At 33.7% G+C, this 72,089-nt stretch overlaps 4 protein-coding genes, 3 non-coding genes and 1 pseudogene across 7 annotated transcripts; 4 read left to right on the top strand and 4 right to left on the bottom strand.

The window, feature by feature from the left end:
• Nucleotides 1-845: 845 nt before the first annotated feature.
• LOC145557906 (uncharacterized) lies at nt 846-4,037 on the top strand. Its single transcript, XM_081619084.1, has one exon. It carries the CDS (start codon nt 846-848, stop codon nt 4,035-4,037), a length of 3,192 nt encoding a protein of 1,063 aa, XP_081475210.1.
• Nucleotides 4,038-4,289: 252 nt separating this feature from the next.
• On the bottom strand, nt 4,290-5,183 carry LOC145558709 (stress-response A/B barrel domain-containing protein UP3 pseudogene; annotated as a pseudogene).
• Nucleotides 5,184-14,066: 8,883 nt separating this feature from the next.
• Nucleotides 14,067-14,549, top strand: LOC145557905 (uncharacterized). Its single transcript, XM_081619082.1, has one exon. The coding sequence runs from the start codon at nt 14,067-14,069 to the stop codon at nt 14,547-14,549; it is 483 nt and encodes a 160-aa protein (XP_081475208.1).
• Nucleotides 14,550-18,451: 3,902 nt separating this feature from the next.
• TRNAR-UCG (transfer RNA arginine (anticodon UCG)) lies at nt 18,452-18,525 on the top strand. The gene has a single exon. It is a non-coding gene; the product is annotated as a tRNA-Arg (tRNA).
• A 10,337-nt stretch (nt 18,526-28,862) lies between these two features.
• LOC145558708 (pleiotropic drug resistance protein 1-like) lies at nt 28,863-36,267 on the top strand. The gene is made up of 21 exons (XM_081620023.1): nt 28,863-29,493; nt 29,635-29,844; nt 29,964-30,048; nt 30,483-30,642; nt 30,744-30,820; nt 31,062-31,206; nt 31,299-31,600; nt 31,695-31,976; nt 32,085-32,401; nt 32,501-32,661; nt 32,749-32,852; nt 32,942-33,098; nt 33,205-33,303; nt 33,392-33,504; nt 33,599-33,931; nt 34,019-34,309; nt 34,401-34,484; nt 34,578-34,939; nt 35,038-35,209; nt 35,306-35,560; nt 35,780-36,267. Exons 1-21 carry the CDS (start codon nt 29,168-29,170, stop codon nt 36,047-36,049), a joined length of 4,305 nt encoding a protein of 1,434 aa, XP_081476149.1. The 5' UTR covers nt 28,863-29,167; the 3' UTR covers nt 36,050-36,267.
• A 550-nt stretch (nt 36,268-36,817) lies between these two features.
• On the bottom strand, nt 36,818-36,889 carry TRNAD-GUC (transfer RNA aspartic acid (anticodon GUC)). Its single transcript has one exon. It is a non-coding gene; the product is annotated as a tRNA-Asp (tRNA).
• A 935-nt stretch (nt 36,890-37,824) lies between these two features.
• TRNAD-GUC (transfer RNA aspartic acid (anticodon GUC)) lies at nt 37,825-37,896 on the bottom strand. The gene has a single exon. It is a non-coding gene; the product is annotated as a tRNA-Asp (tRNA).
• A 10,851-nt stretch (nt 37,897-48,747) lies between these two features.
• On the bottom strand, nt 48,748-50,763 carry LOC145560103 (gibberellin 3-beta-dioxygenase 1-like). Its single transcript, XM_081621365.1, has 2 exons — nt 50,076-50,763; nt 48,748-49,705 (listed from the first exon to the last, which is right to left on the bottom strand). Exons 1-2 carry the CDS (start codon nt 50,744-50,746, stop codon nt 49,039-49,041), a joined length of 1,338 nt encoding a protein of 445 aa, XP_081477491.1. The 5' UTR covers nt 50,747-50,763; the 3' UTR covers nt 48,748-49,038.
• Between the last annotated feature and the right edge of the window lie 21,326 nt (nt 50,764-72,089).

Here is a 72,089-nt window from a genome sequence, read left to right as displayed (position 1 = left end):
AATATTTTGGTAGTGGAAAAAAATAAGAGAGAGAAAAGTTAAAATACAAAATTACCCATGTGACATATTGATAAACTAAAAAGTAAGTGTTATAATACAAGGATATGTTGGGTATTTGTAATGTGAACACAAATAATTTTTTTCCTAAAAAGGAAATGGTGCAATATTTGTGAAACTTTCTAAAAAGGCAAGTGGTGTAATAATAAAAGAACAGAGGAAGTAGAAGGAATGTACTCCGTATTTGACTTGGCGTTAAGTGTGAGGAGCAAAGTCAAGCATCAACGTTTACTGAATGATGTGTCATTGTGTCCGAACTCCAAAATCAGACCCAAAAAATAATTGTAGTTGTTACGCCATCATCTTCTTTCAGCTTTCTTCAACTTCACTCACTCCATGCGCTTCTCCAACATTCTTTTCTCCAACCTATTAACTAAATCTGCATATACTTTACACTTTATACTTTATTCACCTTCAATTACAAAATCACAGTTGAATCCAACAGTTCGACCCCTTGATTTTCGGATTTAGATACCTTGTTTAAGGTCAGTGTTACTCTAATTTATGCTCAAATTTACTGTATTTAGTATGATTTGTGATATTTGATCATTGTTTAGTTGGTTGAATTAGATACTTTGGTAGCTAGAAATCAAGATCTTACTTTCTGGGTGTTTGACCAAACCCTTGAAATTAGTACTTTTGCTGCAAGTGATGATTAAGGGAAACTTAGAAATTATGTGAATTTGTGGATTTGAGCAACTGGGTTTTGCAAGATTAGTGGTTAATTGCATTTTCTGAACTGGGTTTATTTCTATTTTGGTTAATTTGTATGAATTGAGTTGTTGATCATGGGGGTTTTGCCAATTTGGACTCTACATGTATTGTTGTTAGTGTTTCTGTTAATTGGGTTTACGAGTTGCGAATTCGATTTGGATTTCGTGGATGGCGAATCTGAGGTGGAAGATAATGCTGTTAGAAGAGCCCCCCAATATGATCGTTTAGATGAAGTGAAAAAAGCATGTTCTAAAGTCATAGCTTCTGCTACTGAGCTAAAAATTGATGACAGTGTAATTGATAGGATTAAGAATGAGATTTTCTTTAATAATGGAGATTGGGAGCAAGAAGGAACTAGTGCACCTTTGTTGCCATTTGATGATAGACCACCGAGAATGTCATCTAGTTATGATTATGAACTATACAACGCTTCTCGTTTGATGCCGCCGTATAAGCTTGTATCTTTCAAATTGAGTGATGTTAGCAGTGCTCATCGGTCTAAAAGGACCGTAGCTGTCAATGGCTATCTTTATTTTGTGATTACCTCTAGTCTCCCTTTGGCGACTATGAGTGAACGAGTGCTTAAAGGCCCAGAATTTTCCATGTGGAGCCAACATTCTCAGCTTCTTATTAGTCTCCAAGGGATATATGCTGAATCGAGAAAAAATGGTGGGGAGAAAATGCTGTGTTTGTTGGGTAGCACCATGCTGCCTTCCCGTCAGCCTGATTCTAGTGATTCAGGCTCAAGTGATAATCAGCCAACTCTACTGCAGGATGAGCAAATCCTAATCGTTCTTAACATTCCAAAGAAAGCTAGTCTAAAGAACAGGGCTATTCAAGGTGAGGTGCGGAGTTTGAACTCGAAAACAAGTCCAAAGTTCTTTGATAAAGTTAAAATCACATCTCAGATGCAGGCTAATACTCGTGAGTATGAATTTAGCTCTGATGAGATTATAGCAAAGGCATGTAATCCATATCCATACTCGGATACTTCCATAAGTAGCGGCATAGAGCCCTACAAGGGTGCTGATTTTTGTTCAACACTTAAAAAAAATTCCATTGATGGGGCTTTTGTAGTTGTGCCTCATTGGCAATGCAATGGCACTGATGAATTTTGTAGCAAGTTTGGTCCTTTTGCTTCAGATAAACAAATAAACAGTACAGATGGAAGCTTCAAGGATGTGAGAATTCTTGTGCACAACATTATCTGTGTAACTAAAAAAACACAGGATAATGGTGTAATGGCAAGGGTTTCTGCAGTATTTAGAGCCTTTGATGTTCCCAACATTCTGTTCATCGAAAATCAAAGAAGTGGATTGGGAAACATGACACTTGTTGCTGAGGGGATATGGAATTCTTCCACTGGACAACTTTGCATGATTGGTTGCCTTGGAGTTGTGGGTGTAGAAGGTGATTACTGCAATTCTCGAATTTGTTTGTACATACCTCGGTCATTCTCCATTAAACAAAGAAGCATTCTTCTCGGTAGCATATCAAGTATCGAGAAGAGTAATCCTCCTTACTTCCCTTTGTCACTTGAAATGCTTTATCAGAGCTTGGATTACATTTCTGACAGTTACAAATATGCACAGCCGTTCTATCACTATTCAAAAATTGATGCAGCAGGTGCTATACTGGAGAAGTACGAGCCTTTCAATTTTGGAACTGTCATCAAGAAATCATTGCTGACATTTCCTACACTTCAGGACTCGGAGGATTATTCTGAAAGTCTCAGACTTCTTGCAGAAGACCTTACACTTCATGTATCAGCTGTACCTGATCCTATACCTGTTTCTCAGCCATCAAGAACTGACATTGAGATGGAGGTGCTTTCTCTTGGTCCCATGTTTGGGCGTAACTGGTTCTCTAATGACTCCACGGCTAGTCTTGAAACTCCTTACCACACAAAAGCTGCTTATACTGAAAGACAGTTGCTTTTGAATGTTTCCACTCAGTTTAAGCTCAGGGGAGGACCTTATAAGAACTTTTCTATGCTGTTTCTGGAGGGTATTTATGATCAACACGTTGGAAGGATGTATTTGATTGGTTGCAGAGATGTCAGGGCCTCATGGAAGATGTTATATGAGAGCATGGACCTTGAAGGCGGCCTCGATTGTTTGATTGAAGTCGTTATTGCATATCCGCCCACTACAGCTCAATGGCTAGTTACTCCAACAGCTAGTGTTTCCATATCCAGTAAAAGGACAGAAGACGACCCTTTCTACTTTCAGCCAGTCAAGCTTCTCTCTCTTCCTATTATGTACAGAAAGCAGAGAGTAGATATTCTTTCTAGGAGTGACTTTGAGGGGATTCTCAAGATTTTGACCCTCTCTATTGCCATTGGTTGCATACTGAGCCAACTTATTTATACAAGAGATTCTGCAGATTCTCTTCCTTACATGTCTCTTGTCATGCTAGGAAGTCAAGTCATTGGATACGCTCTTCCTCTTGTTATTGGTGTACAAGCTCTTTCACGGAATAACAATTTGGAGGCTTCTGAAGATCTTGAGAGGAGTGAGTGGATTAAGGTAATTGACTATGTTGTGAAGCTTCTTGTGCTGGTGTGTCTTCTACTTACTGTTAGGCTCTGCCAAAAAGTGTGGAGTTCTCGCGTCAAGTTACTCTCACAGAGTTCTACTGACACACACCGGACTCCCACTGAAAAACGAGTGCTTGTTATTACTTTGGTCATACACATTGTTGGGTATATAATTGCTTTGATTTCCCATTCCTTGAAGACTGGCCAAACGCCTACTTGGAAAGAGCAATATGTGGACACAACAGGAATCCCTCACACATTGAAGCCATGGGAAACTCTTTTTCAGGAGTACATAGGTTTGCTTCAAGATCTTTTCCTTCTTCCGCAGTTGATTGGAAATATTTTATGGCAGATAGACTGTAAGCCTCTTCGAAAACTATATTACATGGGGATCACTATTGTCAGACTTCTTCCTCACGTGTATGATTTTATTAGAGGGCCAGTATCTAATCCGTTTTTCTCAGAGGAATACGAGCTTGTGAACCGAAATTTTGATTTTTACTCCGAGTTTGGGGACATCGCTATACCTGTTTTGGCAATAGGCCTTGCAGTGATAATATATATACAGCAACGGTGGCATTACGAGAAGCTTAGAAACACTCTGGCTCTAGGGAAGCATATACTTCCTTCTGGATCAAGAAAGTATGAAAGGCTGCCTACTCAGTCAGTTGAAGCTGAGCTCGTTTCCGGTACCAATAAAAGAAACACTCACGAGAGTGAAGAGTAATGTATGTATGATATCAGACAACTCTTAGCTCCCTCACTTGTTAACTGAGACTGGTTTTCAATACAAATAATATACATGGATTGGTCTCATTTAGTCTTGTCGTTTTCGAGTTTAGCATAAATTAGATCATTAGAACGCTCTGTTTGTTGAAATCTTGCTTGTTCAAGCTGTTAATTAGGCCTCATTTCTATATTGTCACAAAATAATTGGCCATTTTCTATGATATAACAACATATCATCATTTCAAGCATATCTTAAAAGCAGGCAGTGAATTACATGATTGTTACATGATCAAAATGTTACATGATCGAGAAATCATGAATCAAACACTAGCCTGATCGATTCGAAGGCGACAACCGAACAACATAATCAACAATGACAAGAGAATCAATAGAATCCCTAACCTTATCTTTCTCATTAGCAATCTCAGAATTCAACTCCAAAGAATCCAATTCATGAATCCCACCAAAAACCCCAATTGAGCAAATCTGAAACCCTTTAGCTCTTTCCGGCGAAAAATTCTCACCAACAGTTAACTGTTCAATTCCGCTAAAACTCCCCTTCAATCCGCTAATCACTTGAATAACTTCCCCCTTTTTATTCTCTTCAACTTGTTCTTTAAGCTTGATAAGCTGAACTCTAATGGCGGAACCAGGTTTAACTCCAATCGGACCGTCGAGATTCTCCGCGACCCAATCGACGGCAATGAGGTCGTCGCAAATGGGTAAAACGGTGGTTCGAACAGCGGATAGATGGTCGGGGTGGGAGGAGTAGTCGGCGAGGTGTTGTTTGGTGCGGTAACGAGAGTGGAGGATGTGGGTGAAGGAGAAGGAGGAAGAGCGGTTTTTGTGGAGTTTTCCGGCGGAGAGGTGGAGGACCATTGGGAGAGTGGTGAGGGAGTTGAGAGAGGTGAGCATGGTGGAGAGTTGGGTGGTGGTTGCGGTGGGTTTGATGTTGAAGAGGACGATGTGTTCGATGGTGGTGTTGGTGGTGGTGGACATTGTGGTGCGAGTGTAGGAGAGAGAATGGCGGCGGAGGAGAGGGCGGCGCGTGGTGAAGTGGGTGGTGGGTGAGGTGAAGTGTTGGGGATGGGTTGCGAACTGCATTTCGGGTTTTGATTAGTCAGTGAGTGAGGGAGTGCGAGTGTTTTTTGATCCAAGTGAGGAAAAAAAATTCCAATAAAAAACAAGAAAAACAACCGAAACAAAACATAAAACAGAACAAACAACTATCTACTAAGCTAAGCTAAATCAAGGTGGAGCTAAGCGAGGTAGTGAAACCCCTCTAGCATCCTCCGCCAAAATTCTGCTAAGCTCTAAGGGAACCGATTCAAAGATAAATAATCCTGTGTCTTGAGAGACTCCGCGGTTGGCCAACCAATCCGCCGCACGATTGCCTTCTCTATAAATGTGAATAACTTTGGTCTTCCAATTGGCATTCCTGAGCATCTCTTGGCATAGTGTAATCTCATGGTAGCAATCCCCCCTTCCTATATTGTCCTTTTGCAGAATTTGGACACAGGACAAGTTGTCCAATTGAATCTCAAGTTGTTGAATTTGAAGGTTTCGAGCTAATTTCAAACCATTGGTAAGTGCTAGAACTTCAGCTCTAAATGCGCTACATATCCCAAAGTTTGCACTTATGGCAGAAACAAATCCCCCTAGGTGGTCTCGAATAATAGCCCCTCCACCTGCTTCTCCTGGACTTCCCTTTGCAGCCCCATCACAGTTCAACACGTACTAGCCTTCATTAGGTGCATCCCACCTCACATTAATTTGCTGCCTGTGCATTATTCTGTTGTCTCCATCGATACTGCCCAAAATGCTTCTTCTAGCTTCATCATATCGGATGTGGAGAAAGGCTCCTATACCAATAGGGATTTCATCTTGTCGATTAAACACAAAACAATTTCTCCATCTCCAAATCCACCAAGTCGCTGTGCCAAAATATGTAGCCCAACTTTCAGAGTCAATATGATCCATGTTCGTACTATGTCTCACAATCCAGTCCTTTAATGAACCTTGAAAAAATCTTTCAAAAACAGACTAAGATAGTATCTTGCGCCAGACAGACCTTGCAGCCACGCAATCCCTAAGAATGTGCAGGGTGCTTTCTTCACTGGCTCCACAAATATAGCATTTGGGGCTATCTGTTAGCTTGCGTTTGTATCTGTTCAGATTTCCTAGCAAACGGTCATGGCAAGCTAGCCATAAGAATGCTCGAATACGTTGTTGCACAGGAGCTTTCCAGACCACATTCCAACACTCTTCATCTAAATTGTCATCTTCATGTCTCATGATGCTCAAAACTGACTTGATTGTGAATTTGCCCCGTGAATTCTCCTTCCAGTATACTAAGTCACCTATATTTGGATCAACACGGACCTCATAGCTCTGAATTATTTTCAACGTCTTTTCATCAAGAAAAGGGCTGAAAACATTCCACCTCCATCCTTGATTCTCTTCCCACATTTCAGCCACTGTAGCCCCTGCAAGCTCTAAAGGTAATGCTTGAGTAACCAAGTCACTAAGGGGTTGATCCGTTGCCCAGGCATGATCCCAAAACAGAGTAGCTGTTCCATTTCCTATAGCAGACTTCATTCCTTTGCTCAGAAATTTTGCATTCTATGTAATTCCACTCCAAACATTGGACATTCCTGCTTTAGGTTCAAACATGTCCACATCACATCGCCCTTTACAGTATTTTGCTAGAAGAACACTAGACCAAAGGGAATGAGGTTCAGTAAGTACTCGCCAACCTAGTTTAGCGAGAAAAGCCGCATTCGCTTGCTTGGCTGAAAAGTTACCCGTACCACCTAATCTCTTTGGTTTTTGTAACACCTCCCACGAAAGCAAGTGAACCTTTTTTGTGTCTTCAGTTCCGCCCCACACAAACCTTCTCGTCTTTTTGTCAATTGATTCACAAATTGACTTAGGGATTTTTGCAGTTTGCATCGAGTAGAAAGACATGGTTGAGATTGTGGATTTGGCTAGAGTGATGCGTCCAGCTAATGATAAATACTTGGTCTTCCACCCGGATAGCCTACGATCAATTTTCTCGCATAAGTGGCTATAGGTGTCTTTGGTCACTCGATTAGTTAGGGTAGGCATGCCTAAATACATACCCAAGTCATCAGTGGCCTCCATACCCAAAACCGCACTAATATCATCTTGTAGACTATTCTCCACGTTATTAGAGAAATACACCCTTGATTTAGCCAAGCTCACCTTCTGTCCCGAAGCCTCACAAAATCGATCTTGACATTTGCGGATTGTTTCAGCTTGCTGTACATTTGCTTCGGCAAATAACACAATGTCATCCGCAAAGAACAAATTAGAAAGCAAAGGTCCACCCCTACTAGCCCGAATTGGCTTCCAACTCCCACTGACAATCGCCTCTTCAATGACTTGGTATAATCGTTCCATGCACATAACAAATAAGTACGGTGAGAGGGGATCACCTTGTCGAATTCCTCTAGTCGGTTTAAAACTCCTAGAAGGTTCTCCATTCCACAATATTTGTAATGAAGCAGTAGAGATACACTCCATGATTACTTCTACCATCGTTAATGGCAAGTTCATTTGCACCAAAGTGTCACGAATAAATGACCATCGAAGTCTATCGTAAGCCTTTTCAAAATCAATTTTAAGAGCCATGTATCCTTTACTTCCTTGCTTACGACGCATAGTGTGAATAACCTCTTGCATTATCACAATGTTATCCGTGATTTGCCTCCCTGGGACGAAGCTTGCTTGGGTGTTGGAAATCAGATTTGGGAGCACTGGTTTCAAGCGATTAATTATCACCTTGGTTATGATTTTGTATGCTACATTACACAAACCAATCGGTCTAAATTGAGAAGCTAACTCCGGATGATCTACTTTCGGAATTAGAGCAATGAACGTGTCATTGAGGCTAGAGGGAAGTCCCTTACCTTCCAATACCGGTAATATTGTATTATACACAGTATCCGAAATAAGATCCCAATTTTTCTTATAAAACACAGCTTGAACCCATCTGGACCGGGAGCTTTAAGGGCTGTCATCTCCTTAATTACAGTATCTATCTCGAATTTTGAATAATATTTAGTCAGTGAACTCCAGTCACTCGAAGACAATTCTGGAAAGATGTCACTTGGTACATCAAAAATTTCAGGATCCCCTACTTCAGTAAATAAAGTAGTAAAGTATTCTACAATATGGTCTTTGATATCAGATTTATCATGGAGCCACCGTCCTTCATTATTCTTCAAAGATCCTACCTTATTTTTCCATCGCCTCACTATAGTACTTAGATGAAAAAAGGTAGTATTTCTGTCCCCATTCCTTAACCATTCTATTCGAGATTTTTGATACCACATTGTTTCTTCCCGTTCCAGAATCTCATCTAGCTCCCTTCTTAATTTTGATTCCAGCTTTATTAAGCCACGGTCTACTCGAGTGGCTAGAATTTTTTGAATTCCACCTATTCTAGCCAATAGTGTCCTTTTTGGCTTGAAAATATTGCCAAATGTATCCCGATTCCAGAGTTGAAGTTTGCTGGAGAGATTAGAAAGAGCAGAAATCAATGATGTGCTTTTATCCCGAGATTTATTTACAAATTCACTGAAGTTCTCATGATTCATCCAGGCAGCCTGAAACCGAAAGGGGCGATGAAGAGCTTATAAGGGTGCAAAACCGTTTGGGGAGATAAATATCGGACAATGATCAGATTGTACTGCAGTAAGGTGTTTCATCGATGCCTTCTCAAAGCGTACTGCCCATGAGTCATTGCATAATGCTCGATCTAGCCGTCCACTTTGTCTAGTCTCTGGTGTACGGCCCCTGGCCCAAGTGTGGGCTGCTCCAGAAAATTCCACTTCAATTAAATCCAGGTCATTCACCCACTCATTAAACAAGGCTTCCCTACGAGTAGTCTCTCTGCAAGACGAACTTCTTTCTGAGGGGAATCTAGTTCATTGAAATCCCCTGCCAAAAGCCATGGGTGATTATTGTTATTGGCAAAATTTCTCAGTTCCTCCCAAAGATCACTTCTCTTAGAAGGGTCAGGACTCGCATAAATCGCTGTAAAGTACCATGGAATAGCGCCCACTCTAGTTATCTCCATAGTGATGTGTTGATTATGCTTCAAAATTGGATGTACAGTGACTAGGTCTTTTTTCCAGTAAACCCATATGCCACCAGTAAAGCCAATTGCATCCACTCTAGTGTGTCCATCATACCCCAATATAGATGCGATTTTAGTAGCTTGATCACCCCCCATATGTGTTTCAACAAGAGTTAACACATTAGGTTGGTTCATACGAACCAAATCTTTCAAAGCGGCTATGAAATTTGAACTTCTTGCACCTTGAACATTCCTAACTAAGCATGATATTGGTAAAGAATCTGGAGCCAGATTAGGTAGAGTGTCTTCCATTAAACTAGGTATTGATGGTAACGAGGTCATATATGCTTGACTTAACAGTCTCAAGAGACGTCTTATTTTATTGGGAATGTTCATTGACATCACCAAATCCAGGGGATCCGAGATTGGTGGTAGGTATGAATCCACTTGAACCTCCAAGATGTGGGTCAGGGGGTTTGTAATTACCAGGTAAGGGACCTCCATCGGTTGTCCTGCAAACAATGTTTTCTCTGGGGGTATCCTCAAGATAATCGGGTTCAGTGTTTGAGACATGGGTAACATCGAGTGAATTGAATTCTGCTTCTTGTGTTTGCTTCTGAGAATCTTGAATTAGCACTGTGTTAGCTTGAAATACGGCTCCTTGGTTGGCTTCAAGAACAAATACAGAATTTTCTTTTCCTTAAGCTGGCACCTCCAAATTAGGTGAGATAATTTGGACCGACTTATTTCCTATTTCCTTAAGGGGAGTGCTGATTTTTTTAGAAGATACTTTTTTCTTTTCTTGATAATTTTTGTGAGGAATCTTTTTTGCTTTCGGTATTTTTTCCTTAACAGAATTAATATCCTCCTTATCTTGCAGAAAATATTGTGAAATATCTCCTAAGTTGGTTGTTCCAAAACAATTGCCAACATTGTTATCATGAAAAGATTCTGAGATATCTTCCCCTTCCTTAGTAGTATCCTGATTATTCTCAACTTCCTCCTCCAACTGATTTTCTAGTGCCGCATATCTCGAGCCAATCCCTTGAATCAAGCCTTGCTTCTGATTCTTGCCAATTTGCCCCTTTGACTGATTTTGACCATTGACCACTTCTTCCGGCCGAGCCCCACCACTTGCAATGGTGTTTGTAGCTCCTGAAGGGGGCTTTTCAGGCTTATTCACCTGTTTTCTCCCTGGCTTTTTAACTAACATCCAGCTTCCAAAGTCCTCTGTTTCCTCTGGTTTGGTAACATGATTATGTAAAGGGTTATTATGGATAATCATATCACTGATCTGATCATTCGACTTCTCCATGTTTGCACATTCACCTTCCAAATGTCCTAACTTGCCGCATGTAAAGCACACCATCTTAATACCCTCATACTGTATTCTCCATACACGCCCCTTTAACCAGAACTTAGACAACAGAGGTTTTGAAATGTCAATCTCCACGCTTAATCTGGTAAACTGACCTCTCTCTGCCTGAGCAGTGGTTGTGTCTACACGCAGCACCTTCCCTATTTTAGACCCAATTTTGTTCAAGAAATTAACATCAAAGTACTCAACTGGGAGATTCGGAATGCGAACCCATGCCGTTAAGTATTTAATTGGGGCTTCATCTGGTACAAAATTAGGCACCCATTTTCGGATTGTCAAATAATTATCATCCAGCAACCAAGGGCCTTGTGTGAGAACATGAGTGTAGTCTGCTTGATTTGTGAACCTTGCAACGTAATAGCTGCATCCTATGTCAGTTAGAGTTAGCTCTCCTCGGATGTTCCATTTCTTTTTCAGTCTTCTCATGAGTCCCATATACCCTAATTTACCACTAAAAAGTTTAATGATTAGGGTATGCAACCAAGGTTGTCTTAATCTCTTCTTCTCTTCTTTGGACAATTGAATTACAGGGCATCTTTCATCATTCATGATTTCCTCAGGAATTTCTTCATCATCTGATATGTCTTCCTCTTCATTCTCTTCATTCTCTATCTCATGAATTTGAGATTGATTCATGAGATTGTTTCCTCCTTGCACCATTTCACTGAACGAACAGGTACCTTCAAATTGTGCGTTCTGCCCCAGATTGAACTTTTCCAGGGTTTCAACAAAAAACTTTTCTTTTCCTCTTCCTTAAGCATCAATCATTTCCTCATCTCTATGTGATGGATAATTTTCCTTATCAAAAATTAAGTGTGTGATTTTTCGTTTGGGTTTTTTATTTGATCGGATCAATTGATCCTTTTTTTCAGTCGGAATTGCTGTTTCATTCGCTTCTTTGGAGTGCTCCATAGGGAGAGAGAAACCTTTGGTAATAGGTTTAAATTTGTTTGTGAGTGTTGAATGGATAGAGAAAGATTGAGGGAGGGAGTGTGAGAGTGACTGTCAGTCTGTGGGAGTTAAGAGTTCTACGGAATTTTGGATTTTTTTTTGAAAAATTTGGATTTTGGTACCTCGAAAATGGGAGTAATTGAATTTTCGTACCCGTTTAAAATTTATTTTTAAATTGGTACCTCCAAAAACACAAAACTGTAGATTTCAGTACCTCCGTCCAGTTCCGTTAAGTTTTCCGTTAGTGGGGCCCATTATCTAATTATTTAATAATTTAATTTATTAAAAAAAAAACTTAAAAAATAATAAAATAAAATAAAAAAACCAAAAAACAACCACTAATACCACCAGCCACCCACCTTCCGCCGGCGGTAGACCAACCCCGCGCCCAGCAACCTCCCCTCAACCGCCACCCAGCCCCGCCTCCCCGCGCCGACGCCCCCCCCCCCCCCCCCCCAACCAGCCTGCACCGACCACCGTAGCCCGTCGTTTCCACTAAACCACCATACCCCATAGCCCGACCACCGTAGCCGAAATCCAGGTCACCACCTCAAACCACATAGAAGTGTCAATTTGGATGTATGGATTGTGTTCCGTAAAGAGTCGAATCAGGTTTATTTTTAAACTTCAGTAATGTTAAATTTTTGTGTTCTCGCGAGTCGCGAGTTGAAATTTGAATTGGATATTTTTCGGGTTGGTTTCGGATCGGGGTAAGTCGGTTGTGGTTTTGACACTTTTATGCACAAGTAATGGTATCAAAATTGACTCGATCAATCTGATTTAAATCCGTCTTAACAAAACTCATTTCAGGTTTCAACTTGTATCTTATGTACTTGTAGTTATATCTTATGTACTTGTAGTTATATGGAGTATAACTAATAGAATCACACACCTAATTGACCTGAATTTAACACCTATTATTTATTTTTTTTGGGTGAAAGTTTAACACCTTTATTTATGTGGTAAAATTGTCGAGTGCAGTAACATGTTTATCTACAAGTTACTCAACGAGTCAATGGTTACTTAAAAAAAATAAAAGACAAAGGTACTCACTGGTTTAAGAACTTAAGATTAAGAATTAAAATAAAGGATTTTGTTGTGTAGTTTAGGTCGAAGGTTCAAATTCTCCGCACTATTCACAAATCATTTTAAAAACATTAAGCCACATTTAATAGACGGTCATTATTGAAGTAAGCAGCACTTGACCACTAGTAGTAGTCAGCCAATATTGGTGGCATTGTTGGGGAATTTATTTCATGAATTGAACCTTGTTTTGGACTTGGCCGGTGGCCGGTGTCTATCATAGCGTCATAGGCTGTTAGCTGTTTTGAGTATTACCGTGTTGTTAACTTGTTGTAGAAATGTTCTTGTTGAGGTAATAACTGAATTCACATTGTAATTTTTTCTTCTTCTAGAACTTTGACTTGCAAAGTGACAACCTACCATATCTTTCATAACTTGAGTCGCTAACCATTTGTAAATTGTGTTGACAAACATTAAATGAACGTCTAAACCCAATGAGTACAAAATAAGTACTGTATTTCTTATATGATTCTGTTAAATATATACTACTCCCTCCGTCCCAAAAAGAACGACCCACTTGGGTTGATTACGCGGGTATTAAGGAAGTTACGTAAAAAGAAGTAAAAGTATATTGGAAAAATAAATTTACATGGGGTTTGTAAAAAAAAAATAGAGAGAGAAAGTAATAAAATAACATGGAAAATCAAATTTTTATATGGGGAAGCTAATTTTGCACAAATATTGTAGCAAATTGGTGGGTGTTTTAATGCAAATGGGTCATTCTTTTTGGGACAAAGTTTTGGCCAAATGGGTCGTTCTTTTTGGGACGGAGGGAGTACGTATTTTAACCAAACATATTTCTCCTTTAAGAAAAAATGAATATGACATAAACTTTGAAAAAGAAAGACTGTGGATAGTATTAAACATATATTGATAGATGTGTGATTTTGTTGTAAATTCTCAAATTTAACTACTATACACATAAGGCTCGTGGATGCATGTATCATAGATGAAAAAAGAAATTTGTTTGAAGTAGCTCATCACTCTAAATGTAGCTCATCACACAAATTCAACATAAACTAAATTGATCTGACATGACCCAAACCGATTATAATATGAAACTACAGGCTTGTTTGACATTTATTTATTTATTTATTTTTATAGTTTTCTGGTTTATTGTTTACACCATAAAAATAAAAAATAAAAAAAAAGGGTGTTTTCACTTTTCTTTTATCAGTTTTCAAAATTATCACGAGTTAAATAAATTTGACTAATTTCTTTTTTATTCCAAAAGGCAAAAAATAAATCAATGCGAAACGAACCCTACATTTTCTATTTTGGACCTATTTCTCCTATTTCTGAACTTTAGAGATATGAACTTAAAGGCCCAAACAAGTAAGACCCTTAAACTCATAGCCCAAACAAACAACTTTTGTAACTTTACTTCACCATCCCAAATCAATCATCTAACAATCCCATATCCAAAACCAACAAAACTTAAAGATAACAAAATCCATCCATTCATTCATCCACTCATCAAACTAACAAACCAAAACTAAAAAAAAAAAACAATGAACACCTCTAAATTCCTCCACACCCAAGTCTTAAAATCACCATTAACACCCCTTATCCAATTCTCACAACCAAGATCACTCCCAAGAGTTCATCTCCCTCGTATTCGCAGCACGAGCAATGGCCAAAGCAACAACGAACAACCAACATCAGTTCCTCCATTAACACCGCCGGAGACGGTGGAGATAAAGTTTCGTAGAGGATCAAGAAAGCGGAGACGACAACAAGAATCCGGTGAAGTGCCAATGATGAAGGCAGTGGCAGATAATAAGAAAAAATGGGAAGAAATGAGTTTGTCTGAAAAAGCAATAGAGTTGTATATGGGTGAAAAAGGGTTTCTTTTTTGGGTTAATAAATTTGCTTATGCTTCTATTTTTATTATTATTGGAGGTTGGATTTTGTTTAGGTTTGTTGGTCCTTCTTTGAATCTTTATCAGTTGGATACTCCTCCTCTTTCTCCTCAAGATGTGCTCAAGGGTTAATTTAATTAGAGGTTAATACAAGATTAATTATGGGTTATAACTATAATTATGTCTTTTTTATTTTATTTTTATGTAAGTCTTGTACCCTGATTTTGTAATGTCATCGGCAAACAGAAGATGATAGTCATTAGTAAAGAGGCAATAAAATTGAGAGATTATACTTTATTTTTGTCATTTTAAGTTTGTAATTAATGGTGAAAAAAAAAATGCTAACACTCCGTGATTTATATGATAGACTCGAAAAAAATGTTGGAAAGCTTAAATTATATTGATGCGATTTCATTTTATCAAAAAAAACATATTGATGCGATTTCACGAGTATATATAGTACATGAGTAAGAAATATAATACAACTAGATATATTTGAGTACTTGTCTAGATACATTGACTAAGAATAAAGAATATCTTTGACTATCAACCTAAAGAGTATCAAGGAATAAATAAAGGGATTATTATCCTTTACAATTTTAATGTACTAATTTACTCTCGTGTTAGTTTGACCCAATTTGAATTTAAATCTGAATAGTTTCAGCAAAATTATTTGATCGTATTTTCTAGCTAGTGTATTAATTAATTATATACGCTCTAGTCTTTAGCTTTGTTCCGTACATTTTGTTAATTAAACTACGGAGTATGACTTTTTTTCTTTTTCTTTTTTTTTTTTGGACAGAACTATGAGTCTATGACTCTCTTAAAAGGAAGGAAATATGAGCAATTTCTAGATCCTAATTAGCATCTTCTGGGTGGGGGATTTGCGTACACACAACAAAAAAAGGACTTTGAATAATTACTAAAATTTAGTTAAGAATTTACTTTGAATATTTTTTCAAAAAAACATAGGCCAACATCAGCTTAAATCTCTTTCATGTAGGGCTTCAACATAGCAAAACCATAAGCACACCACTGACCACCTAAACTTACATTCTTGGACGAATTCCTAAACTTGTTACACCACGCTTGGAAAATAATGTCCTGTGTCAAATTCTATGGAACCTTAGCTAAAAAGGCTCGTTTATTATGAAAACAAAAATAAAAGAATTGACTTGTACATGACTAATTTTAGTCCATTCCCGTTAAAAAAAAAAAAATAAAAAAAAAATAAAAAAAATTATATTAACAAGTTTTATTATATCTAAATATTAAAAACTAAAAACTAAAGTTCGTTGATAGTGATACCAAACAAGCCTCAAGTTACGGTCTTTATTTCTAGTTCCCTAAATGTATGTCAATGTCTTATAATTGATTTATCAATTGTTAGTCAAATAACACCCTTTATATCGATGTGCACCATGATGAGAACTATTCAAGTGAATGAACGGTCTATTTGCATTGTAAAGTGTTTTCTAGTCAACAAAAATAAATAAAATTAGGAAGCTAGTTTTCGGAAACCGTTACAAAGTACTTAGAAAAGTAAAGAGATAGTTGTTTTCTTCATGAATGATTATGGGAGCTGAGGTATCAAATCACAACAAAGGAAATCATTCACTTTGTACATTATAACACTTGAAAATAACATCTAGCATAAAAATCACTCAAAGATAACATAAGAAAGATCACAATTCATCATCACTCCACAAAAACACACATCACAAATATGGGTGTGACAATTTTTTCTACGCATGCAATTGAAAATAACAACCACCTATAGGCTATAGTAAATCCACTATGTAGAGTAACGGTTCATCAACGTTCTTATTAATCTTAGAGATACTTCCAACTACCTTAGTAAAATTGGGCAACTAGGAAATGGTCGTCGACCTAAAAACATTCTTGTGTACCATTATAATTTACTTTAAAATATATGAAATTTATGATGATTTGGAATCTAGGATGATATATTAGGTGCCAATCAAACACGGTATAAAATGAAGAAAATTCTCTTAGGTAAACTAATCAAATGTTTGAAGAATGTTAGGTTGTGAGATTGGAAGATGTGAACTCTTTGTCATCTTATGAATGCTTAGTTCAACAGTTCAATCCACTAGGCTATTATGCTAAGTGGATATAGGCCCATTTACAAAATAATATTCTCTATCACGTAGGGGTGCTAAATTGCTACGAGTCAATCGGCTTGAAAACTTTTTACATGTCTCAACTCATGCTCGCTAAAATTTTGAATTAATAAAACTTTCTCGACTCGTGCTAGTTAAAGTTTCAAGTCGAGTCGAGTAGCTCACAATTTGCTCGTTAAGGTTTTGGTCATGTTAAAGATTATAGGCCTTTATTCATTTTTGTTTACTTTGCATAGTTTATTTTCATTTTTATTTATCTATAACTAATACTAAAGTAGCAACCGCTTACATCATCCTTTCCTAAAACTAGACACATGTCAGATCGTCATTAAAAATTTTCCCTCCAAAACTATAAATGATGTCATCATGATTTTTTATTAGATTTACTACGTAATTAAAATTTTGATCAGCTATTTTATTATTAGTATCAATTTTCGAAAATAGTCTATCCATCTAATAATAATAATTTAATTTTTCTTCCTCGCGTAGCCCTTTTATTATTCAATTTTTATATGAACTCTAAATTTTATTTTTAATATTTGATGCATTATTTATTTCGGAATTTTTTTTTGTTTTAAATTTTGGTATGAAAAATAAACAATTTTTAAAAAAAATTATTTGTTCTAATCGTGCATCGCCATGCACGAGACTAATCTAGTTTATTATTAAAGATTTACTCTTTCTTTTTTTATAATATAAATTAATTCTTATTAAGTGCCAAATTATTTTAAACATGTTAACTTCTATTTCGTATATGTTAATAATAAAATATATAATCGAGTTGCTCACAAGCTTATCGTGTCGAGTTAGACCTTGCTCAACTCGTGCTCGTTAACATCGCGAGTCAAGCCGAACTCGAGCAACGCAAACTCCACTAGCAGTCTAGCTAGCACCCCTACGCTCACCCTATTTTAAGTTTTTAACTACTGTATTTCAAATGTCATTTTCCGGATTTGGTTTGTCACATTTTCATAAGAATTTTTTTTTAAAAAAAATCCATTTATAAAAAGTACATATATTTTATATATACCTCTAATAATTGCGCTTGTCTATCAATCTAACTAACTAAACCAAACTCCCCTTACTTATTCCCTTTTGTACTCTTTCTTTATTTGAGCCTAAAGATTTGTAACAAGCTTAACATTTGACACTTAGATTAAGATAGAATGTATATATAAGAATGGTGATTTCTCTTTTCTAATCCGATGGAACATATTATCACCTTAATTAGACCTTAGTACGTTAGACACTAAGACAGTAAGACCAAAGTCACACCTTTGACTACTTGACTGCTTCGCCAATTCAATTCTTTAGTGTATCAATGAGAAAAATTCCTCAAATAAAGGACATAGCAATAACACTCAAAAATCTACTACATGCGTGCAAAAATTATAAAATAGACTGATGTAGAAACTTTAAAATATCTAAAATGAGAATTATGTGTCAAAAAGAAAAAATATCTAAAATGAAAATTACAACTCAACATTTAGTAATAAACTCACAAAGGAGGTGATATACATTACAGTAATAAACTTTTGGTGTAATACTGTAATATAATGCATGATAAAGACTGATGACATGTGTATAATAAGTCACGAAATTTAGGAGTAATACTAGGAGTCTAGGATCACATTAATTGGCGGATCAATTCCAAAATTGTTGCCTAACACCTCGTATAACTTGGTTTTTACTAATTCCATTCAGCAGCTTTAGAGTATTATTTGTGAAATATAAAATATTCAAAAATTACAGATAACCATTAATGGAGTTACGGAGGTAGTATATCAGCACAAAAGTTAACAAATCTATTGCAAGAGAGGTCACTATCTAGCTTGGCAATGTGCACAATAAGATAACTATAGATACAACATCTACCTTGAGCAACAAGAAGACCGCATAGCGCAGTGGATTAGCGCGTTTGACTTCGGATCAAAAGGTCGTGGGTTCGACTCCCACTGTGGTCGATTCTTTTTTTTTTTTTTTTTTTTGTTATTAATTAAATAGTGTTCTGCTACCCTACATAGTACATAGTACGTATCTCCTTTGATATAAAATTATAAATAACACTTAGCTTTAACAATTAAATACTTGAGAGTGATGGATAGCTCAAGTGGTTAGAGCTTCCCTCCCGATTCCAGGAGATCCTGGGATCGATTCTCACCCCCGCCCTTGTGGCTCTCTAAACACCAAAAAAAAAATACTTCCTCCGAAAGGCATTGTATTAAGGGACGGAGGGAGTACTGTTTGGTAGACTCACAAAGATAATGCAACATATAAAATAGATTTTTGAGAGAGTGAGGTATAGCTCAAGTGGTTAGAGCTTCCCTCCCGATTCCAGGAGATCCTGGGATCGATTCTTACCCCCGCCCTTTGTGGCTCTCTAAACACCAAAAAAAAAAAAATTGATCCATGATGCTTGTTTAACCAATAAGATAAGATATACAATTAACATAATATAATTTACTCAATTAAGAAGACGACGATGATGATGCATCTAACAAAGGCTTGACGAGAAGAGGAAGTTAAACACCAATAGTAGCAATGAGGCAAGATGCTGCTATAACCGGCTCTTGTGCCACCAATCCTCTCAACTTCTCCATCATTCTTCCTCCCATTTGCTAATGTAACATAATAATATGTTATGTATGTTTATTTTTGAAGAATTTTGTTATTAAATTAGTATCTTTAAGTTATTTGGAATATATATATACCTAATAAGCTAAATAAGGTGGACTTATTTTGATTCACTAAATATATAATTGCTTGAGTTTGATATAGACATATGAAGATGGTAGTAGAACCCTCTAGCTTTAATATAGTCCTATTATATTGTAGAAGCTTCATGCAACTCCACTTTTTTTTTTTTTTAATTATTATTACTTGTATTATTTTTTTTAGACTAGAACACAAGAATTTTCACTATTTTACGAGCAAGGAGAACGTTATCTGTATTTCCTTCGCAATAATAATGAGTAACACTTAATTGGGGGAAAGAAATAAAATTATAACTTTAAAATAATTGTTTGTGTAATTTTCTAATATGAAAACAAAATTAATTAAGTAAATATTTTTTTCAAAAAAAAAAAATCGATGATTAATAATTTGTGCTTGCAAAGTGCAAATTAACTGATGCAACTACTATAGAATATTAAAATTCAGCCTTCATATTAATGTATGATTAAATTTTTAGCCATGTAACCTAAAACTCATATTTGAGGAGACACTAAGAGCCTGTTCTTTTCAGATTATTTTCATTTCAGTTCAACTCTAATAAGTTCAGTTCTTAATTTTCTTCTCTTATAAAATATTCAGTTCAGTTCAGCTCCAATCAGTTCAGTTCAGCTCCAATAAGTTCAGGTCAAATTAGTTCAGTTCAGCTCTAATAAGTTCTGGTCAGTTCAGTTTAATTCTGTTCAGCTCAGTTCAGTCAATCAGAACAAATCCTAATATTATATTGTAACCAAACTAATATAAGATATAACTAAACAATCAAAAGCAAGGAGATCAATGAGACTACAACTAAGAGTGCATTTGGTATGATTAGAGCAAACATAATGAAATGGCATTAAATTGAATGAGGGTAAGGAAAGGGTAATGCTAAGTGATAATATCCATTAAATATATAAATTTATCATCAAAACCATTGATGAGTAATTCAATCATCTTCTTCACAATTATCATCAAACAAACCATCACTTAGAAAAAAGAATGACATTGAATGTTCGAATTTTAATTTTTTAAAATCTCCATGCATGACAACTTGAGGAAAATTTTTTTTGAAATCTCGATGATGTATGGGATGACATCATTGAAGGAGAAAAAAAATTTAATTGGGGGTGATTGATATCATAATTCGAATTATTTATTTTCAATTTTCATAGAGTACTACCACTCAACTTTGTGACTATATAGGTAGTGTGAGAAGAAAGGGATTTTGAATTCAAACCATGAAGAGAGGTCATTCAATTTGTTAGTCAAAGATTGATTTCCTAAGCAAGGCGGAGGAGTTGCTTGTTGAAGGCCAGGTGATCTCGTTGTTTATCAAAGTTGTAGTGACAAGTGAACATTAGATGCAATTTGAACGAATTGTTTTACAATTTTGTAATTAGCCTGAATGCTGAATCACATACAAAGTAATCTATATCTATATATATTATACTAAAGTAATCCACGGGAATATTCTTAGATTACATATGTCAACACCACATAAAAAAAATTCCCGCCAAAAACATTGTTTTTTTTTTTTCATTTAAAAATAAATAATTTCAAGTTAGTTACAAAGCTGGAAATTTAAAAGCAATCAATAACTAAAAATTAATTTTATCAACTTAAAAGATAAGCTAGAAAATTTCAATTTTAACATACATAATCCTATGTTCAATTTGATTGAATTAAAAAAAGAACCAAGTAAATAAACATACAAAATGCATTTACCATATTATGCATAAAAATAATCTAATAACTATGTATTTTGAAAAATTCGAACATGACTTGGACATTAACTAGTACTCAGTACTACCTATAATAAACACATAAGAGTAATGTATATACGTGTACAGAATATGTAGCATATTAAGGAGTATATATAAGGAGATCTAGTTAGGTATAAAGAACCGCCAATATGGAAGATGTAATAAACATATTTGAATATAACTTGGCTTCAAACGTGGTAAAGTTGACCAAACACATGCATACAAAACAAAAGGGCTAGACTTGGAATGATTCACTCAAACAACTACGTATCAATTTTGGTCAAAAGTCAATAAAATCTTCTCCTCTTAAAAAAAAAAATAAAAATAAATAGGTCAATAAAATGCTGTATGTCTCCCATCTAGAAGGAAATGTGTGCTAACGAAACGTGCCCAATTAATAAGCGGATTGACGGTGGACTATTTTTCTTTTGTGGGGAATATTTCTAAAATTAGTAAAACGTCAAAGCTGAAAATTTTAATTATAAAAAAGCTACTACTCACGTTATTAAATTAGTTTTGGTCCCCCGTTCAAAAAAAAAAAATTAGTTTTGGTCCAATCTACAATTCTGCATTTAATTTCATGTTGTACCAACAGAATATGTACCAACGGTACTGCAATCTTGTGTAATTACCAACAAGTATGGGTGAATCATTGTCCTTCAAATATTTCACCTTATGTACTCTCGAACACTTTGACACTTTGTCCTTTAATTAATTAATACACCGTTACTTTGTATAAAAATATATATATATATTATTTAAAGTAAAGGAAATGTTTTATTATACTATAAATATAAATATTATGAAGCATTTTTAAATTATTAGTCAAGTTGAAATTGCAAGCAAAACGTTATAATTATTGAACAACTACTGTATTATATCCATCTAAAAAAAGTATTACAAATAAACTACAGAGTAGTGGGCTGGTGTCTATGCTATGTCACTATGTGTGGGGCGTATGGCCGTTGGATATATATTACGAATATATTAATCATTTAATCATTGTTTCTTGTGTTAAAAAAATATTCTTCACTAGATTAGTAAATGTGTTAATTCAATCATAATATCATATAGGCTATATAAGGTTATGATGTTTAAGTTAACAAGTAACAATGATAGCTTCCTAATTCATTTTTTTTTAACTTCCCATACTTTCTCCAATTTTTAGGATTTAGAATTCTTTTAAAGTACGACCTATCATAATCTATGCACTCATAACATAATGTACATTATCCTCTTGCTTAATGTTCTTTTACAAAACGTGTATGTATGCATATTTCTGCTAAAAGAGAAGTGGATAAAGATATGAATGCATGAAATGTGCACGTAGTGCATCAGAAGGTATGACCTAAATAATATAATCAACATACAAGTACAAGAATACATATGTTATGTCATTACCTTACTGAACTGATAAGTGAAAAGTGATGCATCACTCTATATTATGACAAAACTCATCAATTGCAAAGATAATTTGCATCTCGTTGATACCCGACATGAGTGAAAATTTTAAGAAGCAGACAGCTGTACCTTACTTGGTACAGCCAAAAAATGCAAAAAGAACATGTAACTATTTTGTAAAGAGCATACAATTATTTTGTAAAGAACATATAGTTGTTTTGTAACGAACATCCAATTTTATATATTTTTTTCATATCTAAAGAACATCTGTGATATTAATAAAGAACATGATAATATTATGTAATTAATAAACTTTATCTATATATAACCACCCTAATTTGAAGACAAAATTTAATAAACTTTTCACATTAAGCAATGATCATTATGTTGCAAATAAAGTACATTACACTGATTGATCAATGAACATAAACATATGTTCTTTTTATTTATTTTTTTGGTGCAAATATGTTATTTTTACTCTAGGTATATGTTCATTACATTTTGATAGTATGTTATTTTTACTTTAGTTATATGTTCATTACATTTTAATAGTATGTTCTTTTCACTATAACTTTATGTTCATTACTTTTATATATCATGTTCTTTCCTACAAAACGACTGTACGTTGCACCGTACAGGCACCTGTAAGAACCAACTATTGCTTATTTGAGACCATACAATGCTTTAAGCCAACAAAAATGTGTATGAGTCTTTCTATCAACAAAACCGAAAGGTTGGTGCATGTACGCTATCTATTTCAAAACACCTGGCCTTGTAAATTACAACAACAACAACAACAAAATTCACATCAACTTTTTGTATTGATTGATCAATTTCAAACCTAGGCCAAACTTAAAACAATTGGAATGTATGTTGACATTTTTCATATGAATGCTAAATCTGCCAAATTAAAGCAACACATTACCGACTTCTTGTCTATTTTCCCTTGCCGGCGTTTAATGGAGCATAGGGTTGGTTGGAGATTAATATAGAGGAAGGATAGAAGACGACTTTCTCACTTGATGTTCTAAAAATGAACGGTCTATATTAAATTTTGTACTACTATAGTTTCTGATTGCTGTTTTATTGAGAGCAATTTTTAGATGAGTTGTTTTTCAAAATAGCTATGTTAAAAGTGGGAATACATGGGACGAATAATGGCAAATTTATGTAGTACACTGTACACATAGAATATTTGTTATTAAAAGTTTGCTCCACTGTAATTTTGTAGGCAAAATTATTTTAAAATTTTTGACTTAAAATTCACATTAATTGTAAAAATATACAAAAACTTACGTGAAAGTTAGTTAAATTCATTTTAATGTATATATACTCTAAAGGGCTAGAAGCACACCTATCTTAGAAACCGTAAAAAGTCAAATGAAAAAATCGTTTTGAGCCGGAGGGACTAATTAACTAAAAGCATTAAGATGACTTGCTATATGTCAATCCATAGTACTTTGTTTGCAATAGGCACTACAAAAATAAAAGCTTTTTAGCAACTAAGTTTGGCAACAGATTTTTAAAATGTTGCTAAATAGCAACGAATCTAAATTTTTTCATTGCCTAATTAAAAGCGACATTTTATGCTTTAGTTTTTAATAAACAATGGCTACATATTTTTGATTTGTTGCTTTTTAAAACAAATTGTCTTACTAGTTGTTCATAGACGACATCATATTTTTCTCTTGTTGCCAAATAGTAACAAACTATATTGACAACAAATATTCTATTTGTATTGATTTAGAAACAAACAAATACAATGAATTTTTGAATTGTTTCCATTAGAAACAAGTCTTCTAAATTATTGTTTCTAATTGATAACGCATTATTTTGTTTGTTGCCATTGGAAACGAGTTGTGTTACTTATTGTTGTTAATTTATATGTAAGCCACTTTTTGCTGTAATGTATAAAATTATTTGTTGCTAAAATGACATCAAATAAAGACGGATTTCAATTTCGTCTCTAATTTAGAGACGGATTTTTTATTTTGTCCCTAATTTGGAGACAAAATTTTCAATTTCGTCTCTAATATTTTGTTCACTTATTATAAATTATATGCATAGAAGTAAACAAATAGTATTTGGTATAGTTGGTAAGAGATTCACCATCTAACTTTGAGGTCGCAAGTTCAACTCCTACCAAATGCGATTCTTGAGACTGGGGATTCAAAGAGTCTTACATGCAAAGTCGAGCCGAGTTGACCTAACCTGAGTGAGATTTCAAATTGGTAAAGGCCGAGATCAGGTTGAACCGAATTGCTAATTTAATAATTTGTTGCTATTTTTAGGAACCAACATTAATAATTTGTTGCTATTTTAGGACTAACATTAATATAATTTGTTGCTAACTTTAGCAACAACCAATGGTAATTTGTTGCCAAAGTTGGCAACGAATGCACTAAAAACAGCAACAATCATGGAAACTATATTTAAATTGATGCAATATTGCAACAAAATTGCTTTGCAACTGGTTTCCAAAATCCCATGGCAACAAGCCTTTTAGCAACAACAAATTTTTGTTTCCAACCCGTTGCTAAATAGAGTTGGCAACGAATTTTTGGTGAATAACAACAAATTTTAGTTGATGCCATATTGGTTTTTTTTGTAGTGAGGGTTGACTATCATTAAATTACACCCACAAAATATATTTGGAGGTGGAGAAATAGTAAAATAAAAAAAAAAGTTCCTCTAGAAGATTAGGTAGTATAATTGGACGTAAATCATGATATCACTATTCATACTAGTCACAAGAAACCCCTAAGAGGTGGCATCTCAACATAAAAGTTTAATAATTTTTTAAAAAAATAATAGAAGCTACTTGAACTAATTGGTTAATTAATTACTTGACAATATAAATGTAGAAAATCTGGATGAACTATAAGATTGGACCAGTTGTGACAGTACAAGAATGAATAAAATCATGGGTCCTCATTTCACATGTATATAGTGACTTTGGATATGGGATAAAAGTAGGTTGGGGTGACCGAATAAGTACATTTTTTACCTACCTACATATAAATATATGAACATAAAAACTACTCCGTAAATCTATATATTTTATCTTGTCAAAAAAAAAAAAAAAAATTGTATTTTTAATAAATGAATATAATTAAATTAAAGTATTTAATTTAAATAAAAGACAGTTGGTTGTTTGTGGACTATTTCAATTGCTGTCTCTTTTGAATTTTTTGACCTTATGAAGAAACAAATTCAAAGGTCATCCCTTTTGTTGCCTTTGTCAAAAAGTGTCCTACAACGTACTCTGATCCTTTTCTAATAATTAGTTATTACTTTGGAGGTTATTAAGTGTGTAATCCCTAATTTTGGGGTGTGATTAGTATATTTTATTGCGATAAATGCTTTCTCCATTTTTAAATGATTCAGAATATGTTTTCATACTTAATTGAGTTTTTTCATGATTAGCACTGGTGCGGGATTTTAATAGTAAGGGATTGAAATACGACATCAATGGCGCTAATTAATAGTGAGTGTGGAAATGCTTAGTTATTAGATGAATTTGACTCAATTTATTTAAAATTATGTTGCAAACACTGATTTATTTAAATGATTTGTTTGACTGGACTACACTTGAAATTAAATTATTACTTCTCATTAGATCAATTCAAATCAGTTTAACTCAAACAAATCCAATCCAAAGATTAATGTTAAGTATGCTTGACACTTTATAATGTTTAGAATTTAAAAGAATCTAAGTATGACTATATTGGATTTTACTTAAAATAAACCAATTAAATGATTTATCACTTGCATATGACTTAACAAATCATCACGATATGAGTCTCTTTGTTGCTTTTTATCTACAATGGTTTCAATATTCAACGTGGTCACAAAACCCTGGCCTAAAGCTGTCATAACACCGTACCCCTTAAATCTTGGCAATTGTTATGAGTAATATAAGTAAGCAAGATTCATATACTTTATACAAGAATAAGGACCATGACAATCACAGAACTATTCTATCCGCCTCTAAATAAAGTTTTAGAGTCTGTTCATTTCAGCTTTATTTCAGTTCAGTTTAGATACAATTACTTCAGTTCAATTTAGTTCAGCTCCAATCAGTTCAACTCCTAATTTCTTTTTCTCATAAAATGTTCAGTTCAGTTCGATCAGTTCAATTCAGTTTCAATCAGTCCAGTTCAGTAAATGCGACACATATTTTTTTTTTTTTTTTTTTTGTATTGAGTATTGACCGATTTTATTTAATTATTTAAATAATATATAGAAATGTTTTTATGAAGATATTTTATCAAACTGAATCCTAAATAAGCAATACAATTTCAGCAAAATAAGCTTAAATTATGCTTTCAAATGATTTAAAATGAAGGGTAATGCCTAAGGGCTGCATATAAGCATTTAATATCTTTTCTTTTTAAGTATTAAATTGGAAATTTATCAACAATTCACGAGTAAATCGGTGTAATAATTGTATATTTATTGTCAATTTTTTCCACTTTTAGGTTCTTATATGCACCCCTTAGGGCTGCATATATTACCTAAAATGAAATGAACTTTGGACAAAAAAAGTTGAATCACATAGAGCCAAAGCCAATTCAATATCTAGATTTCAAATTCGGAGTAATATTAAAACGTTGTTTTCATCTTTTAAGTAATCATTCAAGCATGATATTTATTGTTAAAATGTGAATAGTAACAATTTTTGCCTTTTTAAATTAAAAAGATACGATTAGATCTAAAATGTCGAGTGCCGACCGCTTAAGTGCTCCTCGAAATATGCGTGATAATGCGCGTACTTTATTAGCTCTCCAATTAGGAAAAAAATGCAAATAATTAAAAAAAAGAAAAGGAAAAAGAAAAAAAAAAAAGCAAAAAGTCCTCTTTGTCTCTAGAAGGTCCAGCTTAGAAGGTCAGTTGGTGCTTCATATTTTGTTTGCTAATGACAATTAGTAGATTCATTTCGCAAACAATTAGCTTTACTACTATTGCATAATTAGCCAATTTGGAAAATTTTCAGCCGTATTATTACACTCAACCTATAAGTCTAAATTAGATATTTTTTTTATATTTTACAATGGCTCATAAAAGTCATCTTTCTTTTTTTAGTAAATTTCTTTTATGATTTCATTCATAAAAGATTTTAATGATTTTTGGAACTTTGTTTAATATGTTTATAAGATGTATAAGGGCTAATTTTACTCTAATTGATGTTTATTCGACACAAATATTACTTATTTTCATGAAAGAAAGTATATAACATTAAAGTCACTCTGATTCATTCATACATAAATTACAAATTTTAATTGTGTTACATGCCGATTAATGTATTTTCCTAATTCGAGGAAGAACGATAAATTAAAGAATATAAAAAGCCATAAGGACGGATGATGAGATTCGATCTCAAGATCTCTTGGAACCGGAAAAGGAGCTCTAACCACTTAAGCTATCCCTCACTCTCAAAGAATATATAGTTTAATAAAATTAAACAACACACTTGCTTCTTAAGAGAAAGACATTTAAAAACAATGTGATTCTCATTACATTTTAATTATTTAGATCCGTATTACATTATATATCGTAGATAATCCGTAGTTTTATTTTATTTCATTAATTAATTAAAAAGATTCCTTCGTATTATTATTAATACAAACGATTTGTCCGCACTCCTTAAATAATTATATCTTAAAAGACAAAAAACCACGAGCGCAAATGTGCAATGAATAGATTAAAAAATAGCAACCCATTAAGTATTTTATTCATACAAACAAAACACAATTCATTAAATTATTATTTAAAAAAATTATTTGAATACAAGTGGTCTAAATTATTGAAGATCATTCGAATATTATACCAGCGTATAGCCTTGTAGATTACTACAACCCATACTATAAAATAATCACAAAAGGCTGTTCAAAAAAATAAAAATAAATAAAAAAAATAAATTAACACGAGCACTCAAGTTAAATTTATTGTTATTTTTTAAAAAACAAATTGATTAATTTGCACACATTTTATTTTTCAAAATTTTCAAATGAGCGAAAAAATTAATCAAACAACCAATAAAAGAAGTCCTTTGATAAATCTACATTCTAGAAAATACTTCTGCATATACCGTAAAGCGAGCTTAAGAATAATCAAACGAAATCAAAATAAAAACGAAACAAAATAATTAGACATATTATTACCCTAAAACAAGAAAACGTTGCCAAATGAGAATACTTTAGACAAAAATCACTAAAATCTAATTTTTTTTAAAAAAAATAAAATAGAACCTCCCTGGAAAATGGGAAAACTCTTAAAATAAAAAAAACGACTTTCAACCCTTGAAAAATCTCAAGGCCGCCCTTTCTCAACTACTTCATTGATTCCAATAGTAAGAAACTTCCTTTATTAATGGATCTTCATTCCTATATAAAGTCATCACCTCTTTCGTCATCCTCTCAATTCATTTCATTCATTTTACATATCTTTTCATACACTTTAGCTTTTTTTTTTATAATTCATACTTTAACATAAACGGTCCACATTATACTTCATATATATATACATAACCTAAGCTTTTTTTTATTAGCAACCCAAACAAGCTTACTACAAGTTTCATTTTTTTTTTTTTTTGACAATCATAACAATTTTTTGATTCATTCGTACTAATCATCGAAAGCAATTTGGGTTGTTTGGATTTGATAACGACGAAGAAAAAGAGGTGTAACAAGTATAATTTTTATTGGCTATAATTTGTTGTTATTAAGGAAGTATGGATGGGGCGGATATGGCTAAGTTTGGTGGGAGTTTACGACGAAATGGTTCGGTGTGGAGGAGCCAAAGGTCGGACGCAGTGTTTTCGCAATCGACGAGGGAGGAGGATGATGAAGAGGCTCTAAAATGGGCTGCTCTTGAGAAACTTCCTACGTATGATCGTCTAAGGAAAGGTATATTGACGGCCTCTCATGGTGTTGGTAATGAGATTGATATTCAAGCTCTTGGGTTTAATGACAAAAAGAATCTTGTTCAAAGATTGATTAATGTTACTGAGGAAGATAATGAGAAATTCTTGTTAAAACTAAAGAACAGAATTGAAAGGTATTTTTTTTTTTAATTACATGATACTCGTTATGTTTTATTTGTACAATTATTGATTATTCATATCGACTGATAACAGTAGCTTTAGGTGTACTTGAGAACAACACGTTTTCTAATTAACTCTGGTAATATTAATTTCAGGGTTGGGATTGATATTCCGACAATTGAAGTGAGGTACCAAAATTTAAATATTGAAGCAGAAGTATATGTTGGAAGTAGAGCTTTACCATCATTTGTTAATTTTTTGACAAATATTGTTGAGGGTGCTTTGAACTACTTGCATCTACTTCCCAACCGAAAGAAGCATTTAACTATTCTTCATGATATCAGTGGTATTGTCAAGCCAAACAGGTAAATTATTACACTGAATAAAGAAACAAAAAATATGATTACAAATTTATGTGACCAAAGTTTATTTATTTATTTTTCATGTTTAATAATTAATTAGTGTTTATACTAAATAATTGTAGGATGACATTGCTTTTGGGTCCACCAAGTTCTGGTAAAACATCTCTGCTTCTAGCTTTGGCAGGGAAGCTTGACAAAGAGCTTAAGGTACATAATCTTTTTTCATGTACAATGGGTTAATCTACTTGTTTAAGTCATTAAGTCGAACATTAACACATTTACACGCGTAAATAACTATATTATAGCCTTTGAAACTTGTTCATGATTCTAGAATTTTAATTATTTTTACCATTCTTATATATGCACGAGTCACGTATGGACATATTTATGAGACGGAATGGTTTAGTTAAAACAAATTCTGAATTTTTCCGGGCCCATCATTATCAAAGAAAAGTCAAAATACATGTTCTGTGTTTTTTGTGTTTTTCACAATTCTTTTTCATCAATTGGACCTTATTACTCTTTAAGGAAAACTTAGTCAAATATATTGATTGATATAGTTTACAGCTTAGTATAAGTTTGAATATATGTATAATTTTTGTAAAGAATAAAAATCTTATTATGAACTTTAATATAAACAGGTTTCTGGGAGAGTAACATATAATGGACATGACATGAATGAGTTTGTACCACAAAGAACAGCTGCTTACATTAGCCAACATGATGTACATATTGGTGAAATGACTGTGAGAGAAACCTTTGCTTATGCTGCTAGATTCCAGGGTGTTGGATATCGATATGGTTCGTTCTTTTCTATTAATCAGTACAAAGGTTTCATATACAATGATGTTTTCGAGTACTCGATTGATAACTAATTGTTCCATTCATCGAATATATTGCAGAAATGTTGGCTGAGTTGTCTAGAAGGGAGAAAGAAGCTAACATTAAGCCTGATCGCGACATTGATCTTTTCATGAAGGTATATTTAAAATGTCGAAAGCAGGGGACTCTGTTTGGACTCTGTTTTTTTATAATGACAATTTTGACTAATTAATTAAAGATATAGAATAACTAAATGTTTAATGTTACACAAGTTATTAACTTGTATGATTAGTTGAATTAGAAAAACAGAGGAAAAAACAGGGGACTCTGTTTTTAATGAAACTTTTCTTCCAAAAAAATTGTAGTGTACTAATCTTAACTAATTTGTAATGTTATAGGCCTCAGCAGTTGAAGGTGAAGAGGAAAATGTCGTTACCGATTATATCCTAAAGATTTTAGGATTGGAAAATTGTGCTGATACTATGGTAGGAGATGAGATGATTAGAGGTATTTCTGGTGGACAAAGGAAGAGAGTTACAACTGGTAAGAACATAATCTTAATTTTAGGAAGTTAGTACTAAAATTATCACTCACTTTTTTTATACTAAGTTCTAATTTTGTTCTACTAAATATAGGTGAAATGTTAGTTGGTCCAGCTAAAGCATTGTTTATGGATGAAATATCAACTGGTTTAGACAGTTCTACTACATACCAAATTGTGAACTCAATCCGTCAATCAGTCCATATTATGAATGGAACCGCGGTCATATCTCTTCTACAACCAGCACCCGAAACTTACAACCTTTTCGATGATATCATCCTTCTTTCGGATGGTCTTATTGTGTACCAAGGTCCTCGAGAGCATGTCCTCGAGTTCTTTGAGTCTATGGGGTTCAAGTGTCCGGACAGAAAAGGTGCTGCTGATTTCTTGCAAGAAGTAAGTAGCCAACATAAACCCTTTCCTAGAAACATTTTTAAAATATACACTTCTTGTTTTTAATGAGATGATTTTGTGCATAATAATATAACAGGTTACTTCTAAGAAAGATCAGCAACAATATTGGATAAGAAGGAATGAGCCTTACCGTTTCATTACATCCAAGGAATTCGCCGAGGCATTCCAGTCTTTCCATGTTGGAAGGAAGATTGCTCAAGAGCTCAGTGTCCCCTTTGACAAGACTAAAAACCACCCGGCTGCTCTAACAACACACAAGTACGGTGTTGGACGAAGGGAATACATCAAAGCAAACATGTCTAGAGAGTACTTATTGATGAAGAGGAACTCCTTTGTCTACATCTTTAAGATTTGTCAGGTTTGATTTGCCTTCGTTTGTACACTACTTTTAATGACATTAGTAAGGAATTATATATATGAAGATTAAATTACTAATAATGTTTCATTGTAAATTGTTGTGCAACAGCTTACTATAATGGCTTTCATTGCAATGACCATCTTCTTCCGTACCAAGATGCATAGGGAAGACGTCACAGATGGTAACATCTACACCGGTGCACTATTTTTCTCGGTCACGATGATTATGTTTAATGGTATGGCAGAGATGTCTATGACAATAGCAAAACTTCCGGTGTTCTACAAGCAACGAGACCTCCTCTTCTTCCCCGGGTGGGCTTATGCCCTTCCCGGTTGGATCCTTAAGATCCCTATAACCATCTTTGAATGCGCTGTTTTTACCTTCATCACATACTATGTCATTGGGTTTGAACCTAGTGTTGCAAGGTACTAACTCCTAAGTTATTCACATTTTTTTTTAATTCCTGCCTTTTATAACTTATCATTTATATTTGATGAAAAATAATAAATTTTGATCTCTTGCAGGTTGTTTAAGCATTACCTCATTTTGATCCTAGTAAATCAGATGGCTTCTGCTCTATTTAGAGCCATTGGATCATTAGGGAGAAATATGATTGTGGCGAATACATTTGGAGCGTTTTCTTTGCTAGCACTTTTTGCCTTAGGAGGATTCGTTCTTTCACGAAGTATGACTCTTAACAAAATCCTAGTCTTATAATTAAACTAGTTAATACATTCCCTTGATGCTTATGTTTGTTTTTCGATTGCAACAGATGATGTCAAGCCATGGTGGATATGGGGTTACTGGTCTTCACCTATGATGTATGCTCAGAATGCTATTCTTGTCAACGAGTTCCTTGGAGATAAATGGAAAAAAGTACGATTTCTTTACATTTATGCTTCATGTTGTGACATTCATTTATGCATACAACTTTTTTATAACATTTTTTATCCTGTAATTCACAGATTCTTCCAGGGAAAACTGTACCACTTGGTGTGGAAGTTCTCACAGGGCGAGGCTTCTTTCCATACGCGTACTGGTATTGGATTGGTGCAGCAGCATTAGTTGGATTTGTCCTCCTTTTCAATGTCCTCACCATTTTTGCTCTCACTTTTCTCAATCGTAAGATCCTCTAAAACTCGCTTGTTATTACTCTGTTTGCTGAATTTTGTAGTCATTTTATCTTTGATTACCAAGGAATTATGCTAAATTGTTGTTATGTATTCAGCATTTGGAAAAGCTCAAGCAGTTCCTGATGATGAAGATGAAAAGAAGAACAATAGAAGTGGTGGTGCTTTAGAGATGACTGCTGGAAGATCTTCTCAAGGTGATGATCAAGCCAATTTTACTTAATCTTGAGCATAGTTATAGTATATATAAACTAAATGCTTAATCAATTTTTATTCAATATGTAGAAAATGGAAATGAAATCGTTGTTGAAGCACCAGTGAAACGGGGAATGGTCCTTCCCTTCGAGCAACATTCCATTACATTTGATGAAATTCGATACTCAGTTGACATGCCACAGGTAAAAACACATCTCATCAACAAGTCCCATTCTGTTATCTAGTGATTTAGTATGGCCGGTTTTATTAACCAATACAACACATCAAAATATGCAGGAAATGAAAGAACAAGGTGTGGTTGAAGATAAATTGGAACTTCTAAAAGGAGTAAGTGGAGCTTTTAGGCCTGGTGTTCTGACAGCTCTTATGGGAGTTAGTGGTGCTGGAAAGACCACCCTCATGGATGTTCTTGCCGGTAGGAAGACTGGAGGATACATCGATGGAGATATTAAGATTTCCGGTTACCCAAAGAAGCAAGAAACTTTTGCTAGAATTTCAGGATACTGTGAGCAAAATGATATCCACTCGCCCCATGTCACTATCCATGAATCTTTGTTGTACTCAGCTTGGCTTCGATTGTCTCCTGATGTCGATGTTAAAAAGAGAGAGGTAGGTGTAATTATTGATTGTTACTTGAATATCTTAAGGTTTATGCAGTGGCGAATCTAGGCTGAAGGATCTTTAATTTTTATGTAGATGTTTGTGGAAGAGGTGATGGAGTTGGTTGAGTTAACCCCATTAAGGGGAGCACTTATTGGGCTACCGGGTGTGAGTGGTCTCTCAACAGAACAACGAAAGAGACTTACAATCGCAGTTGAGCTAGTCGCAAACCCCTCAATCATCTTCATGGATGAGCCAACTTCAGGGCTTGATGCTAGAGCTGCTGCTATTGTGATGAGGACTGTCAGAAACACAGTCGATACAGGAAGAACTGTGGTTTGTACCATTCATCAACCTAGCATCGATATCTTTGAGGCTTTTGATGAAGTAAGTAATTGGTTAATTGAGGCCAGTTTTACTGTTATCTTTCTAAGAATTTCTAGGCAGAGTACTAATGATAGTGGATGCATAAATGCAGTTATTCTTGATGAGAAGAGGAGGTGAAGAAATATATGTTGGACCATTGGGACACCATTCTTCTGAACTAATCAAGTACTTTGAGGTAAATTAATATTCTATAAAACAATCTTAAGACTTCATTTCATAATCCTGTATAATTGTATTCATGTAATTTACATGCATTTGAATTCTTCAGAGTATCCAAGGAGTACCGAAAATCACAGATGGTTACAATCCCGCGACATGGATGCTGGAGGTCTCAACTCCTGCACAAGAGGTAGCACTTGGAGTAGACTTTACAGAGCATTACAGGAGTTCAGACTTATACAGGAGAAACAAAGCAGTGATTCAAGAGTTGGGAACGCCTCGACCTGGTTCACAGGACCTCTATTTCCCTACTATCTACTCCCAATCATTCTTCTCACAAGTCATGGCTTGTTTGTGGAAACAGCGCCTGTCTTACTGGCGTAATACTCCTTACACTGCTGTCAGATTTATCTTTACCGTGGCTATTGCTCTCACTTTCGGAACTATCTTCTGGCAACTTGGAGGCAAAACGTAAGTTCAATTTGTTCAACCTATAATATTACTTAGCAATCCTTCAAGTTCATGAAATTTATCGTACTAATTGATTGTTATTTTTCGTGTTTTTCCAGGAATAAACAACAATATCTAATCAATGCCATGGGTTCGATGTATGCTTCAACCCTGTTTCTTGGAGTGCAAAATGCATCATCTGTCCAGCCTGTAGTGTCTATCGAAAGAAGTGTCTTTTATAGAGAAAAGGCAGCAGGAATGTACTCAGCTTTGCCTTATGCTTTCGCTCAGGTACTTACAGTCTCAGCTTCGCCTCCCCTGCTTGTTTACTAAAATATGTCTTTCCATGCAATTAGTTAGTATTCTAATGCAACTATTGAATTTCAGGCATTGATTGAGATACCATACGTCTTTATGCAAGCAGCAACATATGGTATCATAGTGTATGCTATGATCGGGTTTGAATGGACCGCTGCCAAGTTTTTCTGGTACTTGTTCTTCATGTTCTTCACTCTCCTATACTTCACATTCTACGGCATGATGGCTGTAGCAATCACACCCAACCATCACGTTGCTGCCATCGTTGCTGCTGCTTTCTACGGAATTTGGAACTTGTTCTCTGGATTCATTGTCCCCAAACCTGTAAGTTCCTCCAAACAACTTCTCATACATCAATCATAAATTCAAAATCAACTTATCGTGCATTGCTACACTACAATTTTTTTTTACATTAGATCAGCTAGCAGTGTTACTATAACAATATAACACGGAAAAAATTGTTATGATACAATATATATAAATGTTAGTATATATAATGCTCAATTATTGGCTACTAAACTTGTTTTTTGGGTTGTGTAACAGAGAATTCCTGTATGGTGGAGATGGTACTACTACCTATGCCCATTGTCATGGACATTGTATGGATTAGTAGCATCACAATTTGGAGACGTAAAGGATATTGTCTCAGATATCACCTTTGTTCCGCCAACAGTTGAAAACTATATCGAAAGCTACTTTGATTTCAAGCATGACTTCCTAGGGGGTGTTGCCGGGATAGTCATTGCCTTCACCATCCTCTTTGCAACCATCTTTGCTTTCGCCGTCAAGACCTTCAACTTCCAAAAGAGATGATATAGCCATTTTGTAACATACTTGCATTGCCATTTAAGGCATAACTCTACAAGTATACATAAATTTTTGTTATTTTACTTAATTTTGTACTATAACAGATTCTTTTCTTTTAGATTTTATGAAATAAACAATCGTATATATGTAACATGTATAATATGAGGTATATAGCCAAGCATTACAATTATGAATAAAGATCTTAGTTCTTATTTGAGCATCAATATTATTGCAATTTTAGCTAAACTTGATATTTTGTCCTTGTAATTAATGAATATTTATACAATTCATTCTAATCTACCTAGCTGGAATCACCCTTATAATTTGCAAGTGTTTTCATAAAAATTGGCCATTGTACATTGGTTTACATCGAATTACCCTTAGTAGAAAATTTTCGTTACGCGATTTATTAAGAATTGACGAAGTGCTAAGCAAATTTACTTTTTTCTAAACAAATTACTTGATACAGTTTTAATACATTCTCTAGCGCATACACATTATAATTTTTATTCCTTATTCTCTAAAATAAGATGTTTTCTATCGAGATTTAGTTTTCGCGTTGTTAGCTCAAATTATAAGACCACTATTTAATCCGACAAAGAAAATGGTTATAAATTTCCTAAAATTTATTCATTGATCCTCACCGAAATCTCAAATACCTTCTTGATAGGCATGAGCCGCATGATACATAATATACATAATAAAGTACATAAGTTATGATAATTTAGAATTCTGTCTTCATAGTAGATCAATTACGCTTAGGAAAAAAATAATCGCCGTTGCCGGGGATCGAACCCGGGTCACCCGCGTGACAGGCGGGAATACTTACCACTATACTACAACGACCTTATTGATCATAATTAATTTTGATGATTATTAATCATTAAAACTTTATACTAAACAAAGAAATAATGTCCACACAAATTATGTGACGAATAGAATGACGTATGTAAAAGGTTTTTATATATTGCGACATAATAATATTCAATTAAATACGTATGTAATTTGTAGCGAGCAGATTTCCCATCACTCTCCTAATTATGGACAAAAGGTCCAAATTTATACTCCCTCCGTCTTCGAATGATAGTTATTTTTGGGTGAAAATCACGGGAATTAAGGAGAAATAAATGAAGTACTTGGGAACTAAAACCCAATCATTTGCAAAACAAAAGGTAGAGAGAGAAAGTTGCTGTCATTAAAAAGGGCGGATTACAAAGAGAAACCTTTGGGTTTTTTTTGTCTTTATTACACGGCCAATGAAAATAAAGCAATGCATTTGTAATCCATGTGATTGATTTTTAACCAATCAAATTAGCTGAAAAATTACATCATCCAATAGAATGAAAGTACACGGATTCATGACTTGCACTACATAAGTCATTATTTCGAATAAATAGCATAATGATTGATAATAAAAATATGAAAACATATTGGGTTGATAAGTTTGAGGAATGTCTATTCTAAAAAAAATAAAAATACAAATAAAAAAAAAGTTTGAGGAATGTCATTCTCTATAGTATATGAAGGAGTTGTACATTGCTGTATTTATTTGGATCTCTTTTTATACAACCAACTGTAATTTGAATTGAAAAATAAAAGAATAAAAACAATGATCCTTTATAATGTACATATAATAATAAGTACTATAATGCTGGTGTTTCTTTAACAAAATTAAATTAAAGTGAATACGAGATGAATTCATAGGCTGACACATAACGATTATTTAAAAGAAATTTATGAAATGGAGTACACAATTCTAACACAAAAGTAAGAAAAAAAAACGCCGTTGCCGGGGATCGAACCCGGGTCACCCGCGTGACAGGCGGGAATACTTACCACTATACTACAACGACTTTGTTGATGTAAAAGCATATTCAACTGTAAATTAAAACTAATAATTTTGTGAGGTCTTATTAACAAAATTTAAAGAGTAGTCTCTTCACAAATTGCTGGTCTCTCGATCTAATTTTATTAATTTTTATTATAGGATTATCAATTTAGGTAAATAGTTTTTTTTAGATACTTTATTTGTTTCTTTTGAATTTTTTTATTTGTATATGTATTATTGATTTTGTTTGACAATTAGTTATTGACTACATATAATTTTTTAAGGGTTTTTCGAATTTCAATTGTTCCACTATATATAATGAGTTGGTAACACGCACTTAAATTATGTTCCTATTAGTCATGAGGACTTCTTAGTTAGTTGATCTCGAGGATCATATTAACTTATGAAAGAGTTTGTATAATCTCATATTTTGGTGTCACGTTACATGTTTGTGGCAGACTAGCTAAAAATAAACCCGCAATGGTTGTGATTACTTGTGAATTTGTTATGCATGTATGCCACATCCTTGTGATAGAGGATTCGTTTAAATCTCATGGAACTTAATTAAGGAATATCGATCCTTTGTTCATCTCTAAAGTAGATAGAGTTCCAATCTGAACATTAATTAGTTGGATGTATGTTGTGTTTAATAACTTTGTTTCGAGCATAATTCATGCACATTATTGATGACAAAATAATTGATTATAAGGTCATAAATTATGATGATTACGAAAAAAAAAAACATATTTCATCAGTAACAACTTTGAATCTTTGAGCCTAAATTGAAGATATAAGCGAAAACAATCAGCTATCAACAGGGCTTAATAATGTATGTTGTTATAGTATTCTGTTTTTTTGTGTTTATTGTCAGTACTAATATCCTCTGATTTCTGAGTATATCATGTACTCTTATGATATACTATGATACATAGAATTATTGTCATCTTTATTTCTCGATTGCAATCACTTTCTTCAGTACGATTGGATAGTATTGATACCCACCTTAAAAAAATTGTGTGAACCAGGTTTTATTTCGAGTTAAATTAAACCATACTGTCAGTCATATTCTTGTACCTTATGATAGTGTACTGTATTATACATTGTATTACCATTTCTTTCTGTCTTGTAGAATTGTCGTGTTTTGTTCACAATTCAGACAACCTTGAATTATTGTCTATTGTCAATAATTTTGCAATGGAATGAAAATGTAGCATTCCTTCCTTTAATTTCCTAATGAAATTATTATGATTTACGTCAATTTAATCTTTATCTTTTTGTACTGAAAGTCGTAATAGTAAACTGATAGTTACATGAAAGTTAATCATGGTTGTTTTCTGTTGTAAGTGCGATAATATAAGTTGATTGTCGGTTACAGTAATGACCAATAATGTAGGAAAGTTGTTGTGTTTAGTGTATCTTTGATCTTGTTTTTGTTGGTATCAAGGCAACAGCAGAAATATACAAAAAGAGAGATTAAAACTACTGTGTATAAAATCATTAGGTAAGACGAACTCTGGCAACAATATCCTCATCCTTGTAAATAGGAACTATGAACGATTCCTGTCAAAAAACACTAAGAATTAATAAAGGTTCGATTGTTATCGTCATTGCTAGTTTTAAGACTGAACGCCTGTAAACTAGAAATCATACATACTACCCTGAATTACTCTGTTATATGACTGAAGTAAGAAAAACTGACAGTGATACTCAACATATCCTTACGATTATGTCTGAATTCAAGGACTTGATAGCATCGTAGACTAACTAATATTGTCGTCGAGTCATGGGATTCTATGGACCACAGTGAATCTTATTATGATTCTTATTACAGTAGAAGCTGTGCAAACATGCACAAAATCAAGTGCAATAATGAAATTATTGCTTAGGGAATTTTTAAATTTACACTGCTGTCTTTGATGCTTTCTTTTCGATCTTTTACCTTTCGAAAGTGCTTAGATGCCTTGTTGTTGATTGTGAAAGTAGTGGCCGAAAGGATGTTCGTTCTATGATTGTTTGTTATAATTGAAGCAACAAGAAGTACAATAAAATTCAGTCAGTTCAACTGGTTCTTGTTACAATTATAACAATTAGTCTGATCTGCTGCATGATTTTATAAGCTGCTGCTGCTGCTATCTGACTCTGTGTCAATTGAGTTAGGGCATAATTTACACGAGGCGTATTGAACTGCAGGCCGGGAGGTGTTCTGACCGTGTAAAGTATGATACACTGGGGGATCGTGGTGGGACTAGTGGTGTAATAGCAGTACACCAACCTTTTGTACCACCAGGAAAAGGGTGCGATCATACCAGCACTAATGTACCAGATCCCATCGGTGTTTAACATTAATTTTTTAAAGTTACATACTTGCACCACCTTGTACAACTGTAAACAAAGACTTGTAACAATAATTAATCTGTTTAAGTTGGTGTTAAAATAACCTACTGCTTATTTGTCGATTCAACGGGACAATGATCAAGGTTGAAGGTTATGGAGAAGATAAAGAGTGTGTATATTATGATTACATATACGAATGAATAAATTGTGGTACAATTATTGTTAAGGTGGTGTCTTGAGAAATTTTTTTACATGTATGTAGTTCATGCAATGTATGCGTTTTATTAATAGTCTGAGTAGAATTTTAGCAAAACATTATCCATTTTTCCTCCATTTTTTTTTTCTTTGTGCATACCTAGTACTATTGATTTAATGATAAGAATTGTATAAATTACATCTAATGACATGGTGATCCTATGATTAAATCCCACTAGAGGCTTTGGGGATGGGGATACCTTGCTCTTTCACGAGGAATCTTATATCTCACTAAAATTCGGATAGGGAAATTAGGGAGGAGTCAAGTTCAAATGGGTCATTCATCTTACCTGTCTTAAAACACCGTTGTCGTGTCAAATCACATGTTACTACCACTTCTTAACTTTGACGTAATAGCTTGTGCCATTTGGGCCATCATTCTCCAACATACTATTTACTTTTTTTTTTTTTTTTTTTTTTTTACTTTGCACCTTTTTTTTAATTATTGTGTTAACATATTGTTATGCTTCTAATTTATCCTAGATATTAAACTCGGTGATTCAGATCTAGGATAATTAAAATACAAGTTCACACACGACTATCATAAAAGGTCATTAAAACTAATTTATGTTATGCCTCAATTTAACATGCATAGCTTGATATCTAGGAACGAACAACTAATTTTGGACAAAGGGATAATCGAGTAATTTAAACTCCAAATCCTCACTATGGATATCTTCTAGATTAGTCATAAATACACATACAAAATCTGAAGAACTTTTTATTGATAGAATTGTTTTGGATTATTGTGTCTATGTGTATTATTCTCCAGGATATTCTGGATAATATGAAAGTATCCATACAAATATGCAATAAAAACCTTGAATAATACACCAACCACTAACCAAAATTGTCTATAAAACAATGATGTCTAGAATCAATTCATAACAATTCAGTAAAACCAAAGTTTTCATGTCCCACAAATAAATTAGATGTTGAGTTTATTTGATTCCAAGAACAAATGACATACTATACTATACACTTACGTATGGGCCATGACATAAAAAATTGCCTGATGACAATAATATATAAAACCTTGATTACCAATAACACATTAAAATGTCTGTACTATATAATGTATCAACCTATACCAAGACGTCTCAATTGTTTGTTTTTCTCATAACCGAGCATGAGTTAAGTGTCGGGTGACTGTCCATATTATCCATATACGAACATATTTATGTGTTAATATGTGTTTAAGTGTCAAACTCGACTATTATATCACATACATGCATGGAAGTTTTAATTTTGTCGTAGTCAAGCAGACTAGCGGCATTTGTGATTGCACGGAAGGGCCAATCGAGTGCACAATTATGTTTATAAAATTATAAATTGTGGATACACGTGAATTGAGGTCCTAGGATAATATAAATAATTTAACAAGTAAAGGAAGATTGGAGTTGTATTTGGACTGATGTAACTTGTTTTATACATAAATTTTCACCAAAAATTATATTTTCATAGTATTTTCTGCAATTTTTAGTGTTATAAGTTTATAATTGACATTGAGAAATGACAGGATGTTTCCCTTATAAAATGGTTTATTATTCTAAACAAATTAAAGCCAGCTATGAATTGACAAGAAAACTTGAAACAAACAATTTAACGTGATAAACTGCCGCTTATTCATGGGAAATTTGGCCATTGAAAGATGCATTATATTGATGATCTCTGTATTTTTAAGAACTGCACATGGTTTCAGTCCTTTCAGACACAATTATTTGCCTTTTATAAGACCAATAATGTTTTTCAATGGTAGAATTTGCTTATGGAAGTGACAATAATGTTGGTGTTTACTTTGAAATTTGATGTTGCATGGAAACGGACACGGATTGTATACATTGTATGTGTAGTGAAGGAACGGAGTATCAAGATGGTGATTATTGTATACTAGATGTGTTGACAATTGAGCATTGGATATTGTATTTGACATGTCGTTTATTTCTAGAGACTCATTCATCTTCATGTTGTGAGATAATAGTTGCTGACTTTAAGGTCACAAATTCGAGTCTTACCATCTCAACTATACTTCTATACTTGTTTGGTTGTTGTATAAGTATGGATATAATACACTCACCAAAGAAGCAAGCCCAAATATTAAAAATGAAAGCCCAATAACTTTTCTCTCTTTGTTTTAGGGGATGCACTCAATTGGGTGAAATTTTGTTATGAGATAGGGAGATGATTAGATGAGTGTGTGTGTGTTTGCGTAATTGCATTTTAGATTAATCTTAATTGTGCCAAGTCATTGTAAATATAAATCATATGAATATGCACTTTGAAAAAAGTTAGATAAGGAAGATTTGAAATATTAGGAGACTTTTCTCACAAAAAATAGGTATTAATACATGAATATAACTTTAAATTAAAATAAAAGTTGTCATACTTGATATATTACATTTGGCTATTTTTTTTGTAATTAGTTTGAAGCACATAATTGCATGACCTTTTAGAATATGATGACTTCAATAAAGTGACTTAAATTAGGCAAAGTCTCGTCTGTTTTTGTAATTAAGTAGCCAAAATTGACATATTTTATTTTCTTGTCTTAGAATTTTTTTTTTCACTGTTACTTATGATCCTTTTCAATTCAAATCAATGTCAAAGCAAATTCAAGACAAATTGTTTTTCTATGTCTTGAAAGTGCCATTTATTCCTGACCAAATCAATATCATTTTGATTTTTGCTTATTTAAAATTATGTTTTCCTGTTTGATTTACACTAAAGATCCCTATTTGTTTGGATAGTAGTGGTCTTTTAGGTGACATCATAATCCAAAAAATCCTATGTTCTTAACAGTTGTACTTAAGTCAGTAGATCACTACAGAAAACATGTGATAAGAGCACTAAACTAGGAGATTTTTTTTTGGCTACAAGTAGTAATTAATTATTTTTTTGTTTGTATGGTTGAAAGAGTTTGAGAGTCATATAAAGCAAATGATATAAACAAAATTTGATATTAGATATGGGTTTTTTATTTAGGTATAGTACCACGTCCTTTTAAGATTAAATCCATAAAAGATTATACTTACAGTGGTTAAACTAATTGACACTTGTTTTTATATGGTCTAAAGTTGTAAGATGGGGTTAAGATCTCAATTTTACTTCAAGGTGAAAACCAAATACCAACTAACTTTCTAAGGAGTCAAAATATTGGAATATACCTAAACTTGAAAATGTTCATCTACTACTATTTTCTCTCCTCTTTGACTCTTTGTAGCTCTTTTTATAAAAATAATAATAAAAAATATATACAAAAATAAAAGAAAATTATAAATATTTTGAGTCACAAGGACTCTCAACCAATATTATTCCAAAAAAAAAAAAAGAAAAGTAAAGGAAAAACAATAAAAACTCTTAACCAATAATAAAGTGACATACAAAATTTTCTTTAGGGAATCCTTTGAATCTAATGAATAAAAATTCTTTCACAAATGTAGACCATACACACCAAGGTAGTTTAGATAAGTTGCAATTTCAATTCTTACATGGTTAATGTCATGTATATCAAAGCCTACTCTTTCAAAAGGATCTTTTGTCCATTTTCTGAATTTGGATCCGTTTGAGTTGTTTCATTTCAAATCTATCCTAAAAATTCTATTCTACATTTTAGTGTAATTTTGTATCCTCACCCCACCTTTCCTAGCATGCTCATGTACCTAGCAAATGAAGAGGAGAATATAAGATGCTACTTGTATTTTACTTCTTATTTCAGGTTGAATTGCATATTATGTTATAAATAATTGTTTGTATACGATGTAACTAGCACATAAAGCAACAAAGATTATATTTATGGATTGTATAATTCAAATAGTGTAAGAGATTAATATGCTGATACCAGTGTACCCCTCATAAAATAGACACGGAGTAAAAATTGTCCAATTAAGAGTGATTTATCACCTTTATTTCTATTCCTAGTTTCGTCTTACCTACCATATACATAGACTTTCCCTCTTTAACTATTGAATCTTTCACATATTACTATTTATTAATCATTATACCAAAAATTAAGGGTTCGTTTGGCATCGCTGTGGTTTTCTGTTTTTTGGTTTTTTGTTTTTTAAAGTATATTATTATATATGTCACATAATGAATCAAAAAATATTTAGACTTATTAAAATCATGATAATTTTGAAAACTGACAAGAGAAAAGTGGAAACACCTTTTTCTTGTTTCCTGTTTTTGGTTTTTAGTTTTAAAAAAAACAGGAAACTGAAAACCAAAAATGATGGCAAACAAGCCCTAAACTTTTCTCTTTACTTCAAAGAAGATTTTCTACAATAAGATGTGTGTGAAGAGAGTTACATGGGCAAATATTATAAACGGAAATTAATTTCAATACCAACTCTCAAAATTTTAACTAACTAAGATAGTTAACCATTCACAAAGTAAAAGTAATTTTAAGTACTATATATAGTTCATAATTTATTGTACATGAAGAGAACTTTGATTTTGGTCTTAAGAGTGGGATTATCCTAGTTTTAATGTCTTTGGCTTTTACATAATTAAATTTAATTATTTAATCAAATCTATTGGATCCTATGGATTATGAAAAATGATCCAAATACGATGCCTTCAGAGTTTTGACAAACTCGTCCTATCATATGCTTGCTATTTGAGTATTTGTACTTGTTCCTAGTTATCCACATGTACTTCTTGTTTACACTCTTTTACACTCTACAAACCAATTAGATTACATATTGACAAAATAATTAAGGGTCTTTTTTTTTAGCTTATTTTCTGTTCAGTTCAGTTCCTAATTTTCTTTTCTTATAAAATATTCAGTTCAGCTCCAATCTGCTCAGTGCAGTTCAAAAAATCAAAACAGGCTCTAATACGAAGTACTCCCTCCGTCCCTAAATTACATTCCTATTTTCCTTTATTATGTGAGGAATAAATGTTAGAATCAGGAATGTAATTTAGGGACGGAAGGAATATTATTAAAAAAATAATAAATAAGTAAATAAATAAAAATAAAAAAAATTGATGAATGAACAAGCCGCAGCCGCATGAGACAAAGGAACTTGGCAATTCTATGTTCAATGGTCCTATCATTGTTTTCATTGTTTTGTACTCGTAATAGATTTAATTTGCAAGATTTTTAAAGTCCCTAAAAAAGAAATGTCACAATACTTGTAATACACTATAAAAGGAAAGTTACTTTAGGGAAAAACTATACTATTTCCCTTATTTAAAGCACATGGTCCACTAAATTACACTTCTAACAACCACTCATCCCATTTTAAAATATATTATATCATGTGAACCCACATTTCTTAAATACCGTGAAAAAGTGTGTGTTGCATCTAAAAGAAAACGGAGGAAGTACGATTTATCATCTAAGTACTAAATTTATGTTGTTTAAGACACACACTACAGTGATCATTGTGAAACAGAGGAGTAGTTTAAAAAAATACTGCTTCCGATTTTTTTTTAGTTGTAACTTTGGGTTATTATTTGAGACATATAAAATATTTCAAAGTTGTAACAAAAAAATTGGAGGTAGTACATGCAAAATCATAGATCGATGTATATACACTGTGATTGGATCAGACTATATATATATATATATATACACACACATTGTGATTGGAGCAACCACAAGGTTTTCAAGCATTCACAGCATACCCCATTTTCAGCTTTACAATGCAATTATATAATCTATGACAACATATGAGATGGCAAAGTTTCTGAGCCAACTTTTAAAATAATGTTGTGATGCATAATTCCTTGTGATCTTATCTTAAGAATAATTATATATGCGCCTCAAATGTTTATTATTCCAATTTTTCATCTTTATTTGTTCTTTCTACTTACAAAGATATACCAAGTATAAACCAAATTCAAAATAGTAACATGAAGAATATATAGAGATGAATAAATTATATGGCTGGAAGAACGACATTATTAATCGTCATATTAAATAACCAACTCAATCTAAAGCTGAAAATAAGATTTCAGGATTGATTTTATACTCTATCACGCCCCTCACATAAAAATCCTTTTGACTTTAAAATGTGGATGCATTCATATAACGTAATACACACACAATTTCGCCATTATTATTTCACGATAATACGTGGATAATGTATGTGGCTTGAAGAATGGCATAATGGCCAATAAATCACCTGGGGTGGTGATAGAAAGATAGATAGATGTGATTTGTGAAACATAGTTTTCCCAAAATTGCTCGGCTTGAGGATCAAAAGTGTGTAATACTAAGCCACTTAAATAGGGGTGTCACTCCTATCATATATCGTTTTCATATCGCCTGGATTCTTGGCGATAATATTTCAACAAATCAAAAAGCTTATCCAATTTTTATTTTCATCTAGTATTATTACCATATTGCATACGACAACTCAACTAGCCGATAAAAAAGCATAAATTACAAGTTTATGACTTTTTATTTTAGATGGGCCAAATAAATTGAAAGTTCAAATTTCCAACAATTAATCTTAAGTTCAATTCAAAATATCATAAGCTCTAAGCAAAAATTACTTTCATTGTTATTCTTAGTTACTTAGTGTTTATTTTGACATTATTGACATGCACGATGCACCTCTTTACTGTAGGTAATATTTTAAATAATGTATGCATTAAGAAAATTTAACTGGTTGGTTTCAAATGATTGATGTACTACTTTAGAGTAATCATTCTTATAGTATTTTATTACTTATATAAATAAGTAGATAATAACACTGTGCATTGGCAAATATGAATGTTAGATGGATTAAATTTAATTAATATGAGAGAGTATGTATTGATGTGCTATTTAATCAAAACAATAAACATATTGATATCACATACAATTAACTAAAAAATAAATAAATAAAAAAACCAAAGCCAAATTCTCTAAATTTAAATATTGATTAAAAAATCACAAGTAAATTGAGACAATATTATAGCCAATACTCCAATAGAGAATATTCAATCATGTACGAGTATTAATCATATCTAATATTTAGATAATTAAATATTTAGAAGTAATAATTATGTGCTCTTAATTTAAGTACTAACAAAAATAAACTAGTCAATGTTGAAGAAAAGTCATGGACAATGCCCATGTGGATGTGGTTTGAAGACATCCCTCGTTAGGGCACATAAAAGATTAGTCCGTACTCTTATTCTATTGTTCTATGCATTACATTACATAATAAGTGCATAACAACAAAATACTCTATGTAAATACCCTTATTGATCCAATGACTTAAAATACTCTATTACATATTTTGGTTCTATTTTATAATACAACATACTTCATATTCTTAGATAGTATTCTTCACCTTCATTCCCTTGGTACATACGTATCTCCATTCAACCATGAAAATACTTCGATTTTCATTAGTTCTTTAGGTTATACCAATAGATATAGTCAAAAGCATCATTTTCAAGATCAGATTGTGAAAGGTAGAGTCGCAAATTCTTTACCACTTGAATCAACTAAGCTTCACATATATTTCGTCGTATACAATTAGACATACACCTACATATATATTTAGAAATAAATAAATAAAATTTTAATTTCCTTTTTTTCCTTCTCCATGCAACAAAGTTATTTCCACTATCTAATTGTACTTCCAAACCTAATACATACAATCAAATGTTGAGAAAGCTAAACCATGAATGGTTGCAATTGGATGGGGATGGATTGCCATTATTTTTTAAAGAAAGTGATGTAAATTTAGTTTTAGCCACTAAAAAAATATCCATCTTTTTCAAGATAATATATATATTTTTTGGGATTATCACCAAATTAAAACTTTTTTATGGGGTGCCATAATCCCTAAACATTGTTTCATAATCTTGATTATTGTCTTATTCCTTGGCTTGTGGATCTTCCTTGACAATTTGGGCCTGGAATATTGTCGGATTTTTTTTGTCATTGAGCTAAATATTCAAATATGTATTTTCCTTTTCTTATCTTTTTTCTATTCTGAAATTATATTTCACAAGAAAATTAATGACACTTGCATGATTTCTCTGTTTGCGTTAATTTGTAATGTTTTGTATGTAGCATTATTCCATTTTCTTTTGATCGATTTCACTAATTTCCATTTGGAAGTGTGCTTTGAAATGCCAACTTTTTCTTTTAATCTTTTTTATACGTATAATTCGGTGTACGAAAGATTAGTCTGGTTTCTAGCGATGTGAAAACTAAATATGAACAAAGATAAATCCGGATTAGCCCAAAGGGTGAACCGGTAGAACACAAAAAAAAAAAAAAAAAAAAAAAAAAAGATATTTTGTGAATTTAAAAAGTAGAGGAATACAAGATTCTTGTACATAGAAAATTACTCTCCATCAATTTATATTTAATTATTATTACTAATAATTGTACAAATTTGTAAATCCATGAGATCATGACTTAATACCTCAATTTCAAGATCATTTAAATGGTCTTGAAACAAGAAAAAAGACCTCGTGATGAAAAAGTAATAAATAGTAGTAATGGTAACAACAACTCAGTATGAATCTCAACACTATTCATCATCGGATCAATAACCAAGTGAAAAAAACCAATAAGTTTATTTTAAAAACAAAATGACTAGTCTAAATAATAATTAACATAATTTGATTAGCCAAATGCAGTGAGAATTGTCTTATCCGTATCAACATTAATGCTATTAGGCTCATCACTTGCAATTAGTCCCATAATTGAAGGATTATTGTTATTATTAATTCGGATTAATGAGAGAGCCTTGTTGAAATGTTCACCTTTGATGCCCAAATATTCACTCCAAGTAACCGGCCTATATATAGGGGGGTGGGTGGCATCAATGAGGTTTGGGAGGGGTTGGATCCGGACCCCGGAAGCGGGCCCATAGAGATAAGCAACCGATAAACGATGTTGGACCCGGTTAACCATGGCCCGATGGTACACACTCGGGTACTGCCCATTTGATAAAATGTGCAAAAGGTCACCTATATTTATAACAAGCCCACCTGAAATGGGTGGGACCGTGACCCACCCGGTCCGTTCTCTAAACACTTGGAGCCCCGACGTTCTATTTTGGTGTAGGATAGTGAGGAGGGTTGAATCCGTATGAGCCGCCAAACCCATGGCCCGATTTGGGTCCGGACAAATCGGGTATGAATTTAGTTGCACGGCTCCATTAGCTCCTTCAAGTAGTTCGGCCCAATTCATAATATCTTGGTTGGATATGCCCAATGAACCAAGAATTAGATGCATAAGCTTGTTAGCTAATTGATTCATTTCTTTTTGGTACTCCTCAATAATGTCACTGAAAAAAAAAATTAGGATAAGATATAAAGTTAGAAAACCATTAGACGTATATCTTGTCCTAAATATGGCATCAAATCTAGCATAAAAAGATGAATTATTTCTTTTTAGTGGACCATACTAAAAACTTTTGTCTCACGACATGCCATTACATACCACAAAAAAGAATTTGATCTTTTTAGTGATTGATTATCAATTTATCATAGCTAGCTCTTTATGATTTAGAAATTACAACAAATTCTATTAGAAATTTTCACTTTTTATTTTTCATTTTTTAAAATTTGGTGTATATATTTAGATGCCTAGGCTACTTTGCCTAGTTTGCCACTTTTTTTTTATTGCATGTATTTGCATGGAAAAAGAGTACCTACCAGAATTTCTTGTAATCATTGGGCCAAAGTTGACGAGCATGGTCAAGAGGGGATCCCAAAATGGTGAACCCCTCGGACCACATCCTCTTGGGGAAAAAGGACGAAATGCGGGCCGGGCCATAACCCGTAACACCACCGGATGCACGAGCCGCTTTGAGCTTTTGGTGGACCGGTAATGAAAAAAGGCTTTTACCGGCGGCCTCAATGTCATCCAACAAACTCTTTTGTATTCCATGGTTAGTGACTTGAAATACTCCCCATGATTTGCATGCAAGCCCAATATGTTGTTGGGCTTTTGGATCATCAAGACTGATAACAGGTACAGTGTCTGACCCAAAAATACCTGACTCAACTGAGCACGAATCTCCAAATGATGACCATGCAAACGAATCAGGCAATTCTTTTAAAGACTGAAAGTCTAAGTCATGGTTTTTCCTCGGGTGATGGATTAGACGAGGTTGCTCTTTAACAACGAGGGATGGCCTAGAGGGCATTGTGATCGATACACGAACAAGGAGGAGGAGAAAAAAGAGAGTGGAGAATGGTAGGAATCTAGGAAGATTAAGAGGTAGTTGATGGAATATTGGAAGGTAGAGTAATTGTAGGAGTAGAAAAAGTGGCAGAAAAGAGGTACTAAATAGTTGTACTTTGTTAAGAAGAACAGAAATCATAGGAATAAAAACTATGAAGAGAGTATGGAATAAAATTGGAGTATATATATAGAGAAAAATAAGGAGAAGAAGAAGAGGGGGGGTGAAACCAAAGATGTAGTGGGTGTTTTTTGGCGTTAATGTGTTAGTAAAATAGGACAACAAGTGAAAGGGAGAGGGGCATCAACAAAGAGACAATGCAAAAAACAAAATAAGGACCATCTTGTCATTTTCACACAAATATATATTAGTCTCATCAACATATTATATATATGAATGCAAGTGTAAAGGAGAAAAGGTTTGCCTCCAATAATTTAGAAAACATTAGAAAAATAAATATTAAAAGGTATTTTTTGAACTGTTGTAAGAGATTTTAGATTTTTATTTTTTTTTTTTGGAAAAAAAATAAAATAAAAAGAGATTGTAGCCTTTAACCTTGTTTATACTTCTAACAAATCTTTTTCTTTTTTCTTTTATGTTAAAAACATAAATTCTACCCCCTTAATTTAGTTAACATTTAATAGTCAACTTGTTTGGCTAGTATGAAATTGTTATTTGTGTTAATTATTCAAGTTGTTAGGGACTTGAAGTTAGCTGGATCAATCTTTGTTTGGGTTAAATTGAGTTAGTTTTATTTTGTTAGGTCTAATAAAAAGTTGGCGGTCAAAGGATTGCGAGATATTTTAAATTAAACTAATAAAATCGATCTAATAGACATAAATAGTTTAACCCAAATTCAATTGATTAATTAAAAGAGACTTGAATCAAAATGACTTTACCTTATTCAAAGTTGATCTAACTAGACTTTAACCCAACTAAACCTAGAACCAACCTAAATATTTTAACAAGTAAAATTAACTTAATGAAGATCCATTCAATCAATTAATATTCTACCTCAAACATGAAACATTATACAATCACAAATGACAAGATTTAATTAAGAATTTAAAAACAAATATATTTTACATTAGGTGTAAATTAAATTATATTACCTCTAAAATGATTAAAAATCAACTCAATTCAAATAAAAGTTGCCTATTTTTTTATTATTGTTAATATTGGTATCTTAAATTAGCCCCTTAATTTGTTTCAAAAAATAAATAAATAAATTATCCCCTTAGTAAACATCTATGCAAGTTTGTTATCTTAAATTTATCCTCTTAATAAACATCTACGCATGTTTTAGCAGCTTACCCTGAAATCAGATTTAAAATTACCCACAAAAATAGACAATTTACACGTGGACACAAATCTCTTAATTAAATTATTAATATACATTGTCCCTCCCTTGCCTTCCTCGGCTCTCATCGATCGGTAGCTCATCTCTTCATGTGCCTTGTCTTGTCCGCAAGTAGATATAACATCAATATATCACCCACAATTGGTCCTAATTGCCCTTGGAATTTGCTCTAAGACGAAACACCAAAACAAAACTACAAAAATATACTAGTTATTTAAAAAGTAGAAAATAGGCCAGGTTCAAATCAGCTACAATTACCAAAATACCCTTTTACCTCTTTGACATAGTTTAGGGTCAATTGATTTGTTTATACTACTTGGTACAATGTACATACCAAGTATGTATAATCCTATGAATCCTATCCAGAAAACGTACTATTTCTGGATGACGGTTCTCACTTTCTACGTATTTTCCTGATAATTTGGTCAATTTGTGTTCATTTTTTGTGCGTGTGTGTGTGTCAGAGAGAGAGAGAGAGAGAAAACTAGCTGAAAATAATATTGTAAGTCAAGCTACATCAAAGTTAGGATAGTATTCATTCAATTGTATATTTGCTTGTATTATATGTTGTATGAGTACTACTTTATTTAGCCCTCCGCTTTTGGTTTTACCAGTTGTTTACATTCTACGTTAAATGTTCCTTAATTCTATCCATCTACTTATATTTTAAATTTATTTTACACTTTTACCATCTTATTTCTTTGACCATGTTGATACAAAGTTACAAACAAGCAGCTCTACAGATTATTGTAGGGTTTGGAGTATTATAAAGGTATCTAACTGGTTAGACCTTTAATTATTATAAATATAGGGCAAATACAAGTTTATCTACCAGATAAGCAAATTTTTATTAATCTGATGGCATTTTTGTAAATATATTGAAAAAACGTGGTCATTTATTCAGTACTGTTGGTGAGCTGTCCAATTACTGTTTGCAACTTGTTTTTACTGTTTGGTGAGGAAATTACACATATACCCCTCAACTAGTACATGAAAAGACACATGTACCCCTCAACTGGTACTTAAAAAGACAATTATAAATATCCTTAATACTTAATAAACGAGTCTTGCAGTTGCCTCTTGAAGTGTGAAATTGATAAAAATCAATTGTTAGTAAAGACACTAATTTTCAAGGACATGGTCAAGAGAGCACCGATTGGAATCCTTTGATTTGGTTTCAATAATTTTTTTTTCTAACCTATGAGACAACAATCAATTTGAAAAATTCTGACTTCAAATCAAATTTGTTTGTACTTTTAATTCACTAATTCTTAGAAATGGCTTATAGCCTTATATAGGGCCTTTTTTTTTTTTTTTTTTTGACATGTAGTTCTTAGGGTTGTAAACAATGAGTTACAAAGTTATACTATTAAGCATACATAAATAAAAAAAATTATAAAATAGAGCTTTTTTACATTCCAAAATTAAATATTGAATTAGGAAACATATTTGATGCTTACATGTAGGGCCGTACAGAGTGCAGTTTAGACCGCACCAAACCGCAAACCAAACCGTAATTTTGCGGTTTGTGGTTTGAATATTGCGGTGCGGTTTTTGAAAATTGTCAAACCGCGGTTTGCGGTTTGGTGCGGTTTCCAAAAAAATTTAGACCAAACCGCACCGCAAACCGGACTTTAATTTAGTTTGCGGTTTTTATACTACATTTTATTAAAATATATATAAAAGAACTAAAATATATGAGCTAATCTTTGACTATTAGTTAATTAAAGGTTTACAAAAATTGTTTAATATTTGAATTATAAACTAATAGTTATAAAATAAAATAAATATTTTGTTTTAAAAAGAATAATTATAATTTTAATAAAATATGGTTAAACCGCAAACCGCACCGCACCAAACCGGTGCGGTTTTTTAAAAGTGCGGTTTGAAAAAATTACAAACCGCACTTTTGTGGTTTGGTGCGGTTTAGAATTCAAACCGCACCGCGAACACCCCTACTTACATGTGCAACTATTAATGGTTCATAATTGTTTATTAGCGAGTCTATTTTCATAGAAAATGTTTTGCGTTAGTCTAATAAATCTGACATTAATAATCTAATATTTGACATTAATAATCTAAAATTTAACATGAGATATGTAATGAATTAAAATCTAACATGAGAAATCTAATATATGTCATTAATAATCTAATGTCATATATTAGATTATTAATGTCAGATATATTGGACTCGTCGTGAGTCTGATTCACCCTATTTTTTCGATTTTCATACACTCTTTGTTTCTAATATTTCATTTAGATCCAATGAATTAAAATAGGATTTAATAATCTAATAAGATAGATATGTAAGGAAAAAAAATTCAAGTAAGATTTTATTTGATTCACTCGTTTGGAGTATTTATACGTAATTGTTGTGTTGAAAATAGTGCAAAAATTGAAACAAGAATATCATTTAAAAATGAAATATAGAAGTGTTTTTCTTTGTAATAAAATTATATTGTTAAATAATTCATGAATCAAGACTGACAAATATAAATTGTACGTGCTAAAATGTGTATTGGCTTTTAAATGAATAATCAAGTCCACTTGAGAGTGAACCTCAAGCCATATAAAGAATGATAATGAGTCGAGCAACGATTTATTATATATATAGATGGTCCAATTAAGTGTTAAATCTTATAAGATGAACAAGAAATCACGGCAACTAATTTCACCTAGTGTAAAGAGGAAAGGACAAGGCACAAGTTGAATTAATTTGATTTGACTCTCCAAGAAACTATAATTTGTCATTTGAATTGAAATGTCATGTTACTTGTCATTTTGAATTGATTTACTATGTTTTCCTAGTTTTTTCATGAACATATATATGTTCTTTGAATATTCCAATTTATTAGCACCCTTCGAACTATATTCAACAAGTCGAGTTCAAAGGCCTATACGCCCAATTTTGGGGGTTTGAGGGCAACATCCTTGAAACTTATTACGGAGTATCTATTACACGAACTACATTTTTCTAATATGAGGCTATGATCTGAGACTAATTTTCGAAGTGCTTTACTAACTTAGGTTTTAGCATAGTCAGTATTTTATTAATCTATTATTGTTAGAGATATGATATCATCAATATTATTCTCCTAGCATTGATGATATCATATCTCTAACAAATATCCTTAAGATTAATAAAACGCTCTTCTCTCTTTGTCTATGACGTGACGGAAATTGATTTGGGCACACCCTTTATTGATTTTGGCACACTTCTATGTGAGAAGAGCATAGAAAATTGTGCTCTCACATAGGGGTGTACCAAAATCAATCAAGGGTGTGCCAAAATCATTTCCCTGGCGTGACTAACTCATCTTCGTTAGTGACTGGGCCACGTAAAATTTCCGTAAAAAAAAAAACTTTTTAAAGCACCATTTTGTGAAAAGAAAAACCTTTTAAAAGCTTTTTTGTTAAAAAAAAAACCACCATGTTTTTTTTTTTTTTTGCGAGAGGAAACTCACTTCCTTAATTATCCTCTAATAATTAACTTACTTAGACTCTAATTTCCTCCCATTTCTTCTAATGAACCTCTAACTCATCTAATTACTTAATAATTATATTTAATTTATACATAAAAAAAAAAAAAAAAAAAAAAAAACCTCCAACCCAACCACCAACCAACCACCCCTTCCCCTTATTCATCCCTTTCCCTCTCCCTTGGAAGCAACCCCCACCTCTGGCGACCTACCTCCACCTCCGATTGACCCTCCCTTTCTCCCTTATCCATGTTGGCAACCACCATCTCCCTTCGAATTTTTGGCTCTTATTTACTGAAATATCCTCAAATCAAGTCCAAATCAATTGCAACTTGCTTCTAAATCACCCTAGCATCACATGCATTGATACATACATAATCAAAGCCAAAACAAGCATCAGTTGCAAGTAATTAAGATGCACAAAATTAAAAACCCTCAAATCGTTTTGTTAGGGTTTTTCAAAATCAAGGAGGTGGTTGTCGGGCGGTGATTAGGGGCAAAGGGAGGGTCGTCTGACGGTGGAGGAGGTCGCCGAAGGTGGATGGGCTCTGGGCAACAGGTTCGGTGGGGCAAAGGGAGGAGGAAGGGGCTTAGCATCATAGACTCATAGCCTCATGCCTTCACCCTTATCTTAACTTATCATAACTTAATAAAATTATTTTAGTTGTAAATTTAAGGAAAAATTAGAAAATAACACCAAAAAATTGTCACGATTTTGATAATAACACCACCAAAAAAAAGTTTTTATTATAACACCACAAAAAAAACCAAAAATTTGGTTTCACCACCACTTAACTTTGCCATCCAAAAAACCCGTTAAGTGGGCCACACACAGTACACGTGTCAGTCAACTATTGGATAAAAAAATCAAAAAAAAAAAAAAAAAAAAAACCCTATAATCCTAACCCAGCCACCACCACCACCACCGGCGCTAGTTTCTACCGCCGTTAACTCGACCCTACCATGGCCGGCACCCCAACCCAACCCCTATCACTATCTCCCAGACGTCGCCGAACCACCCAAACTAGCCAGCCCCCATCATCGTCTCCCCGACCCGAATCCATCGCCAAACCACCCAAATCCAACCCTAACCAGCCCAGCCACCGTACTCCTCTACCAAACCCAACCAAAAGTCGTCGCCAAACCGCCGAAACCCCGACCCACCCATACCCAAACCTACTAACCGCCCTACTCCTCTTACCCTCACCTTGAACCAAATTGGGGCTGGTTATTTGATTCCTCTACCTTTTTTTTTTTTTTTGGTGTTATTATCAAAATCGTGACAATTTTTGGGTGTTATATTCTAATTTTTCCTAAATTTAACTTGGTATCCCTTATTATCATTTATGTAACTACTTGTTGCATGGCCCTCCATGGGCTAATCACTCATACTGTTTCGTTTTTGCTTAGTTAAATGGTTCTAATAGCATAAATAAATACTTGTAACTTTTATAATTTTATGCCACCTTCTAAGAAAATGCAATTGCAAGCACTTTTACAGATGAGAAATTTTCTGATTTCTAACTTGAAAATCAAATACAATTGAAACAACAAAAGTATACTTGTAAAATGGTGTACACTCAAAGTGTACAATGTTTGTGAAATTTTCTTACCATCAAGCATCACATAATTTGTATATGGATGGATAAAGGTTTTTTTTTTAAAACATGTAAAGACTTGAAGGCTGTTTTAAGTTTATTGAAAAAAAAAAACCTGTTTTAAGTGATTTTGTCTCTCACTTTGAAATAATTTTTTAATCTTAAGTGAATATCGCTTTTGTCCTTTCTTTTCTTGTGTTTTCGTAATAATCTTGATGTCCCACATAACCTAAGGATTTCCTTAAATTGGGAAATAAGCCCTAACCAATTGAGTCATCCCTTACTCTCACTGATTGATAGGAATTTATTGTACTGCAAAATCAAAATAATTCTTGGTATCTACTCCCCTTGCTTTTTAGCATAATGAAGTCAATCAAGTCATTACTCTAAGTACACTACAAGAAATTTGACTTTGGGCAACGACTATAACCTTAATTGGAAGATTCAACTCTTAATTGAAGAAAAAAATGCATTGTTACAACAATTTCAATTAATTCGATCAGCCGAAGCACATGAATAAAGAGGCAAATAAGATAGCAGATTATATTAGGACACCGAACATACATCCACCAAGAGATCAAACCCTGCTTGAGCCACAAAATCTCTTATTTTCTTCGTTGTGATCAATTAGGTTTAAGTCTTGGCAGAAGACGAATCTAATTATTTAATCATGCATGTATATCGAATTATATGATTGTTGTTGGTGCAGTGGTGATTGGGATTGCACTTGATAATATAAGTAAGACTGCGTATTTGATTCCCCATAATAACAATTGGAAACCACTCAAAACTGAGCCCTGAATCTGGATTAGCCCAAATGGTGAACCAGGTGGAAATCGTGGAATACCAAAAAAAATAGGAAAAATACACTTTAATAATCCCAACTATGGGCGATTTACCTACAATAATCCCAACTAACGTTTATTCTACAATAATCCCAACTATTAAGTCAGTTTTCCTCCAGCAGTCCCAAAAACCGGTTACCTGCTGAAAGCCTAAAATGCTAAACTTTTTTTTTTTGGTTTTTTAATTGCCACATGTCAGAACATGATTGGCTTAATTTAAAAAAAAAAAAAAATCAGCTCAGCCTAGCCCGCCACCCCCTCCTCCCTTCAGCCACGACAACCACCCTTTATTCCCAAATCCCAGCCCCGTAGCTAACCCGACCACCGCCTGCGATCTCGCGAAGCAATTTCCGCCGGGTGTCGCGGATTCAAGCTCCAATCAGTTCACGGGCAAGGGTTTCTGGGCGATTTGGGGCTGCTGGTGCGTGGTTTCCCAGGCAAGGGTTTCGGGGGTGCGGCTGGTTTTGACGCGCAAGGGTTTCACGGGCAAGGGGGTGTTGGTGGTGCGATTTAGGTGTTTCGGGGGTGCGGTTGGTGGTGCGATTTAGGTGTTTCGGGGGTGCGGTTGGTGGTGCGATTTAGGGGTTTCGGGGATGTTGGTGGTGCGATTTAGTGGTTTCGGGGTTGTTGGTGGTGTGATTTAGGGGTTTTGGGGGTGTTGGTGGTGCGATTCAGGAGTTTCGGGGGTGTTGGTGCTGGAGGTGGTGCAATTTAGGTGGTCGGCAGGAGGTGGAGGTGGTGGTTAGGGCTGGAGGTGGTGCAATTTAGGTGGTCGGCAAGAGGTGGAGGTTGTGGTTAGGGCTGGAGGTGGTGTTTGGGCGGCAGGTGGTGGAGGTGGCTGCCAGATTTTATTTTTTTTTTAGTTTTTTTTTTTTTTTTGTATGTTTTTAAAAATTTTTTAATATTTTTTTTGGAACCACTCACACGCTGACACGTGTCAAACAACCTACAATAATAGGTTGTTGACTTTTGTTGACCGGTTTGGGACCGCTGGAGGAAAACCGACCTAATAGTTGGGATTATTGTAGAATAAACGGTAGTTGGGATTATTGTAGGTAAATCGCCCATAGTTGGGATTATTAAAGTGTATTTAAAATATATTATATGATTTGACCTCCATATTAAAATTAGGGAAATAGGTCAAAATTAACCCACATGTCAGAGATTTTAGTCGAAATTGTTAGAGTGGTAGTGCTAGTTGCACTTTTTACAACTTTGTGGTAGTTTTTTGAAAAAAAAAAAATCATTAAATAGTTCTTTTCAAAAACACGTGTTTTAATTGATAGTTCTTGACAAAATTTCCATATCTTTACAATGACTTTCTTAGATGTTTTGAACTTTAAAACACGTTCGCCTGCATTTAATTTCAAGGCAATCCTATGGTTAACCTAGTTGTATTATGTGTGAATTTTCAATTGAAGGCTGGTTATGCTTAAATTTGGGCCCCTTATTGATGGACATGATGGTTAAACTAGTTGCATGGATTATGCAATTGAAGGCTAGGTTTGCTTAAATTTGGGTCCCTTACTAGTTTTGCTTAAATTTGGGTCCCTTACTAGTTTGTCATATTGTAGACAACCAATTAATGTAACTATTTTCATACCCACATTGACGATAATGATAATATAACTTTTAATCTTCATTTGGTTTATATTACTATAAAATGAGAACATAATGTAGTGGTCTTGTATTCTTCTTTCTCTTCAAAAATAGACAACTTATATTTGAGAGCTACATGAGTTTGCCCACTTGTAGCATGTTGTCAATCATACTTTACGATATGAAAACAATGTTTTGTATCATTTAGACAAGATTATGTAATCCTAGCTATATTTGGTGTATTTCATAGAGTAGGCTTTAAACTTAATAGAGTAGAATGAAAAGGAGGTTTAGATGTCATTGATTGATATTTAGACAAGGATTAAGGAGTGGTTTACATTATCTTCATTTACTATATATGTAGAGACAATTTTACACATGGTCTTACAAGCAGTTTTTTTTTTTTTTTTTTTTTTAGACAGTAGTAATTATAAGTTAATTATGTATAATTTCAATTGTTGCACAAAGGCTACTAAAGTTACAAATGTCTTAACCTACTAAAATTTAAGTATACTACCCTCTTTGTTTCAATCTTTTTATACAGTTACACTTTATTAATTACTCCGAATCCGGATTAGCCCAAAGGGTGAATCGGGTAGAACACAAAAAAAAAAAAAAAAAAAAAAAAAAAAAAACTTTATTAATTACTCCGTATTCTTTATTTTTAGCCCATATGTTTGAGTATACTACCCTCTTTGTTTCAATCTTTTTATACAGTTACACTTTATTACTCCATATTCTTTATTTTTAGCCCATATGTTTGACCATTTTTATGTATTTTTTTTTAAGGTTTTCTTTCAACATAAAAAAATAAATAAATAAATAAATACTGATTAATAGTAGGGTAAAGACAATTGCAATCAAAATTTATAGAGAAGGTATTGCGGCAGTCTTGGCTATATGATATCATCCAACGGATTTTTGATATCTTCTATTGGTTGGATGATATCATCTACTGGCTGGATGATATCCTCTACTGGCTATATGATATCATGACGGAATAATATTATATAGCCAATAGAAGATATCATCCGCCAAACAAAGGATACATAGACACAATCGTAAATGATATCATATAGCCAATAGGATATCATCTAGGCATGATATCATATAGTCAATAGAGAATATCATTCAGCCAGTAGATGATATGTATTAATGATTGGAAGATATACTTATTTGATGGTGGATATGTATAACTTGTTTCAGGATATGTATAATTTGTTTGATGATATGTATAACAATGGCGGAACCTCCATTGAAGAGCTCATATTAAAGGTCATGGATATAACATAACTTGCTTATTTCTCAACCAAAATACATGCATTTGTCATCAAAATGCTCACAATTCAACATACAATCATACGAGACAAACAATTTTAACAATTATACATCACATAAGAAAGCCCCAATTCAATTTTTTGGGCATTTTTCGAAAAATCCAAGAATTAAACTTTCTCTCTCTTCCGCCATGATTGACTTTGCTTCTCTTCTTCACCATTGATGCCGTCATCGTCGCCTACAGGGAGAGAAGGAGATCCACCATTGCTGTCATTGTCGTCTTTATCGTCATCGTCATCTCCTCCGATCCGCAACTATTTGGTCAGGCTTGACCAACCCAATAGTTTGTGAAAATATATACACTTGATTCCATCGTACCACCCTTATAGATTAAAACTCGATCTATATTTATTAGCTCAAAACAACTTAATTATTATAAATTAGAAGCAACAACAGATTTAGATAAGCTCAAATGAATGTAACTTTGCATTAGTTCATACTCCATATAATATAATTATTTAAGTGAAAATATAATAAGTCTCCTAAAAAATAATTAGTAATCTTTTCGACTTTAATTTCCTCAAACAATAAATTGGTTTTTCCATCTCAAATAAAATTCACAACTAATTCAAGTGAAAAGAAGTAGATAACATAAATTATTTCATAGCTAGATGAATGAATATTATGGAATTTTGGCTAACACCTTGAAAAAAATCATGTATAGATCAAAAACAAAAGCAAAACAAATTTCAACTGAGTAGAGCAGAGGCAACAAAGCAGAACAGGGCTTAGTAGAGCAGATTGAGTCAACATAGCAGAGTAAATTTCAGCATATCAGAACATGGCGGCCTTAATCAATTTTGTACCCTTTTAAGTTCAGTATCCGTTGCGTTTCAACTACTACTTTTTATCAATCCCTTTGAGCTCATTTTCAAGTATTATTGTCAAACACAAATTAAGTTTATTGAGACATAAGTGCATGCTGCTGAGCCAAGCTCTATTAACTTTAATTTGCGCTACAAGTCGACCCCACGTTTAATCTAAATGACATGTTTTATTTACAAACTATTTCTATATGCAGTCCTTGTAAACATACACTTAATAATGTCCCAAATTCCCGATAGGTATTGTATGTCATACAATATTTAAATTTTAATACGGTCTTAAAATAATTGATATTAGCCTCATATTAAAAAAAAAAAAAAAAAAAAACACCAACTTTTATATGCGGCTTATCACACTTTATAACCAGTCATCTTAGGGGTTACTCGTTCAGCGTTAAATGAGTTGCTTTGTAAGTGTTAGATTATAAGGGTTACCCAGTCAGTATTACAAAGGTTGCTCGATCACTATTACATGAAATACTCAGTTAGTATTACAAGGATTACTTTATTCATTCACAAGCGGTCACATAATGTGGCCAATTGCACACAAAATGTGCTTATTAAAAATACGAAGTAAAGTTTTTTGCAATATCCTTTTTTTATCCCAATTCGGCTTGAGGATAAATCATTTCGTTACCGCAAACTTTGCATCAACGATCCGTAATGTTTCACATGCACACGACTATATGGAAGTTGAATCCAAGCAAGAACACCACTTTCTATATCATATGATTCATGAAGACGTAAACCTAGCTATAAGTCTACCTATAACACTAAATTAACAAAAAAAAATTTAAAAAAAAATGAAGAATATGTGTGATTGTCAAAACGACAGCAATTTAGATGGTACTTTTATAAACTTACAAAAAGAATTATGGAAATTTAGGGTCTATAGTCTAAAGAGAGTATATAAATGTACTAGTATATAGGTAGCTTAGCCATATTTGGATGGTATCCTTTTCGATATTACTTTCCACTTAGGCACTAAATGCCAATCATACTCTACAAAAAATATAACCTAACCCTAGAAGATGCTTTCATATATGTCCTCTCAATAAGACAACATCAAGATCAATGTTTATTTTTGGGGAACATCAACATTACTTGATCCCTCTCATCCTTTCATTTTGAAACTTTTTTTTTTGTTTTCACTAAAGATTATGCTTTTCAATGTTCAATTAAGTTATTTATTGATGAAGTGGTTAGTTGAGGAATAAATTCATTAGAAGAGAGAAGGAAAAAGGGCAAGAATTATCATTGAAAATAATCACTTAGCCTATTATCATGATAATACTGATGAATTTAAAAACGAACAATAAAAAATTAAAGGTGATAAACATAACACAAAGGTCATAAACTGTGTTTATCAAAGGTTGATCGCTTGTTAGTCGTTTTTGTGTATGAAGAAAGCAGGGTAAATTATGTTGATGAGCTACGATCTCCATTCAATTTATCTCCGGCATTTAAATTAAGCTAGTTGCATTAACTATTTAAATTGTATGAAGCTATTTGCATATGTTTCAACTTTTCAAGTGTTTACACACATTTGAACAAGATTATATATCACAAAAATGTATCACACTTTCTATAGAGATACATGCATGCATTGAAAAGTTTTCAAAGTGTTTACTATACGCACACACCATTTGATCTATATCATCACCACCAATTCTTACTATCAACTTTTGAGTATTAAGATCTCATCGGGTTCAATTATGTATATTATTCTTGAAAAAACAAATTCAAATCACCTGTACATTGAACAACTATTAAAAAAAATAAATAAAAATTAGTTGTTGTAATTTTGACTTAAGAAACCTAGTGGGTCCTTAACTTTATCCTATTAAAGCAAAAAAGTTATTAATCAATTGAACTATTTTGTCTTCTAGCATGACTAAGTTTTGCTTAAATTAGTTAAAAAAGCATTCCTCCATTCTTTTTAAATGCATTATTTGGACTTTTATGCTATTGTTATCAAGATGTACACTTCTCTTTGATCTTCTTTTACTTTGATATTTACATATGTGTAGATAATAAAAATAAATATAATCTAATATTTAATTTTATTCATCCAGATTAATTTTAAAATATCAACTTTTTAATAATAATAATAATAAGTATGGAGTCTAAACTTTGCAAGTTTTTTTTAAAGACTCTAAACTTTGCAAGTGATATCGAGTGTAAATGTGTAATGTGGATGGGAGACGACATTTCATTTTGCATAGAACTCCGTATCTATTTACAGATTTACTGTAATATTTATTATTTTTATAAAGTTTAAATTGTAGTGTGATTGTGTGATATATTATTTTCTATCTCTCTTATAATATATGTACCGTATAATCTTATATGGAGTATCTCTAGCTATAATAGTCTAGTAGTATATAATAGAGTATAAAACATATTTATGGGGCTCAACCATTAGCTTAAACCTTTGGTTTAGATGACCCATCAACATGGTATCAAAGCTATTGTGACATGGTTACGTGTTCGAATCTCATCCACCTCTCCTTTTAAAGTGGAATATTAAGTACAGGATATGAGGATGGTCCATATTGCATCCAAACTTCAGTCCCAATGGACTCTCATGTGAGGGGGCATGATAGATAGAATATAAAACATATTTATAGGGGTTAACCATCAACTTAAGCTTTCAGTTGAGATGGTTCATAAACAGTATCTCCTATTCGTTAAAGCAACATATATACAACTAGATGATCATTTGCTACTCGTCAACGTTTACTGGCTTGGTGCATTTTTCATAAGAAAGCATGGGGGATTAATTGGAAAAGGCTGGCTTTGGATGTTACTCAAGCCTCTTTCTCCCTCTCTTCTAGGGTGCAGTGGATCGTTGTCTTTTCCTCAATACCAAAAATGAAAGAGTTGCGGAGGCACAGGCGGCTTATATTTTCTGGCAACAACGAGCTAAAGTTAGATGGGATGCTTTGGGTGAATCCCACTCTCGTCTTTTGTTTTCTTCTGTTCAATCTAGGAAGCGTCAGAATAAAATTTATGGTCTTCGTGATGATTCTGGGATTTGGCACAGGGATTTTGATAAAATAACCACTATTGCTGAAGACTTTTATAAGGATTTGTATTCTATTAAACAAGGGGCTATTTCCTATGATTCAGATTGGTGGAAGAGTCTTCAGCTGCTGTAGGGAATAATTTCAAGCCTTTAAATTCCACTAGCTTGAACCCCACTGTGATCATACACTAAAGTACGGTGGCGTCCAAAAGGGAAGAAGATAGAGCAAAAGAGTCGCCAACAAGTTTTTAAGGAACTTGTAAACCATTCACGAGGTGAAGGTTACACCCCTTAACGATCCAAGAGATCGTCAACTCCATAAGGTCTAGAACCAAATAAGGGTTCGGGGATGAAGGTACAAATCCAACCTAAAAGAGATTGAACCTGCCCTAATAATAGGCCTCTACTTTATTCTGATCGTATTCATGTGCGCTTTCTGACTAACATGCAATCATTAGGATTAACCCTAAACCTGTTTAATCTATGTTGGTTGAATTTAATGCACAAATAAATCTATTATTGGCGATCACTTGAATTATAATCAAATTAACCCTAAACAAGATTATTAATTATCTTATTAAGCATGATTACAAGTACAAATTCCCTTTAACATGCATAAAAGGTGATCAAGCAATAAAGAATAATGTATCAAGCAACAAAGAATAAATAATCATGAACAATAATTATAATAATAATAATAATAATATCATCATAAATAATCATCATCAAAATAATAATAATAATAATCATCATAAATTATAACAATTATAATCATAATCATATTCATGTTAATATTAAAGCATAATAATAGCCAGATCCTAGGCATGATACTAACAAGATTAATAACAAACCCTAGCATGTCACTAAGCAATAAAAATCAAATCTTTAACCATAACATGATACTAACAATCATAAATATTAGGAAGAACATAGGAGGCATCATAACAATCATATTAAGTATTAAAATTACCCTAGACATGATACTAGGAAGATCAAAATAACAATGTAAACATGATCTCTACATAATAACATCAATAAAAACCATTAAAGTACTTACTTTGATGCCTCGTACCTCTTTCTAATAACAAAATACACACGTTAGTAACTTCAAGGAAAATAATAATCAAAACAATCAAATTAAATAATTGAAAGAGAGATTTGGGACCAAACCCTCATAAATTAAACCTTTCACGTCTAGGGCGAAGGCAACTTCAAATATGGCTAGGTGTTTCTAGGTCTTGCGAATGCGGAATTTTGTATGAGAAAACCAAGTTTAGGAGGAGATGAATGAGAGAATTAAAACACTACTAGAATTAAGGTTGTTTCCGACGGAAAAAATCCCTCGAAAACATCCTGATTTCCGTCGGTAATAGTGTTTCTGACGAAATTCCGTCGAAAAGTGGCTTCGTAAAAATGTTCGTAGGAAAATCGACCTTTTCCGACAAAAATTCCGTCGGAAACACTGTTCCGACGGAAATTCCGACGAAAATTTCCGTCGTCAGAGGTTTTTCAGTCCAAGAAAAGTCCGTCGGAAATTTCCGACGGAATTGCGTTCTGTCGGAAATTTCCGACGAAAATTCCGTCGAAAAACCCTTTAAAAAAAAAAAAAAAAAAGATGCACCACCCCATACCACCACCAGCCCGCACCGCAACAAATAAAACTAAAAAAACTCCTCAAATATTCCCCACAACCACCACCACCACCTCACGGCCTCACCTCCCCCTTAACCTCTCTACCAGCTCAAACCCCACACCACTACCACCGTTCACCACAAAAACAGAAATCTAAAATAAAATTAACCCAATAAAAAAAAAAAAAAACAACAACCACAACATATAGATCTAAAGTTAACCACCAAAACAACAACAATTAACCCAAAACAATGTTGAAACAAGTAGATCGAACCACAAAAATCAAAAGGATTCAAATAAATATACAATTATCCTCAAAAATTCATACACTAATATTACAATTACTTGAAAAATTAACCATAATCAGAAATTTATTAAAAAATACAATTAGATCTACAATCTAAACTAAACTAAAACAATATCTACAATACTTGAGCGGTTGACGATTCTCGCGACGGTGGTTGTGCAATTGGTTTTGTTGCGTGTTGCCGGTGTTATTGTGGTCGCCGTTGTAATGGTGTCTGTTGTTGTTGGTAGTTGGTGATGGCGGTGGTGTTAGGAGAGAAGGGGAAAGAAGAATGCGGAACTGCGGACAGAGAAGAGGCAAGAAGGAGAAGAAAAAAGAAGAGGAAAGAAGAAGAAGGAGAGAGAAAGACGCAGATCAGAGGAAAGAAGAAGAGGAGAGAGAAAGAGAAGAGAGGAGAGAAGGAAGGAGAAGAGAAGGGCGGACAGGAGAGAGAAAGAGAGGAAAGAGAAGAAAGGGAAAAAAAGAAAAGGGGCGGAAAAGCTGTAGGGTTAGGGTTTGAAATTTTATTTTTATTTAAAGTTATATATTCCGTCGGAAATTTCGTAGGAACTTTCCGACGGAATTTTTTCCGTCTGAAATTACTCTTTTCGACGGAATATTCCGTCGAAAAGTACTAATTTTTCGACGGAATTAAATTCCGTCGTAAATTTTCAACGGATTTGCGACGGATTCTTTAGTTTCGTCGGAAACATACGACGGATCAAAAATCCGTCGGAAATTTCGAATTTTCCGACGGAATTACGTGCCCGTCGGAACTAGTCCGTCGGAGATAGGCTGTTTTATTGTAGTGAAAGAATGCTAATGAATGTTGAGAATGGTGAGAATTGATGAATCTTGATGAATGAAAACGGAGTTTTTAATACGATATTTATAGAGAAAATCAGCCAAAAAAGATAAATTAACAAAACAGAGTCTGACGCTCAGGAAACAGAGCTGGCGCCAACCCTGGCTAGCTGGCGCCAGGCACCAGCACTAGCGCCAGGCGCCAATGGCTAGCGCCAGGCGCCAGGCCTGGTTCCAGGCGCCAAGGCCTGAAGTTGGACGCCAAGCTCGATTTTAACATGTTTTCGAAAATCCGATAAGTTTACCGTACTGGAGGATAAAATAATATAATTTCTTCGAAAATGCTATTTGATTTTGATTAAAACTCTGAAAAGTCAACTTATCAATGCTAATTGAATTAGAAATGAAAAGAACTTTCTAGAGGAATCTAGAAGACTAAAACCATTCCTAATTGCATTAGGAATGATAAATCATATTAGGCCCTCCCCTAGATCATTGGGCCGCATATAAAGCTCAAACCGGGCCCATTTTAGTAAATTGGTCATAACTTCCTCAATATTCATCGGAATTGGGCTTATAATATATCGTTGGAAAGGTCTTTGCAAGCCCCATCCAACTACACTACTATTGTACCCATATCATGGACCAACCAAACTGGATTGGCTGTTTTCTTAAAATAAAGTTTTCAAAAACAGAGAGAAGAGAAAAGAGATAAAAACTATCCGCAACACTAGACTTTCCACACTTTCGTTTCATTCGATTATGATTCGACGTGAAAGGTACTCATCACTGGGTTTGGCTTCGGGGAAACACAAATGGTTGTCTACAGCTGCCTTCACTCTCCTCAGACCAATTTCGTTCTCTCATGGTACCTTTTTCGGAAGAGGAAATTAGGAATGCAATTTTCAGTATTGGTGATAATAAGTCTCTTGGTCCAGATGGTTTTCCTTCGGTTTTTTTCAAATCACACTGGGATGTTGTGGGATCTTCGGTGATTTTGGCAGTAAAGAATTTCTTTGCTCATGGTTATATGCTTAAAGATTGGAATCGTACGTTCCTTGCTTTACTTCCAAAGGTTGATAATCCGGAATCAATTTCACAATTTCGCCCGATTGGCCTCTGCAATGTAATTTATAGTGTGTGGCGAAGTGCCTTACTTGTCGGCTTCGTTTAATTCTGCCGACTCTGGTTGCGGACTTTCAAAATGCTTTTGTTCCGGTCGTCTTCTTTCGGATAATGCTTTGATAGCTCATGAAGTTCTCACTTATATGAATAGATCAAAGGCGAAAAAGAGTTTCTATGCTGCAATTAAGTTGGACATGAATAAGGCATATGACAGGGTTAGTTGGGATTTTCTATTTAGGTTACTTCAGGAGTATGGATTCCCACCTTATTGGATTCACCTCATTCGTCAGTGTGTTTCTACAGTTTCATATCAGGTTTTGGTTAATGGGAACCCTTCTCCTTCTTTTAATCCTCAGTGTGGACTTAGACAGGGTGATCCTCTCTCTTCCTATTTGTTTGTTCTTTGCATGGAAGTGTTTTCTGCTATGCTTCGAAAAGCTGAGAGGGAATCTTTGATCAAAGGAATCTGTATTTCTCGAGGTGCACCTTCAATTTCTCATTTATTTTTTGCTGATGACTCTTTGCTTTTCTTGCAAATCTCTCCTCAGGTTTGTGATAATCTGATTGCTCTATTATCAGATTTTTGTGGTTTGTCAGGTCAATTAATAAACTTGCACAAGTCTTTTGTTAAATTTAGTCCTAATACTCCCCAGGATTACCAAGATTATCTTTCTAGGAGTCTTAGGCTGCAAAGTAAATCTTCTTTGGGTTCTTATTTGGGTTTGCCAGTTGAGACTAGTCGTAGTAAGGTTTCTGATTTCAGCTTTATTATTGACAGAGTAGTGCTTCGTCTTTCAGCTTTAAACTCAGTAGGTCTTTCTTCAGCTGCAAAGCTAGTGATCATTAATTCAGTTCTGATTGCTACCTTTAATCATATTCTCTCTGTTTTTAAAGTTCCATCCTCGATTTGCTCCAAGGTGGATAATATTCTAGCTCGTTTTTGGTGGAAATCCAATTCCCATTCTCGGGGTTTGGCTCTTCGGTCAAAATCTCTCTTGCATTTGCCTAAGGGTTTGGGAGGTTTAGGGATTCGTAAGCTTAGTTGTTTTAATGATGTGCTTTTGGCTCGGCAGTGTTGGCGTATTCATCATCATCCTCAGCTCTTAGTTTCTCGTTTGCTTTCAACCAAATACCCTTCCTTAAACCTTTTTCATACTCGAAATATCCCTCGTTTCTCTTGGGGATGTCGGAGTTTAGTCTTAGGCTTGTCTGTGTTGGTTAAAGGTGTATCCTGGAAGGTTGGTTCTGGTTCTCGGGTGCATATTCTTCAGGACTCTTGGCTTCCTGGTGAGCCTCCGGTTTTTCGTAGTACCTCAGGTGAGACAGATGTACCGTCTCATGTTTCTTCTATTATTAATCCGCGTACCTACGCGTGGGACTCAAATGCTGTTCATAGGCTTTTTGCGTCTACTACTGCTACTCGTATTCTGGCCCTTGAACGGCCTTCTAGACCAATGGATGATTTTGTGTATTGGAAATTTTCTCGGGATGGTAGTTTCTCAACCAAGTCTGCTTATGCTATGTTGGTTAATCAGCCAGATGGTTCAGGTGTTTCGTCTTTCAGTCACAGTTCTTGGTGGAAACTATTTTGGAGTCTGCCTATTCTTCCGAAACTACTTTGCTTTACTTGGAAGCTTCTCAATAATGCTTTACCTCTCTCGAGTATTCTTCAGACTAGAGGAATTCCAACAAATCCGACATGTGTTTTCTGTTATAGAAATTCGGAAACATTGGATCATTTTTTTCGAGACTGTTCCTTTGTTTGTTCTATTTGGAATTCTACTTCAACTGGTTCCTCTTGTCCTCGTCGGCACGATATTTCTTTCCCTGAGGAGCTTGTTGATTTGGCTTTGGGTTTTTGCAGTGCAAAGAATTGGGAAGGACTAGTTCATTTGGTGACTTTATGTTGGGCTATCTGGTTGGCTCGTAATCATAAAATCTTTCGTCAGGCTGTTTTATCTCCAGCTCTTGTTTTGCATTTCATGCAAGATTGGTTTGATAGGAGTTTTTCGGCTCAGGAGTTTAGATCTTTGATGCATTCTACGCTTAATCATCGTTTATCGAGATCAAGGAGAAAAGTTGTTTCTTGTTGTCTCTGTGGTTCTTCACCATTGTCCTTCGACGTTTGTCTGGTGTTTGATGGGGCATGTAAGGTTCAGGATTGCACAGCTGGGGCAGGTTGGATTTTCCGTGATACAGATTCTCCCCAGATTTTGGGTGGAAGTTCGAGAGCTTTTCTTTCAAGTTCTCCTCTTCATTCTGAATTGAAGGCTTGTCTATGGGGTCTTCGAGCGGCCAGTCGTCGAGGGTATAGGAAGCTGTTAATCTATACGGATTGTATGCCTTTATTTTCACTCTTGAAGGACGGTTGTGACTGAGATATTATGAGTTTATGGCTGCTTCAAGATATCCGTTCTGCTATTTAGAATTTTTATTCGTGTGAGCTTCGGAAGGTTCCTCGTAAGTGGGTTGCTCCAGCACACTGGTTGGCGACTCATGCTCGCCGGCGTCGGTTTTTGTTTTGGTCCTTTTAGCTTGTTTTAGTGTTTTCTTAGTTCTTCTTGTCAAAAAAAAAAAAAAAAAAAAACATTCTGAGATCAGATTCATTACATTAGTAGACAAATATCAAGACAAGTATGTATGATGAGGAGCAAACAAATACATTCTTAGATCAGATCCATTACATACATTAGTAGACAGTGCAAATATCAAGACAAAATTAATATGGGACGGCTTATCATTTTTGTTTCTATGTATAATAGCATGACAACATTTTTTTATGGGAAATGTAAGCACCATTTAAATCATCTTTCTTACTCCTGTCCACCACTAAGAATACAGAAATCAGGCTGACCAAATTAAATAAAACTTTTCCTTTTTAGATTGGATTCCTTCATTTTCAAGTTCTAGAAAATCAACTTAGCTATAGGCGGGTTTTGCTTGGATTATACTCCCTATGTTCCAATATGTCAATGATTATTTGTCCATATATGTATTAAAAAAACATATTCAAATGTTAGATACGTCTCAATTTATGAATTCTAGGTAGGTTACATCATCATATTATTATTCATAGATTTACACTTAAAACTATGAAAAAAGTTAAATAGAACAAATGTTAAGAAACAGAGAGAGTAGGAGCTAGTTGAGACTCGAGACTAATATATGAAATCAGTGGTGGAATTTTCTATTTCCATTTTTTGTTTTGAATTGTAAAAATGAAAACTTCTTAATAGTATCCCAAGAAAAGAACTCCGTATAATATAAGCTGGATCCTCAACACAAATACTGCAATAGGGGAGATTCGATCTTCTGACCTCAAAGACATCAAAGTTACATACGGAATATATTATAAGATCAAGATGAATACCCAATCAATTACACACCAAGCAAGCTTGATAAGATTGTTATTAATACAGGTTCAAATGATAGCATTGGTATCAAGTCGGATTTAAATAAAGCACATGTGACCATACTAGAAACCAACAAGGCGATTTTTTAAAGGAGAAAGACTATACTGAACTAAAAGTTTGATACCCTAACGAGTAAATAAATCCGATCCAGCT

The sequence above is a fragment of the Chenopodium album genome, chromosome 9, assembly GCF_948465745.1.
Source record: "Chenopodium album chromosome 9, dcCheAlbu1.1, whole genome shotgun sequence".
Lineage (NCBI taxonomy): Eukaryota > Viridiplantae > Streptophyta > Magnoliopsida > Caryophyllales > Amaranthaceae > Chenopodium > Chenopodium album.
Note: the sequence above shows the minus strand (reverse complement) of the source record. Positions and strands in the feature narration are given on the sequence as shown.

What these genes read in the sequence shown, in the direction of transcription:
- LOC145557906 (XM_081619084.1), top strand. Translation starts at nt 846, where the DNA reads ATGGGGGTTTTGCCAATTTGGACTCTACATGTATTGTTGTTAGTGTTT.
- LOC145557905 (XM_081619082.1), top strand. Translation starts at nt 14,067, where the DNA reads ATGAACACCTCTAAATTCCTCCACACCCAAGTCTTAAAATCACCATTA.
- LOC145558708 (XM_081620023.1), top strand. Translation starts at nt 29,168, where the DNA reads ATGGATGGGGCGGATATGGCTAAGTTTGGTGGGAGTTTACGACGAAAT. An exon ending in GGTATTGTCAAGCCAAACAG is followed by an intron (nt 29,845 to 29,963) that starts GTAAATTATTAC and finishes AAATAATTGTAG; the next exon opens with GATGACATTGCTTTTGGGTC. An exon ending in TGCCTTATGCTTTCGCTCAG is followed by an intron (nt 35,210 to 35,305) that starts GTACTTACAGTC and finishes ATTGAATTTCAG; the next exon opens with GCATTGATTGAGATACCATA.
- LOC145560103 (XM_081621365.1), bottom strand. Translation starts at nt 50,746, where the DNA reads ATGATTTCTGTTCTTCTTAACAAAGTACAACTATTTAGTACCTCTTTT. An exon ending in AATGATTACAAGAAATTCTG is followed by an intron (nt 49,706 to 50,075) that starts GTAGGTACTCTT and finishes TTTTTTTTTCAG; the next exon opens with TGACATTATTGAGGAGTACC.